The sequence below is a fragment of the Diadema antillarum genome, unplaced genomic scaffold, assembly GCF_040938485.1.
Source record: "Diadema antillarum isolate AM-2024a unplaced genomic scaffold, OU_Dant_1.0 seq00001065_RagTag, whole genome shotgun sequence".
Lineage (NCBI taxonomy): Eukaryota > Metazoa > Echinodermata > Echinoidea > Diadematoida > Diadematidae > Diadema > Diadema antillarum.
This window is the reverse complement of record NW_027271891.1, coordinates 318,669-390,757: the sequence shown is the minus strand read 5'-3', so window position 1 is coordinate 390,757 and position 72,089 is coordinate 318,669.

The window sequence follows — 72,089 nt, the reverse complement described above, 5'->3', positions numbered from 1 at the left end:
ATATACCATCATCAGAGGTTGCCATTTGCAACTTACCTTCTTCAACAAGACAACAAGGTTAAATCAACAAAATTAGATTGCAATCAAACGATTGCACCAAGGAGAAGTTTCCTCTCTCATATGGGATCTTTTGCCATGATCATGTTTCTATGAAACAAGGTTAAGCAAAAAACAAATACGAAAAGGAATCAAGGCTGAGTTTTGCTCGGTGCTTTTACACCTGAGCGGAGTAATGATAAATGGGGTATTTACTCGATTGACAAGTGTGGGGGTCCAGATATCGCTTTCTGTTGACTTAGAGGCATTGTGTGAAGACAAAACTGAAACCCATCCATCGCTAACACTCTCACTGTACGCTGGATGGGAGGGTGAGACAAGGGAGAGAGAGGGAGTGGGGTGGAGAGGGGAGAGAGAGAGAAAGAGAGAGAAACAGTTCTACACGAAGAAACGCTGTTATCCTATATGCTCTAATATGTTCAATACTTTTCAATGCTTCGTAGGACAGATATCCTGAAACAAAGCTGATTCCTCTGTTGTTTTGTTTTTGTTTGCTTTTTTTACGTGACACAATTCCTTCACCGATAATGATAATCACTGACCGACGTGACATCACACATGAATAAATCACTCTGTCTTAACGTCATTGCTTTACCCGGAGTAGTCCTTTTTTTCTCATAGTTTCAAATGTTTAATAGGTTAAGAGTCTCCTGATGTGTCTAGCATGACTCTTGTGATGAAGACAAGTTTTATTGTTTCACTTCTTTGTAATTCCACAGACCATTAAAATTCATTCTTGGATCTTGTTGCGAAATATGTCATGTATACCAATGTATATGTGGTAATGGCGGCTTCAGGTAAACTAGTTCTGAATCGATTACCTCTCCATGGAAGTGAAAAGTAGAAAAGAAAGGAGAAAGAGAGAGAAAGAAAAAGAAAGAAAGAGGGGAAGAGATAGAGAAAGATAGAAAGACAGACAGACAGAAAAAGACATGATAATTGGGGAAGAGCTTGCTCGCTCCCGCCCAGTCGTATTTATATGTTGACACGTTACGCTATACTGTGTCAAGTTCGAGTTACGCGCTGAGTACGCGAAATCGATCATCACCCCAAAAATGGGCGACGGGAAAGGGCGCCAAAAAGGTGGGATTTTTTTATTTCACCTTATTTCAGTGTTTTTGGGGAAACACGTGCAAGGATCCCATCTGTGTGAAATGGGCTATGTACACAGGGTAAAATGCGCCTTACAACGCCATTCGAATTTCCTCTCTGTTAACGAAAAATACTTGTCCCTTCTAGTTCAGAGCACTTCATGCAAATATATTTGGTTGAATGAGCAAAGAGGACTTTAAGTCCTTCGCTCACAACCTCCACCTACTCTCTTAGCTCTTCTCACTTTCTCCATCTTCATTCAATAATGCTTAATATTGTGCTTTCTGTTGTCATTCTTCTGATTTTTTTTTGTGTGTATGTATCTATGACTTCAGGTAACAGATGCATTTGTTCTGTTGCCTCTTCCTATCGTTGCATCTTGTTTTGTGCCTGCATGATATAACAGGGGTATCGTATTTCCAAGCAGTAACATCAGTTACGATATCTAATGACTACATAATGAGTAGGGTAAGGCTAATGGTAAGACAGTTCCGTTTCCTTTGAGGTGAAAAGCAAGTAATTTGTGCAGTTCCGTTGATATTTCAGTTTGGATACTAGAATACATAAATAAAATGCATTTTTGACGAGAGACAGAGTGAAGCTCGTCAATACCAGCTCAGTGCATGTAGTCCACTGACGGACTAAGAGAATTTTCTTTCTCTGATTTCTTCTTCTTCTCTTCATTATTCTAATACTCCTAGACATGCCCTTCGCTGCAGCCACCTCGCCCGCTGTCACGGTGATGAACAGAGATACCTTGAGAGGGAACAGCGAAATTTGATGACCTGTACGGGTGTGTAACAGATCGCGACATTACCAACAGCGATACAAATTATGATATTCCAGGTTTTACCAACTTTAATTGATATGCTAATGGAATATAGAAAAGGAATATTAATTTGAGTGTGTGCTACTGCCAGGAATATATTATTCAGTTTCTGGAGAGGAAAACCCGATGAGTTCACGGAATATGTTTTAAAACGACTTTCAATTTGAAACGCAAATTGATGTATAATTAAAAGTTTAGATTCAAACATTTACGCATTGACATAAGAATAAAGAACGTTGGAATCAAAACTGTATCATCATCTTCGTATATTCAGTTTTCAGTTTTGCATAAATAGGGCCACTCAGAAGATAAAGCGACACTATGTCAATTATACTTGATACTTATCTTAAGCGTTTTACTTGTATTTAAAGTCCATGTCCGCGTGATGCGACATTACGATACAATGTGTACCTTAATAAAAACAGAGTTTTCTGAGGAGGAACCTAACACTCAGAAGGAATGGTGAAAGCATGAGAATTTACCAGACTCAGAAGCCAACCTGCCTCACTCAGTGTTTTAATGTATCATTGATCGTGCTTTGTTTCAGAGTGTTCGTCTTTCCATCATTCAAGACCCAGCTGATCAACGGAACGTCTACCTACTTCTTTCTCTCCCAACCCCGTATCAATATAGTATAGTATAGTCGCAGACTAACAAAGTATACCACTAAAGCGATAAATAATACATGTATTTTGTCTTATTAAAGTGATCGTACTTTGAAGAAGCAGAAGCGGTAGTATTAGGGGGTTTAAGACAGTAGCACCGTACGAGTAGTAATCATTAAGACAACTAACACAAGTAACATTTTCACAGTACCTTAATTGATTAGTTACCATGTCTTTCTTTTATGAAGATGTCGTTAAGCTTGGAAGAAAAAAAAAATAGTCAAAAGTTTGGTTCACTTCCACGAGTGTGAGTGCAAGTGCGCCCTCTTTAGACAAACTTCAATGATATTTTCAACTCACACGCTCTGTGCTAAATTGAACCCTGCTTCACATTAGAGAGAAAGAGACGGAAAAAAGATAGGGGAATGAATTGAAAGATGCGTCTCAAAAAAAAAAAACGAAAAAAAAAAAAAACCCGAGTCTCATTCGGCGCATGCGGCCTGCGAATTCCAAACTCGACTTCTCATTGCACGACGGTCGGCGCGTCCCGAACGAGAACTGCCTTAAAGCCACCGCCCACACTCGGGTGCGTTTATATCTTACCTCATCAATTATGATAATTTCCTTTTGGCGAAACTCAAAACCGCTTCCTAAGTGCTGCCTGTCCCGTGCGCAAAAGATGGAGAGAGAGAGAGAAAGAGAAATGGAAACTTTCGTCCCATATAGAATACAGCGTACAACCGCAGGATGAGGTGGTCTAACATTCACAGCGTAGCATTTTAGGCCTTTCAATGCATTGTGATGACGTCAATTTGGGTTTTTTTCTTTTCTTCTGGTTCGCCTTCTTCTTCTTTCTTTTCTTTTTTTTTCTCTGTCTTTTCGTGGGCATCATTACTGTCTGCTCCGACCCGATATCTACCTCATTTTGGGCGGGAAATTAAAGTTGACATAATGACCCTTTTTCCCCTGACAGAACGATCGATGTAATGTCGCCTACCTGGCTGAGCTGAGAGATTGCTACCGTGTATCAAGGGTCAACCGACCAACGGAAACAAGACAAGGCATAGAATCTGAACAGGTTTGATTCATGTATGTGGTTGTCCTTTTTCAGGTATAGTAGAATAAAATCTTTGACAGATACACTTCCTTTTAACATACATTTTCGGCGCGGGAGTGAGACCGCCGTAGCCGCCATTAATTTTGATGATAGATCTGTTTGCTGGTATTACTTCAGGAAGACATCCAATGTGGATGCTACCAACATCTTGGTCCGGTACATCGTAACAAGAAAGGACCTTTGCGGGATTCCTGTCTTACCACAAGGGGAAACTCTACCATCAAGCCCTAATTCATCAAGAACCCAGCGAGGGATGGGCATGTTTAAGATAAGACAGCCACCTAGACCCATATAGCTAAAATACGCCATAGAGAAGCGAAAGCAAAAATGCTAAAACTGAACAGCTGTATAATGCCGAGGCTTACATAGTTTAGTTCAACTATTTTCTTTTCATCTAGGGTAATATTCAACGCTAGCCACCATGACTTTGGGCTACAAATCAACCAACTATCCGTTCGAATTAGGTGAATGTTTCTACATCTGTCAAGGGATCGCATGTAACCTTGGCAAAGACTTACAGGCCTTGCTATAGACACAGCAAAATTCAAACTTTCCAGAAAAAACAACAACTCATCTCCTCATTGGCAACAGACACACTGAAACTTCATTCATTCTTACCCATCCATGATACGACCATTTAATTTGGCAATTTTACCTGTCATTTTGATGTCAAACTATATAAAGCTTTTTCCCGTTACACACAGCTTTTTTTTTTCATCAACAAGTCAAGTTCAATTCAATTCAATTCAATAGAACATTTATTTCCAGATCAATTCGTGTAAAAACAGTAACAATTCAGTAATGATAAACTGGAGGTGACAACTCAGTAAGCACAGCTTGACGTGAGTGCACCTTTAACATTTGAAAACGTAGTTGAATCTGATTGAAACATAGCTAAAAAGACATTGATATACATTTACATGACGAAGTACAGATAAACAATAGACTAAAGCTAAGGATGCAGGAGGAAAACAGATAGGAAGAAGGAAAAAGAGAGAGAGAAAGAGAAAGAAAAGAAAAGAGAAGAAAAAGAGAAGAGAAAAAAAACCATTAAGGAGATTGAGGTAAAGAGAACCCAAAAATATATGATTCTAAAACAAACGAAGGCAACATTGTACATACATGTACATGTATATATGCATTTTAGTGAATCAAGAGAAATTTAGCAGCCCTCACTATAAACTACCTTATATGGATGAATACAACTTTTTCTTGAGTCTTATCTTAAAACAATTTTGAGATGGTGCATTTCTTATGTCTTTAGATAAATTGTTCCATTTCTTGGGGCCCATAAAACGAATATTATGTTGGTAAGACAAGGTTCTGGGTCTGGGCAAATGCATTAATGACGAGGAGCGTGTATTGTAATTATGCACATTCTGATTGATATCAAACAATTGAACAAAATAGTCAGGCATAAGTTTGTTGACACACTGATATACAAAAATACATTGCTAATAGGTGGTGATATTTTTCAAAGTAAGCAATTTTAGTTTTGAATATAACGGGCCTGCTTTAGATCTCGGGTTCGCTCCATGTATGACTCTTACTATTTTATTTTGCTTTGAAGTCAATTTCTTTAGACTGGACTGAAAAGTAGTTCCCCACACCATGTTGCAATAAGACAAATAGGGCAAAACAAGAGTGGAGTATAACATCCGTAATACATCAGTAGGTAACATGTAGCTTAGTCTGGATATAATACCAATGTTCTTTGATATTTTTTCTCTGTCTCTTGTATATGAAGCTTCCATGTTAATTTTGAATCTAAAATAACACCAAGAAATTTTGTTTTCTCTACCCTAGGAATTTGAACATCATTCAATTCCACTTTAACAAAATCAGTGTCATATGATTTGTTACGATTACTAAAAACAATAGAATTACATTTGCGGGGGTTAACAGATAATCGATTTGCCTGAAACCATGTACACAATTTTGAGAGGTTACCATTTACTTGATCTTGCAAAGAAGGAAGATCCTTACCACTGAACAATATATTTGTGTCATCAGCATATAATATGTACGATGAGGTTCAACCTGATTTTTAGTACTCTAGTGCCTAAGGGAGAAAAGGGTTGTTATATTCTGTTGAGATGAAAGACCAAAGAAAGTGAAAGAGAACGAAAGGTGAAATCACTGCCGGAATTGTTACCCATTTGACTGTATAGTAGGTGAGTTAATTGTTTACTGCCAAAGAAATACAGCAGAGCCATTTACACGTGAATACCGAAGATATGAGATTTAATGTCAAATGAAGATGAGGGAAAGTGAGGATGGAACTACGACAGTCTCATAATTACTTATTCACTTCGCATATGAGAATTTCAAAAAGGAACATTTCCCGTGATTAGAATAATTGAAATGATTTTTTTTTGTTTATATAATCTAATTCTGCCAGCGAGAAAGATGCTATGTAAACAAAGTGTTTCAATATTATCTGGAATTCAGAGTTCAAAAACACGAATACCAAAAACATTAGCACAGTAACGTTATGATTGATTGATTTATAGCATGTTGACAATTCGAGCTGAAATCTTATACCGACAAAAAAAAGAAAACAGTTCTGATAGAAGCGTCACTTTCTCGGAATGATTATCACTTCTCCCGACATCCCAAGGAAAACACGGTATACATCACAGGATTTAATATTACCTTTATCCTATGACTTGTATATTTTGGCGTTTTCTTGACAGGAAACGTCGTTTCAAGGTGCAGTGAGGCCATTTCTCCAAGTGACTACACTGATGAAGTGTACGTTAGTCTCTAGGTAAATGCTGAAGCTATTTTTGTCTCGAGCCCTTTAAAGCCCCTGCATTTTATGGAAAGATTCTGAAATAGTTCCGAATGTTTTCTTTTCCTGCATGGGAATGGCTCACTAACAATCATTTTATCATTTCGATTTTCATTCTGCTTACTTTCGTATTCAAATGACGTCGAAAATGGAACATTAACCAAAAATATTCATGGGTGACATAGTTATTGTGTCATACAAAGGAAAGAAAGATGGTAACGAAAGGTGAGCCGCTTTCTTCGTGCACATCGACAAATGCACTCTTTACACTGACTGACATATTACATGACATAAACAAGGACACACGATCCTTCAAACACACACACACACACACACACACACACACTCATCCTTACATACACACGCACATGCACACACACACACAAAATGCTTTGGTACGTTATCGTCGTTCCATTGCATCTTCAATTCGAGATTCGTTGTCCTCCCCTCCACTTCCCCCCCCCCCCCGAACATCCCGCACAGAGTAATCTGCGCACACTGTATACAGAAAAAGACGATGATAATAATTCATTATATAATGGATGTTGTTTAAAAAAACAGTCAATACCCTTCCGGAGGAAAAAAAAATGGAATTTTCATCCAGCTATTAAAAAAAGAGTGAAGGAGGAAGAATGAAAGAAAATTCTAGGGTGAATTTGACATTTTGGATGGCGCCTTATTACATTTTGGTGACACATCGTTCGATCGGGGTGTGTTAGAATATTTCCAATTTTTCTAGATGTCTTGTCATGTTCAATTACACAATTCTAGTCACTCTTTCTTAACAGACTTCGAGGTTCCAATTATTCTGTTCTATGTTTTTAATAACATTATGGTGTCGTACAGAGCGCTGCATCTTTGGGTAACATATTGGTGCACTAATAAATACGTGTAGGGCCTATATACGCATATCCTGTATGTATGGTCATGCTTCCTTGGTTTGAAACAATAAATGACACCAGTCTTACCCTAATGCCCCCTTTACTTTAGTCTGTGTCTGTAAGGGGAGAAGAGCTGAACAACTGATAATGCTGAAGCAACATTGCACTGTCAAACACGATTGCATGTAATTGACGTGAGAAGAGGCCTGCACTGTTCTCTGTTCTTCACGTCTTCGAGTTTCCCCTTCAAATATGGCGTCCTTCTCCTCTTAATATCTGTCAATTTATTCTTTTTCTGTTTCATTCTCTTGTCCTCCCTCCCTACTTTCCTTGGGCCTGTCATCTACGATCAATAGAATCCACCGGGGAGAGTTGGAGAGGCCCTCTCTCTCTCTCTGTCAATGTCGGTGAAATCCTCGTCAAGGGGGACAGTTTTGGAGCTCAGGCCTAATTTCAGCAGCGGATATCTGCCATGTTTGACAGCAAAGGTATTCTGGAAAAGTTCAATTGGAAAAGCAGCGCCTCCTCCTCATTATAACACGTCTAGTCTTTGACTTGGGCCACTTTCTTCAAATTAATCTGGACTTAGAGGTGCCCACAGCTTTGACATCTTCGCTGATATGGGAAATGTATCATCTTCCGTGGGTCCAAATGAAAAAGCAAAATATTGAAATGGTGTTATATCAATATGTTTGTGTAGGCCCCATTTTTCAAAGTATCAGCAAGACTCACGCAAGATGAATAGACACACAAACTCATACACAAATTCTCACACACGAATGTAGTTCTTGCACGTCATTTTTTCTTTTTCCTTTTGATTTCCAGCTGTTGTTTCCTTATCACCTATATAATATGGTTTTTACTTTTGACTGCGTGACAAATATAAGAAGTATATAATTCTAATGATTGATGATGAGGTGTTCACGTTTCTTTTTCGTCTATTCCAGCGCAAACACTACACACACGCACACGCACGCCCACAAACAGCAAAAAAGCACTGCAAGAGAACAAACAAATCAAACAAAACAAACACAACCCCCCCAAAAACCCCCAAAACAAAACAAAACAAAACAAAACAAAAGCAGAGATAAGAAAAAAAAAATATGTGCAATGTGGTCATTTCCAAATTGCCATTGCTTTGGTTTATTGAAATCCCCAATAAAATCACTGTGCAAGTAATCGTTTTCAAATCAATGAAATTTACACTTTTTATGTCATGATTGTGTGTATGTGTGTGTGTGTATGTGTGTATGAGTGTATGTGTGGGCACGCTATAAGATATAAATATTTTAAATTGTCAAGTCAAAGATAATTATGAGTAGGCCTACTTTGCTAAAGATTTGCAAGAATTTTCAAGTTTTCAAATAAAAAATGGTAATGGGAGTTTAGATTTTACTGATCAAGAAATCAAAATAATATTTATTAGACCAAAGAATGCGACATTACATGGTAAACACAGTTATTTTCAGTTTAAGTAATTACATGGGATGAAACACACTAGGAAACAGCTTTTAAAGTTTGGTTTTGTAAATGATAACCTTATTATTGAAATTTATTCACATTTATTCTTACAATGTATCCGAGTCAAGCCGGTGCAGCTATTTCTTTGGCATTATGGTTTAGTTGAGTTAGATGATATGGACTGCAGGAATATTTTCTTGGGCTTTCAAGGCAGATACAGAAGGAATAAAGAGATTCGTTTTTGGATTTCATAGAGGATAAAAAGAAAATTGCTTTAAAGCAGCCAAGCATGGGTCCCATTTGTTGTACCCATGCTCCTCATCCTGTTCTCCACACTAGGCTTTTGTTGGGACCTACACTCAACAAGCTTCGCTTTTTAGTAGGTCCATCGTATTTCTCTTTAGCATTCTTTTACTTTGATTGAAAATGACACATCGACCGCTTTTGTACTATGTTGTATTTCTTTTTGTATATATCCAAGCTGGACATTCTGTATTATTATATTTTGTTATATTTTATGTATTTTCCATCGAGAAATACGAAAATAAAATTGAAATTGAAATTGAAGTTGAAATTTGCAACCCCCCTCAAAAACCCCCACAAAACAAAAATAAAAACAAAACGTGAACATGAAGATTTGTAGATACTGGTCAATTCGTACACGTTCTATTCTCCGTGTATGGTAAAGAGATGTGTTCAGTTCGATTGTCTAAATTGGATACTTTGTTTTTCTTTTTTTTAACACATTGCACGTCCTTTTTTAGTTTAATTCTAGGAAACAGGTAACCGTGATACGTAAGAGTGTAATTGAGTGCGCATGCGTACGTGTGTGTGTCTTTTGTCGAGTGTGTGTGTATATATGTCTGCGTGTATTTAGTCGTGCTTTCTTTTGCTGTTTTATACATTATATTGCGAATAACAAGTTATGAATTTCGTTCCTTTAAGTGAATTATGGTTTATGACATTCTAGTCTACTAGCGGGCTTCTATGAAATGTTGTCCATTTATTTATGTATTTTGTGCAATTAAGCAGATTAAGTTTGATCAAGTCGATCAAGGCGGATTTTTAATCAATTAAATTGTAAGACTTTATGTATTTTGTATCAATTTTTTTCGTAGAGGTATAAATTTGCACAAACTATTTCTCTGCATTAAAAAAAATGTGATTGAGCAGCACAAGTGGAAAGAATGTAGCTGCCTAGTTTCGTATATATTCGTGTTTGTTCTTTTTTCATTGTAAATGTGAAACTGACATCAAACGAAATTCAAATTAAGAACGGCATAAAATTAAACAAACAATGATTAATTTTTGGTCCAGTGTCATAGAGATGCACAGAACATCATTTCCACCTCCTGAAAAAGAAACTTTCATTTGAATGTTCTTGCCTAGTTGTAATCTGTTAACAAAAATCAGATAAATGAAAAATCATTTCAAAAAGGTGTGCTGAGTAAAGATAGATTGCTCGCCCCCCCCCCCCCCCCGCAACTAAAAACGAGCTCAGGAAAGCGGGTTTCATTTACTTTACTCTGGCGAAATCTCTGTTTATGTTTATTGTATTGATTAGAATTCCGATACATAGTATGATGTCATGATATGAAAGATGTCTTGATGATAGCTAATAATAATAATAATAACGATGATAACAATAACAACATTGTTTCTTTACCCAGGGTAGCCTCTTAGATATTACCACTGCCCTATACCAGAGGGCCCTGACATAATCATTACCCTAGTTTTGCTAAGTACCGGGGTCGAGAGAGACATATCATGTGGGTTAAATATCTTGTCCAAGGACGTAGGCTCTTGACAGGATTCGAACTCGGGACCTCCGAATGAAAGTCGAGAGTCTTATCCACTATGCCACAGTGAGTGCCCTTTCTATGCCAAAGTACATCTCCTGCTTTCGAGGAGAGCAACGCAAGCAAAAATCTAGCTATTTTCTTTTTTCTTTATCCACATAATAATTATGATTACAAGAATGGATTCCATAATCATCATTATCGCAGATGAACCTCTGTTATATGCCATGAATCACCAGATAAAACGTACGTAACGTTTGCCTCGAGTGTTTTCTGAAACATAATATAGCTCTGTATGTTTTAACTCCCAATTCTCCTCCAGTATGTTTATGATACCCATTTGCTGTAAATATATGTTATTAAATGTGCGCTAGCAAGGAAAGGAAATATTATCTTTCCTCTGCGCACGCATTAGCCGTAGTCTTGTTGGAGCCATGAGCGTAGGGGAGCCGGGGGAAAGGGAAGAAATGAAAATAAACCGACTTTCTTCGAGAAAAATCAAATTCTAACCTAGCCAATGATCCAGGGAATTCAATGAAAAATTAATACGCAATTGATTGCAAAATTCGTCTAGCACCCAAATCCCTGAATATTGCCCGCAAATTAAAAGATGAAATTCGAAAGATGTCCCCTTTCTTATCTAGCTGCCAGTAATAAAAACACACAAAATGCGACTGTCGAAACCGGTAATTATGCCGAGCTCTCCCAACGCTCTTACGCACTCCCCCGCGGAAACAATGGCGCGCGCTTGAAGGCCTTTTGCGGGATCTTATGAATAAACAAAAGCGCACGGTGGGACACGGATTGACATTTAGAGGCACAAAGTCGTAGCTCCTTCAAGCTCACCTCGGATCCAACTTAAGGTATCCTATCTTTAAACCATATTACTCTTGAACTTGAATGATTCATGTATATGAGAAAAGTCACTGTTTTTTTTCTCTTGAAATCAAATAATAACGAGACATAACAAACCTGTTTAAGCATAACTTAAAACACATTTACAACTTCTGACATCTAACAAGCAAACAAACAAAGAACGTAACTAATAGAGTGCCCAACATTGTTGTCTTAGTCACTAAGTCATCCTGAAACAACCTGCTGAGTGAAAGACAAGCACTAAGTTTGATAGCATGTTTTCTATATGTATGATTATCAATATGTTTGTTGTTACCCAATTACGATTATTTTCTTGTTTCATACAAATGGTATTTAGACATTTTGACAAGATGATTTGACAAAGTGCTAACTGCCTTGGCATCTCTCGCTGGACACATGATTATGGGTTAATCATTTCATTTTTTTCACCTGTATTCTGTTTGCTTAAACGTAACGGGTGAGAAGTAGAACGTACACACTCCCAGTCTTCATTGCTTTGAAGGTGTTCATCTGTAATCCGAGCAATCTTAGTTGCGCAAGACACAGTAATATTGGTTGGATACTAGTTAAAGATTTTTGCTTTGTCTGGCATTGACAAATATTGTTTTTCTTGTTGATTGTTAAACGCTTAGAAATATTTTGGTCATAAGAGCTATATTCAGTTTTCATGTTATCATTATGATTATTACTTATTTTTACAACGACTATTATCATTATCATCATTATTGTTATTCATATCTGCCTGTGTATAAACAGTATACGTATTCGAATTTTAGATTACAATGTTCTCCGATAAAGATTATTTATATGAGAAAGGGAGGAGAAGGTGGTGCGTAGATTTGAAATCGTTATTCCTTTATATATATATATATATATATATATACAGTTAATTAAAGTTTTAAATGTAAATGGTAATAATAGTAATGAAAGAAAAAAGTGCATAACCTAATAGATACAATGTTAAGGTTTAATGGCGTTATATACACGAATAACTAACTAAATCTTACAAACTTAAGTGGGAGAAACTGCTGAGAAACTAATAACCTCGTATGAAATAGATCCCATGAGAGAGAGAATAGACTAAGAGAAACACGAAGTGAAAACACAGAAACATACTCACTCTCATACATATTATTTTCAACAGTGAAAGAAGTGTGAGATAAAAATGTTTAGAAAGATTCTCAGGAATAGGCTTAAGGAGCTCAATAACTGATTGTTTTTAATCTGATTGTAAGCGTTATTTCTGCATGTTTTTGTCTAGTTTAATACCAAAATAATGGCAAAGCACGCTAAAAAATGACATATGATATCAATTATGTGAGAAGGGTCCATTTTATTACATTGTGTTTATTCTCTTTACGTTGAGCAAAGTGGGATTCCATTGGGAATAAGGAATTAAACATTTGATGTTAAATGTAAGTAATGCTAGGCATAACTCGGTAATAGAAAACAGACCTTCTCCATATAGCACTAAGTAACGTTGGACTTAGATATATATGTGTAGATGTGCATGACTCCGTTGTAACAGCCTTCTGCAGTTGATGTGAAGTGTGGTACATACAAATTTTAGCGGGCGGGTGATGGGCTGGTACCCCGGGGGCATGGACGGCTCCTCTCTCGGGCCTCGCACCCTATACTTTCGGCGTCGCTGATCGGTGATGAGGCTGAGTCATAACCTTCTTCACATCCCAAATATAATGCCCAACGATACGCACTCCAATAAGCACCATGAGAAATGCATTACGTTCCTGTTGTTCTAATAACACCCCTACACACAGTTTTAAAGGTTGATAAGACGGTAAGAAGTATTGATCACATTAGGAATCATGTGCACATTTACGGAGATTTCGATGCATGCATTACATACAAACTTTTGAATCTCAGGGTAAGAATCATGACGGTCTCTGTTGAGAAATGCAACGTAAAACGCTCAATTTCGCGCTCTTTGATACCTGTGTCAATTGACCATTCTCTAATCTGTCAAATTCAGTCATCAGATTATATTCACCTTTTGTAATTCATTGTTCTATTGTTTAAACATTTTCAATGATATATTGTTGGGTATCCTTTCGCACTTTCAGCGTCCGCTCACACATTAGTAGTCACAATGTCCATTGTATTTATCAGAAGTTATGTATTTAATCATTCCAATAATCCTTTATTGCTGTCTTAATAGTTTCGGTACGACAATGTCAGCAAAACTCCCATTTGATGTGAATAAAGTTTAAAACTTGAACAGGGTCCAACTTAGAGGATCAATTTGGAGACAACGGTAGCCAAAAACACGATGGGCAACGCTCATCTCTTTGCTTTTGTGAAATGAGATGGAGGGAAAATTAGACCCCGTGGAGTGACGGGTTTCCTGATGTACAAGTAGGAGACAAAAAGGAAAATTCTAAGGGGGCCATGGATACGAGAGACTTTAGATGTTTTCTTTATATATTCTATGGCCGTGTAATGTGCTGTGTCGAATATCACATAGCTTGTGTCACATAGCTTTGCTTGTAAAATGCTTCCCTACCAACTGTCGCCACTCCTACATTTTATATCCATTTTCCACTATCAAAATTCACCTGCTGTATATTTCAAGTAATAAATATCTTGTGGATTTATTACGCAATCAAAGTTACCACCAAAAGGCTATTAACTGTCATCATTTTAATGTTAAAATAGGCTTCAGTCATAATTGCACTGAAAAGCAGCTAAACATTGCCTTTAAATAACATTTTAAAAGATACAACAGAGTCATTTTGGTAACCTAGACGAGATATAATATGCGTGCATGGCTTCTGCGTCATTCTCCATCCCTGCCTCTCTGGTTTCCATCTCAGAGAAACAATATTCTGGAGAAGAACAGATACCATGTGTCATCTTCCTAAACCAGGGAATGAGTCCGAAATAACCCTGGAGACATTTTTGTTCGCGGAAGATGCCTTCATCTTAATCCCTAGAGGTTATGCTGGCTTGGCTCTTTACGTACAAGAGAAATATCTCTTTCATATCTTTGGATACGGTCAGGAAAAGGCGTCATCAAGTGATCCACCTACCCGCTTCTTGAATAACATTTTGCTACGGCACGGATTTGCCCAATATAGTATTTCTGTTCTTTGATCAAAAACCACAGTGCTAATGATACATTCTTTCTTCGTCAATGTATATACACATATTTCACATCACACAATAATGGAAGATGTTGTTGTTGTTGAGGAATATTTGGCTTGAGAAACGTTATCTTTATAGAGGTTGAGAATATGATTTGGATTAAACTTTTAGAATGGAGATAAAACAAGGAAAGGTTTAAGCAATGATGAAGATGAAGATGAAGACTGTCAGTGATGATTCAGGGGATGGAATTGGTAAGAATGCCAGGGGTGATGATAATGGTGTGGGGATTGAGGTGGAGGGGATGACTCAGTAGATGATTTAAAAAAAAAAATGAAAGGAAACACATAGTTTCCTTCTTTGAAAATATTACAGAAATGAAGTGATTTCAATTAGAACGAAATATCTCCTGTGATTAACGTTAATGGAGACTAAAAAAGACTATAAAAATTCAAACTCCTTTTGATGCTCCCTCTGTTTCTTCATTCCTTTGTTCCTCGTCATCTTACACTTCTACATTGAAAATCGGTATGACCAACTGTTCTTTCCCGTAACTATCGTATTGATACGTCAGTGTTATTTTAAAATTGAGTTTATCATGTATATCTTTTTTTTTTCACTATGAAGTATCTCCGGTTGATGTCTATTGTGGCCAAGACGTGGCCAAGACGAGTCCACAAAGGGGATAACAAATAGTCGTTTCAAGGACGCCTATTTGGGAAAGTGCACCTACATCCCATCTCCATTCATCATCTCATCCCTTTTCCCTCCCCGTGTATCATTTTTATGTAACTCCTTGGTATCAAGAATAACTCCATACGCAGCTCTGCTGGCATTTGGCCTTATCTATGCTGATGCGTTGTGTTATAGTGTTTCACAAGAGTTTTTTTTTCCGCCAAAGTCCTGCAAAGCAAAATCATAACTTTAGCTTTCTATGAGATCACCTTGTGTCGGATGCGAGGGTATAAATGCAAAAGTACAAACGATTCGATTTTTTTTTAAAGCAGATGTGCATTATTTGTTCTTCCTTTATATATTCAGATTAAAAATACCAATAATGTACATGAAAGTGAACACAAATGAACATTACACTGATTATAGTAATTATGTAGTGTTGCACTACTGCCTCTTGCGTGCGTACAACTAGAACGGTGACGATAAGAACATCTTCAATCACGTATATATTTGTTTGTAAATCTTGTACATCTTTCCTCCTTCTGATTCCTCGTACATGTCGTAAAAACCCAGGTTTTTTTTTTTTTTTACTTTTCTATAATCTTACGGTCCGAACATGCCGAACGGAGTACATACATTCATCGTTGCTGCTTAGCTGAAAGTTTATCAGTTGGGAGTGTGTGCTGTATGAAAAATCAAAACGAAACATAACACTTCGTTATTCTAACTTTTAAATCGGACCTCTTCTTCTTTGCAGTACGAAAAACTTTTAGTTGACTGGCAGTATGTGTTGAATGTGATGACCCTCCCGGGCTCACGTGTGTATTTTGAAGTATACACGCATTATCATGTCCGCGTGCTTGTATTAAATTTGCATCCATTTTTAATCATTAAATTTGCCATTGATACGACTGTGTTTCTATTAAGTTGCATGCCTTCTTCTTCTTCTTCTTCTTCTTCCCTCCTTCCCTCTCTATTCTGTCTGTCTGTCTGTTTGTAAGTCTATCTCCATCTCTCAACCGAGCATTAGAGAAGGAAAAAAAACAACAATCTGAGTATAGTTACTCTGAATCCACCAGCTATCCAAGACAGTTAGTGATGGGTATGTAACATTAACGAACAATGTCTCGTTGTAGTTTCTAAATAATGTGAAATGACTTTTGCTACATTGTTCCTTATGTTGTCCCTCCTACAAAATATCTCTCTTCAGATGTCTGTCCACTAGGTTCTTGCAATAAATTGGGAAGGTTTGTTGACTCTTTTTTTGTAATAACTTTCGATACAACTGTATGTTTACTTGGAGATATGGTTCTGGTGTATTTGTAGTTTTCTCTGTATTCCAATCGTCATTTTTTTTTCGTTCTTAGATGCTTTTGAATGTCCTTGCTACTAAATCTCATTTTCAATTCTCAATATCTAAGTGTGGATGCCCGATGTCCCTTACGTGTTAGTCCGGACAACGAACCATTCTCTAACCAATACTATTTCCTTTTTGTGCTTAGCGCAAATGTGTCTTGGCACTCAATTCTTGTACTAGGTCCGTTTCCCCCATTTGTCAGGATAGAACTTAATGGAGGGTAGTCGGGAAAGAGAGAGAAAGAGGGGGGGGGGGGTATGAACGAAGGAAACCAAAGAGAAATAAGTGTCCCAGGCTTTATAATAGGACAAAACTCTGATGTCAAACAAGCCAAGTGTACTATATTTGCTTTTGATTGGAAATCCACCTTGTATACGTCCCACTATGCGTTGGGCGCCACTTCGCTTTGCAATGGAACTTAGGCATCAATTGGCTGGTGCGCACTCTATACGATCTTCAGCCGTGCTTCAAATGTTTAGCATGTTTAAACTTGTTTCCTTATTACTCATTCGTGAAAAAAAATAATTGCGGGTTCCACTTTCCATGCTATTCTGTGGTCATCATATTCAACCATTTACAATTTCATTATGATTTACACCTGCCATACTCTCCAAATATAAACTTGACCGCACACTTATTCGCTATTACAGCCGGATTGTCTGCACTCCATTTTGTTATTGTTGTCGTGGTGGTAATAGCTTTGGGTTCAAATTAAAATAAAATAACATCCTTACAAACCACTTTCCATGTTTCCTCCTCTACGCTCTAATCTTTGAATTTGTATAGATTCATGGCCCTGTCCTCGTTCGTGAACGCAGACTTACAGCTATACCACTTTCTCAATATTCAACATTCTTGATTATGACGAAAACTACTACCAAAATAACGACAACATTATTAGTAATGAATAATTTAACTGAAATCATACTGTAATTGTTTCTTTTGCTGCAATTATTACAAGCCATTGTTAAGACCTAATACATGAACGTGCAGCAAAATGACAAAATAATGTAATAAGATATATGGCGCATATTTAGATTACTATTGCCCACAAAGTGATGATCAGGGTATATTACTGTTACATTTAACACTCGTCATTATGTATTTACACTACGTAGGTCCTCAGTGTGTGGAGGCTTTGATAATTTCGGTAAATACGTAATTTTTCAGTCAAGAGCAGAAAATAATTTACCCTCGAGGAGACGGATACAAAACATGGTTTTCAATTTCATGGAGGAAAAACGACATAAACAAAACCAAGCAACCTCGGACAGCATTTGCAAATACAAGAACGTACGAAAATTATGTAGATTTTAGGTACTTTTGAAACATATTCTTCTCAAGGTTGATGAGGAAAGACATATGATTAGATAGTTTAATATGGATCTCTTGCTTACAATCTTTAGCAGTTTTATATGTCTGATGGCCGTCTTTTTCGGACAAATAGTTACAATGACGATGATTTTCAATTTTCTAATGAGGCGAGTGTAATTCAAAGTTATGAATGGAAACGTAATTGCCATTGTACGTCGCGTGTAATCGGGTGTATGTGTGTGTGTGTGCGATTTGTGTAGAGTGGATTTGTGTATATGGGGATGGCTGGATGTGTTGGTTATCTGAGAGAGAGGGAGAGAGAGAGAGAGGCATATTTAGTTAAGGAGAAAATAGCGAACAAGCTTTTTTTATTCCATATAATTTATAATATCAGATATATATATGTATACATATATATGGTTTTTTTTTCTAATGAAATGGATAAGGTGATTTTTTTAATACGGATTTCATCTATGTGATCAATTGAAACGTGTAATACGTAGTTTTTAGGTTACTGCATGCCCTTGTGAAATGTTTTCTTTTGTATATGTATGCACATTATGCATCAACCACAGGATCAGAGAGCTTGGTCTAGTTGGTGTATTGTAAGAGTTTTATGTATACGTCTTAGTTGCTCGTCTTTGCATAACTATTTTGCCTATGAATCTGTATAATTTATTTCTTTGCATGTACACATTCATAGCATAAAACACCATTTGTATGTGGAGTACTATCACTGCTATCATGTCTTTTTGTGACGGTTTTTTTTTCGCGAATATGGTTTTGATGTTATTGAACGAAAATCGAATAAAGAATACAAAAAGTGTATACGTATAGGAATTGCTTGTACAGAACCCATGACTTCCACAATTTTGTTTATCAATAAATAAATGATACGTTTGAACGTTTAACCACAGTTTTCTGGCTATACATTCAATCTGCTTAGGAGTGAGTACCCATTATCTAGTCCTGGGTCAGTTATTTGCCAGTTGCTTGACGTACATGACAATGATGAATCTTCTTGTTTTCAGTCTCTCTATCGGAGAAGAATATCAGATTGAAATGAGTCAATATATTTGTAAACCATCTAAATTTTACATCGACATGACAGTTATACTGTTATTCTTTCATCAATGGATTACTGGTTTGCATTATACATACCTTTTCTGCAAGTGACTATTTAATATCCTTGTAATTTGTTAAAAGAAATTTGTTCTCCAACCATAATTATTTTTATGAGATCCTTATTGAACTTATCAATTGAGCAGTATATGAGGGAAGAATAAAACTCTGAGTTATCGTGAGAATGACATTCTAACGCTATGACATGAAAGCATACAATAATATGGCATACATGTAGCTTAACTTTTATCCCTGTGCTTCTTGACTGTAGTGTGAGGTGATGAGAACTTGGAATGGTCCGTGGAAACCAGTCCCGTGGATTCAAACTCGTGCATAATCACCTATCACCATATCTTGCTCGCCACATAAGCATTTATTACGAGTGCGACCTTTCATGACGTAGAAACCCCTGAGAAGTGTAGGTATCCCACTATGGCTTGGAAAGCGGGGGAGGGGGTGGGAGGAATGTGGACTATAACACAGGGGTGCGTGGGAGTTCGAATACCTTATGCATTAAGAGGAAATACACCCCCAATATACATAAACTTTAATGGAAAGAGGAGAATATTCCCTACAGAATGATACAAAAATAACAAAAATCAGATGAGAAATATAGATATGACATTAATCTTTTTAAATTTCACATTATTCTTTTTTTGAAAACATTAACTTGACCAGTCCTTAGAAACATTCAAGTGAGTGAGTTGATATGTCATACCCTGACGATTTTTCAGGATTGTGATATATGAAATTCGGGGGAAAAATCTATTTTTAGCTGATACAAGTAAGAGCATGCTCCCATACCAATATCAGAGTTAAAATTTGTTCTTTTTTATTTTGGGTGGTTTCAAGGCAAGTTTTATATCTATATAGCTAAAATATGAGATTTTTGTCATTTCTTATGAAATGCATAAGAAATTGTGAGAGCATGAGCCATGACATCATCGACTTGCTCATTTGAATATTCATAAGGACTGGTCAAGAAATGTTTTCTGAAAAAATGTACAATTTAAAAAATCAATGTTATATCTTCCTTATTTTCATGAGAATTGAAAATTAGACCTCCGCGCGCGCGCATGCGCGCACACACACACACACACACACACACATATGCAAGTGCGTAAGTACTATACAAGTACTTCGTTTAATTGTTGCCATTCTCTTTCTATCATAAAGCATAGTCTCATGAATGCCTTTCGCATTTATTGTATTCGTAAAACTTCCATTCTAAGCTATTTACTAATGACACAAATTAAGGAAAGGCAAAACTAAATTTGAATGGTATAAACAAAACAGATGTTAGTTTGAGTGTGGAGTTACGGAATAAGGTAGGAACGACCATCTTTATCAATGCATGAATTTGAGAATGCCTTATCAGGCCACGATCATTCGATTCAGGTGTCGGTTTAAAGGACCTAAATGCCATCATCTAACGGTACTTGCACAGAAGGCAGGTTAATGAATCCATACAAGAGGAGAAGAAGAAGACATGAAAAAAAAAAGCAGAGTTGTGAAAGACAGGCACCAAGAGGATCTCCACCTACCGGCTTTGTCATCATACAGCCCCCAGAGCTGTAGAAATGTGTCACGAGCAGGGGAATCGAATGCACCCCTTCAAAACACTCTGATTACTCCAAGCAAGCAATCTAACCCGTAAATCTCGGTGACAGGCTTAGCTTAATTTCATTTACCGATGCATGCACGCGCCAATACCTTACCAACCTCTACCCCAACCCCCCCCCCCCCTAGCCCACCTCCTTCTGTTAAAATGGAATAGAATGCATTCCTGGCCAGTGGTTATATTAGATGGCATTGATTTCACTAAACGCTAAGATCCTGCGTCTTCAGTGACCGTTTTATCCAATGCAGGACCTAATTAAAGGACCGTACCCTCTCTTTCTCCCCCCCCCCCTATTCTTGGAGGGATGGGGGTGGGGGACTCGATGTTACCGGTCTGTCATGCATGCCGGTAACAATGGAGCACTTGCGAGTTTGTACGCCACGATTGGGAACATTCTAGCACACAGTCAGAGATACAGGCTAATCCATCAATGCGTACAGTGCTCAGGGCAGCCTGTCTTCCTCATACGTAAGCAGGCACGCAATAAGTCATGAATATACGGGTCCGCCATATTTTTTTCTCTTAGGACGTAAAGCTTCAAGACAAAACCACTTCGAATGATTTGAGGTTTTTTGGAAGATGCTGAAAGATGTTTGGTCAACGATCATATACAAAATGTAAATCATTATCCTATATAATATTAATTGTTCTCCATTGACCAATATGTACACAATGGAGTGATAGAAATAACAGGCAATTCATTCATTGCATCTTCCAAGGCTTGTACATCTCTTGTTGTGTAACTTTTATTTCAACGAGATGCCACCAGTGGATGAAATCTGCATCAAAATAGTTTTTGCCATGAATATGATGTGCTTCCAACGTAGTTATAATTTCTTTGAACAGTTGAAGTTTCTCACCATTATCATCTTTGTTAATGGTCATAGTTAATATTGCGCCTTGACGCTGCAATTGATTCAGAGATTTCTATGCATTTGTCGTTCAACACACATACACAGGCGCACACACAGAGACACAGAGACACAGACAAACACACACACACACACACTTACATTTTTCCCAATAGTGTTTATCCACTTCCGTTCAAACAATACGAAAAGCACTCAATTTGGTATTATTGGGATCGTACCAAAGAGACAGACTTTTTTTTTAAATTCTTTATTCCAATTCCATTTAATACCACAATGTTCACATTCACATTCACAAAAACAAAACATTATATAAAGACAAAATGCATTATACACAAACATTGTACAAAATAATGTCAACTTTACATTATGACTCTTTTTTTGACCAAAGAAACGAAATCCGTTTTCTTTTCTTTTTTAACACACATAATATTCTCGCAAAATGCCCACACACAAAGACACACACATACAGACACACACACAGCACACACACACATACACACATATACATACATACATACACACACACATGATATATATATATATATATATATATATATATATATATACATATACCGGGCGTATCAAAAAAAATTACACTTTTGAAAAAATTGTCTAAATTATATTTCAATATATTTGGAAGATTTTTTCATATTTATGGATGCCCGATAGTCTCATCTATCAAGTGCAATCAAAAAAACAAATTTTTGTTCACGCTTGGCTGAGCACTGACGCTCTTTGTCCAGAGTGTGAAAAATGACTTGCGCCAAATTGAAAGAAGATGGAAAATTCAGCCAATTTTTTCAAAAGTGTAACGTGTTTTTTGATACGCCCTGTATATATATTATATATATATATATATATATATATATATATATATACATATATATGTATATATATATACATATATATATATATATATATATACATATATATATACATATATATATATATATATATATATATATATATATATGATATACACTGTATCTGTACATACATGTAGAGAGAGAGAGAGAGGAGGAAGAAGAGAACTGAGATAGATAGATAGATGGATGGATAAAGAGAGTATATATATATATATATATATATAGAGAGAGAGAGAGAGAGAGAGAGCATGCCAACCGAGTCACATTATGTTATTTTTAGAGCCAGGAGCGTTTTTCTGTCTACGAAAGTCATCCGGACTAGCTAGAAGGCTCTTTTCTTGTCATCCGAAGAAAATTCTAAAATCCCATTAAATACACTAGTACTCAAAGAAACACGCGTATGTTCCTTCACTTATGAAGAGCTTGTTTGAAGAAGGCGCCTGTTCAATTTTGTGTACTTCAGGAAAATGAATCGTTGAAATTCGTTTCTCTAGAGAAAGTTACTTTCAGATACCAAACTACATACCACAGACTTTAACAAAACTCCAGTATTCTAAACGAAAGCTGCGGACAAATTGTACCGGCAAAGCAATGTGTTACAAAAAGGTATACATAACTGAACAGAAGTTTCTAATTTTAATAGATTGTTCTAACAGACATGATTTACCCAAATAATAATTGATTTTTTTTTTTTTTGGGGGGGGGGGAGTTAAAGAGAAGGAACAACAAATGAACAAATCCTACAGACACGGATAAAGATAGAGCCAACAGACAGAGATAGATAAATGCACAATACGAACAATTCAACATGTTTGAACTTCGGCGCAGCAACATGATTCTTTCTAACGGCATTATAAAATGGGCTCTAGATTCTTTGCAATCTGAATGGTCAATTATCATGCATTGATTTTTACTGATCCACACTGAGTCATGCGTCCAGTAAAATCCGAACGCATGGGTCAAGCCTTGCATCGTATTTGTAGGTGTACCGGAAGCATCTATGGTGGGGGAAAACGGATGAATTTTATGAATTTCCGGGCCCATTTTATAAAACAAATGATGCACAGACCTATTTCCTAGATCAGTGAGAATGGGATGCATTCGTTTAATATTGGAAACAGTCTAAAACCCATTCGCTGCTCTCGTGGATTTAAACAGTTCCAAAGTTAAACTCGTGCATCCAATTCTCACCGATCCACACATGCAATCTGTGCAAAGCGCACCTATAAATTTCCAATATAGTGTTATGAAAATAATTGTTAATATGCACCTCATGTAGATAATGCAGGGATAATGTTGAATGTTTAGTTAAATTCATGATTAATAGTGCTTACGTTCGCAGGAGGAAATTTCTCCAAACCTAAATGGGAGTTCCGTGAGTGCAAAAAATTAAGTGAAAATTTCAGGGGAATTCGAAAAACACACATGATAGAAGGCTTTCAAAACCTAGCAATGACAATGTCGTGGCTCTAATGTTATTAATAGTTTTCTGTAGATGGGGCCTGTACAATTATTTATGGTGTTTACACAGAATAGTATAATAATTGACATTTAAGAGAATATTATAAAAAAAATTGTAACCATTCCTGCCACAAAATGTAGTATAACTCTTGAGCACTTGACGCAGTTCCTTTAGAAGTCATGGAAAAAATAATGTTGTCTAGCAGTGACTACGGCTTTTAACCTAAAACTGTCAATGTAGGAAGCTTTGAGGAAACTCACAGTTGACTAACAGTGACTAATGTGAAGGGATTACCTAGTTCCTAGCATGATTACAGAAAGCAATGAATGAATTGAGATTGCTTTCAGGACGGGATTTTTCAAAAGGGATTTATTGACGACAATCTGAGTTTAGAAATGAGTGAAATAAGAAATTTTGTAGGTTTTGAAGATTTGATTGCGAGGGGTGTGAGCTTCAGTATTCAGTGTATTATAGCGTAAATGACGTTTGTAAATAGAATAATTCCTTCCACAATCTAAGAACGTGATTTCTGATTGTTTGTTTGTTTGTTTGATTTATTTTCGTCAACATAATGTCATACATAAATCAGAATTCTTTTCAGTGAAACCTTAGAAAACATCAATATATAGATTAAAATATATATGATTCAAAGGAGAAAAAGTAAATAAATGTGTACATTGATTCCATTGCAAAAATATACTGTATTACCAAATTTGTCAATAATTACCTAAGAAATTATGCAGAAGAAGGACTACCACTACAAGCAGATGCTTGAACACGTGGCAGCCCAGGAAACCTACCTACATTAGCAGAATGGAGAAAAAACAACTGAACATATGTAGTGTATAATGCATTAGGTTTCATATTCCGATGCATGCATATTAAAAAGATATGTTAAATTATGGTCATGATGAACGGGTAATGATGAGAAGAAAAATTTGATCATGAAAATGAAGGTAATGGTGATGAATGAAAATGGGTATAGCAGGGCTCCACATTAACTTTTTTTTTTGGTTGCCCGATGGGCCACCAAAATCATCAATATCAAATTTTTGGTGGCCCGAGTGAAAATTTGGTGGCTCGAAAAAAAACACACAATAAAAAACCTTAAAAGTCCTTTTTTTAATGAGTCAACTAGTTCAGTTTTATCATAGTAAGAATTGGAAGCTGGACATGTCTACTCATAAATAAACCTCAACCTCAACACTCACTCTCAGGCACTCATTCAGTCCTTTTCATCCACCCTTCAAACAAATTTAATTGCTGAATGGTGAAGACTAAGTATAAATATTCATTGACCGGCACATGGGTTGCAACATCTTAACATGAATAAAGACATCAGATTACACGCAAATAATCAAGAAGCTAGAAGAACATACTTCTTTTTCTCAAAACACAAAAGACAAAGTTACTTTTATGTCCTTTTGAAGGTTTCAAAACTGACAATATGAACATCTGAGCCACTTGAGGTATTTCAGGAAGGCAGTGTACTTTCTAAAGCGAAATCAAAGTTTAAACTGTAAGTCAAGCAATCAACTAGCCTAAGCCTAAGGCTAAGGACGATATGTCATAGTAGAGCCTATGAATACTATTAATTTATGCATGCATTTATGCATTTCCGGCGCAAAAAGTTACGAATTTATTGACATACTTTTCAGAAAAATATTGGTGGCCCGAGGCGGGCCATCAAATTTGCCCTTTTTTAAAACTTTGGTGGCCCCGGGCCACCGGGCCACCGGGCCACCGTTAATGTCAAGCCCTGGGTATAGGCACAGAAACATTGTGCATAATTATTTACTCTTTATTGTAAATGTAAATCTAATTCACACGTACAAATCTGATCAAAACAAAATCGATGTTCACATATGCAGATAGTATTCTGACAGTAACATAATTTTCAATCTTGCCTTAAAACAATATAGCGTTTTTCATGATTCAATAATCTGGAAGAATGTTCCAAAAGTCTGGTCCATTATGTCTTATGGATTTTTGAGCTATTAATGACTTGGGATTTACTAAATGAAATTTTTGAGAATTATGAGTGGGATCAGAATGACTAGTGCTATTCAGTTTTAAAAATTCATGAAAAGAAGCTGGGAGTAAATTATTCAAATATCTAAACATAAAAAGCAAATTTTGAAATTTATTGATATTGAATATATTCAATCTTTTAGCTGATGAAAATAGCTGATTTAATGATATTAATATATATAATATAAATAAATATTGCGAGCAGGTAAAGATACGAATGACTTTCTTTTGTAGTAAATGAATACAGTTGAGTTTAGTTTTCGCACTTGTAGCCCACACTAGATTATGATGGGATATATCATAGAGAATGTCATAAGAGAATTATTGTAAAGTACAAAAATGGTATTTTCAGGAAAATAACTTTTAGTCTTAAAAAGAATATCTTTCTTTCTGGAGATGCACATTGTGTATGTACACAATATACACAACAAAATGTATATTTCTTTTTGGAGTTGGAAAGGGAAGATAAATGAAATGAAAATGAAATGAAACAATTTGTGGGTGTAAGGATAATATAGTGATCATTGACATATCTTTAGAGACATTGCCCGTTGATTTCGTACCTCAGCGCCCGTCCAGGAAGAGGGTAAATCATATAACTACTAACCCTGGGTGTATTTCAGATAACACGCAGCTTTTTATGATTCTTCGAAGAGTGAATTGTGGCATTACCTTCTGATTTTATCAGGAATACTAATGTATTATCTTGGAAAAATGTGTGGCGTGACTATATTGTCATATCTTATAGGCTAGTACAAAAACATCATTGTCCAACAAAGTCTCAAGATTTCATCGTAGCAAAGAACAAATCAGGGAAAAATATAAGTTTTGAGAGTCAGACATCTGGAGAAAAAGAAAAGCAGACACATAATGTGAGAGAGACGGGCAGAGACAGAGACGGATAAACAGAGAGATAGAATAGATAGAAGGTGAGAGATGGAGAGATGGGGAGAGAGAAAGTGTGAGTATAAACCCACACATACAGTGTGCACACATGAGGCATAAGAGTGATGTTTGCTGAGTAAGTGGCAAGCCCACTTTGGCCATTTCCCTCCATGGACGAGGGTCTACCCTTAGCCCTTGTCCGCCTCATCATGTTCTAATCTCCATGCGAACACAGCGCCTCATAGCACCCCACCTCAGGTTGCTTCAGCCTTAACTCGTTTTGTATTGGCCAAATAAGACAGTAATGCCCGCTCCTTGTTTGCCAACTCTCTCACTAAACTCTACTTGCACTCTTGTTTGGAATACCTATCTCCAATCCAAGGCCGTTTCTCCTTCTGAAAAAAAGAGGAGTGAAGGTATTAGCTTGGCACCGAAGCGGGGAGCTGTTTAAGGTAAGCCCATGGAAGCTATCTCCCTCCCTCTCTCTCGCCTTATTACTTTAATTCGCGCACGAACGCTGTAGCACATGAATTTGCGCCTCGCAAACACTTCCCTCTAAAAAATAAGATGCAATTTCACTCGTATTTACGACAAATCCCCGCAATTGTCAGCGCCCTGTTTGCTAACATTTACGGCCTGGGATATCTTTCCCAAGCCGGGCGATGCTTAATCATTCCCCGCCGCTTTGGGGAGGATCTCAGATAGAAGAGGAGATGGGAGAGAGAAAACTGCTTTGCTTAAATCCAGTCGACGGTAGAAGAGTTCTCTTCCAGCGCTAAACCTTTTCACTGTGTACGGAAAGGTTAATAAATATGAGTCGGACAGCCAACTAGACGAAGGAGAGCCAGCAGGCATGTTTGATCTCATGCCATGTGAGTTGCTAACACAGGGGGCAATGCACTTTTGTGTGGTGTTAACGTTATCAAGTTTTACCCTAGCCATGCTGAAATAAAGAGAGGAGAGTAACAGAGGTAACATGCAGCTCATTCACTCTCATTTCTTTCTTCATTGTTGTAATGTTCCTTTTTTATATTCCTTCCTTTTGTTCATTATTATCAGTTTTTTTGTTATTTTGTCTTCTCTCTTTCTGCTTGTCCCCCTGAAAATTACCCCGTATTACATCTGTGAATCTCATGATTTAAGACATAAGCGTACAGGAACTCCTGTATGGAATCTACTAAAAGACATTTAATGTGTATTTAAGAATAGGAAAATGGCATCGTATTACTTCTCTGAATCTCATGATTTAAGACATGAGCATATACCTTACGGAACTCCTGTATGCAGAATAAAACATACAATATGTACATTTAAGAATATGAAAACCCTGCAAATGAGCTTATCAATCATTATGAGTACAAAAAAGCATCACAAGGAAAGATTTTCATCATTATGCATGCGGGCATCAAGGACATTCCTATAATGTCAACTCGTGTTAATTCCTAGAAAGATGGAGGTTGTAGTTATTAACAACATACCATTTGGATGATTTAATGCAAGCACAAAATGTCGTCTTGAGATTTCGATGCTCATGCGAAATTGCAGACCAACGCACACGCAAGCGCGCGCACACACACACACACACACACACGCCCGCACACACACACACACACACGCACCCACACACACAGATACACAGAACAGATTAAGCTTAATGAAATAATGGAAGATCAGGACAAATCCATAATCATAATGCTGAGTATAAAATACTTATGTAATAATATGATGTACCTACATAATTATATATGATATATTTATATAATGATAACATAGTTTATATGTAGGCCTACATAATATATAGTTTCTTTCACTACATATAAGTTGTATATGTATATATACGTATATATGTTTTATGTTCACACGCACGTGTGAATGTGCTTGTAAAGAGTGTGTGTGTGTGTGTGTGCGTGAGAGAGAGAGAGAGAGAGAGTAGGCAGTGTGGCAACTTGGTCCAACATATTTTTCCTCAAGAATTAGCTGGTCAATCTAAACATGTTCATTCCTAATGATAAGCTCTGTTTCCCTTTCTTCTTTAATTTACTCTTGTTATCGCCATTCGTTTACCTTTTCACTATCATCATTATCACAATCATGCTAGTAATAATTACCATCGTGATCTATCATTAATATAGTGGCATGTCGCCATATAACCATTATCACCATCACCACCATCACCATCATCATCATCATTATCATCATTAAATATTGCACTGACATTAATGCTTTTATTTTCAGCTCTACCCAAACTACATCGAAACCTACCATGTCTACAACACACAATATATATACACACACACACAACGCTCAAACACACACTTACTCACCCACCCACACACACCCACACACACACACACACACGTATAATGAGGTGTTCCCCCATGATCGCGATAACGTAGTACCGACACTCACTCTGTGTCGGCTCAGTGTAGCCGTAAGCTGTGTTGTCGGTGCATTTGAAATTCTTGCCACACGTTAGCCGCGCAGGTGTCGGTAGGAAGGCGAGGAGAGGCGTTATATTATACATGCCAGTACTGGTATCTTCATTACCGGCTTCCCCCCTTTGTCTGGGGGAATTTATCTATCTTTATTTCCCGTGCGAGCTTGGCAGTAATCACCCACTTTCCTTCTCGTCCTTAGCCTGGTTTGGAAATCATGAATGTCGGCGGTCTAGGCCTGGAGAAGAGAGAACCACCTGCCCGGTGTGTTCGCGTTAATGTCCTATGATGACAGCCTAGCTGTGCTTGTCTTGTTACATTCATCACACTCATACGGGACATTCAGCTGCAATTCATGCTGTATCAAGTAGATTGGATATTTTCATTTCTGTTGAGCAAACAAACTGGATGTTTATTTTCCTTAAAGGGATCGTATTGTTTTGGATGAGACCCAACTTCATGTTTCTAACATTTTTTGGTGAGATAATGGGAAGGAAACCTCATAATGATTTTGAAAATATGAAAGAGTATGTAATTCCAAAAGGGTTTCAACTTTTATTTGATGAAAACTAGTTTTGAACTGAGATATCCAAAAACAGAGCAATCCTGATAAAAGGTGGAACCCACCTTTTATTAGGATCGTTTTGTTTTACTTTGATTTTGGATGTCCTAGCCATTTCAAAATCGATTTTCATCTAATAAACTTTGAATTCCTCTTAGAATGGTATGCTCTGTATTATTGCATAAGTGGTTTCTTGGTATCTCGTAAAAAGTCAAAAGCCCAGTTCTCATCTCCACCAATACTAAGTCATCCCTTTGAACGAGACATAATACGCGATATGTATTCTTGACAATTCGTTATTTCTCTAATGTTAACCAAAAAGTCATTATCATTTGATTGGTGACCATGAAGCTTTTGTTTGTATCAATCAGTATATCTTTCACTTATCGATTAATATGAGTATTCTTTCCATAAACGACACTTTCCCCTCACGATGTCAATGCAATGCTTTTTTATTTTAATCTCAAAGTGAGAACAAGAGAACTGTTAGGACGGTAATAAACTGGGGCCCGTTGCATAAAAGTTACTATTATGGTAACTTTGCCATCCAATGGTAACTACCATGGCAACAATACTCAACAGCCAATCAAAATCAAGAATTCTATGGAAGTTACCATTCGGATGGCAAAGTTACCATAATAGTAACTTTTATGCAACGGGCCCCTGATCACTTTTACTATCATTTCGGTGTAAACATGCATGCTGGGACTAACAAAATTCCAATATGAGCTTTATTCGTATACACAATGCTGTTTTCTTCTTTCGTACCGTTTTATCTGATCGTCCTGTTACCTTGAATGAAGGCTTACGTTTTATATCGTTATCACGTTTTACTATTCGCTTTGAGGAATGTGTGTCCATTCCAACACTTCCATGCTATATGGGTGGGGAGTAAATTTTACACAACCTTGCAGGCAAAAGAATACGGTATGCATTACTTCTCAACGTTAGAAGAACCTAACTTATATTATCAACGAACTTTGACAAATTTTAAACGGCGCGTGCGCAAATACACACCCAGACGCACGCACGCACGCACGCACGCGCGCACACATACACCTGCACTCTTTAGAAAGTACTCCTTCTGTTCTGCGTCAAATAGCTTCTACTCTTTGGTTCTACTGTTTAACTTCAAATAAAGAGTACAAGGGTATGGTTTGCGCATATTGTGACGCATGCATTGAGAGCATAAAAAGCATGAAACCTTCTAACGTCACAAGCGCCTAGGAAAATGTATACACTGTACTAATGATTAGGCATAAAGCTAGTAATAAAGAGTGTCAATGATGGTAGTGTGTATACTGAGAAAAAAAAAGTGCTCGTAGAAATGAGAGGAAACATGAGCTATAGTTCGATTTCTATATACTTGCTGACTTGATAAAGCCTTATGAGTGAAGTATCTCATTGTAATGTTAATGAGATGCAATGCCATTTAGCTTACTAATATAACGGAAAAAGCACAAACTGAATTTTATTTATTATCTATTAGAATAATGGCGCCCGAGTCTGCCCGCGGTACGTCGTTCACGTTCAGTATAGACAGTTGGTCTTTGTTTGTCAAATGAGGGCAGTGTTCATCGGACTGCGCGCTGTCAAAAGTAATAAAGGAATAACTTTAAAAAGGATTCTTTACTGCATTATCATCATGATGTGCGGATGCTCGGGACAGCAATGTGTTGTTGAGACAGTATCATGAGAATATTACATAGTACAATATTACTGCTTTGGAAGACTAAAGGTGAAATAAAGCTATTCAATAAATTTGCAATTCTTCGTTCACTCTTTCTGCTATCAAGATTCAGATATGAATAGCTATGAAAGAGGAAGAAAGAGAGATATATGTCAGAAAGGACAAAATAAAATAGCTGAATGTGAAGTTATGTTTTTTATGTCTTTTTTATGTGTGTCTGCAGCACAGAATCAGATCTAACCACCATCATCTGAATGCCTGTTTAAACTATACTGAGCTTTAGTACACATCATTCACGTACTTCCGAAAACATGACCTTCTAGCAAGCGAGAAACATATTTTCATAATTTTCTTTTTTCCATAAATAATGATGATAGGTTAACTTAATATGTTCTAAGTGTCCCCTCTGTGCGAATTGTCTGCGCATTCTTTCCAAAATTTCCCCAAAATAAATTAGAAATATTTCTGACCAGATCTCTAAGTATATCCTTGTGCTAAAGAGTTTTTGTCTGCATCACTTTAATCTAGTCTAGTTTATTTCTGAGCAAACGCCTTCCGCCAACATGATAAATATGCAGAAGGACAATAGCGTAATCAGCTTCATAACATAGTGATCATTGTTGTAAAAACATAATAATCATGTATATAAGAAGCAGATAGCACACCATAACAAAAAAGATGTACACAGTATTCAGAAGTCAACACGAGCAGAGCTTGCCTTTAATAACATCCCAAAAAGGGTAAAACATTATATCGATATTAACAGTGCGAAATATACTTTCCATAATTACTATTTGTATATTATGTATGCTTGAGATGGCGTCAAAGTGTATTTCATGAGAGTGTGTCAGAATGTTTGATTGTGGTTCATATTTGTGTACGGCGTGTGTGTGTCAATAGTTTAATATAAGGCGAAAAATAAAATAAAAAGTGTTGTTCTGTATTTTTTATGTACAGAAATTTGTGCCTGTTTGAGAGAATGATAGCAAATGTATGATTAGTGCCCTTTATTATTCTGTATTCAACAAGTTTAATAGGAAGAATATATAAATAAGATGAATATAACAACAAAAAATTACAAATGATGATAATTAAGATCGTATATATATCATGTATTCTATCCTTTTAACCATCTGTTCATCTCTTTCTGATGTTATTTCTTAACTAATTATAAAATTTTGATACATCAAACTGGCTTTTGATTGAATAAATGTAATTGATGATGATTCAACCTTTTATGTGGGTTTCAGAAATTATATCTCAAACTCCGCAAAGGTAGAATGATGTTGAATCTTGATTTACATTTTAATTACATGAGGTAAGAATTACACGACCAACTGATGAAATAGGTGAGATTTCTGTTCTCTAGATTTTCTCCAAGGCAGGATGAAGTTTTTTGAAGACGAATAGAAAGAGAAGGAGAAGCTACAATACGACAGCCACTTACTACATAGTCGCCCTGTCCGTAAAAGGCTTCATAGTACAGCGTAACTCTAACTCTCTCTGCGGTCCCGCATAACTTGACATTTTGGGACAGCTTCTTCAATTCTCATTTCACTTCCACCGCTTCGGCCTTCCATCCTCTGTGTCACCTAGTCTCCTCTCGCAGACCCAGAAACAAAGTAGCTCGGAGATCTTTCTGCATCTTTAAACTGTTCGAAAAGGGACATGATTAAATTTTGAAATTCGGTCCGTTTATTATCAGATTTGCATGTCGAGATCCGCAGAGTATGGAATTTGAATGATTATGAAAATAGTTAAAATGAGTATCTTTGTTGTATCTTATGAAAATATCACAAAATATAACGCTAGAATTCGGTTGTTCAAATACATTGTATATCCTAATACGAGTGATGAAGGTTGTAGTAGCAGTTATAATATTCATTAAGGAGTAGCAGTGGTAGTCGTATACTATGCTGGAGGATGAAAGACTTAAGTAATGATAATGAAGTCTTGTAATGCACCATTTCTACCACACAGTGACACTCCTGACGCAGAAAGGTAAGACCTTGTTCCTCTCACATTGCTTCATTCAGGAAAAGATCCAAATTGAAAGAAAGCGCACAGTTACTGGAACAAAAAAAGGTAAGTAACAACGGAAGGAATACGAGTATTGATAGCGACAGTATTAATAATCTGAACAATATTCAATGGTTAAAATAGGTAAGAAAGATCAAACGTCAAGGTATTGGTGGCGATGAATTATTCATTTTCTTCATGTTTTAAAGCTTTAAAAGATAGAGCGCAATTGCTTATGTGAGGCTTCGCGGTTGAAAATAATGACAGGATTCGAAACATGTCTTTTTAATCGCTGGTTTGTAACCACAGCGACACATGCAAGGCTGATCAAGAATGCAAGTCAAACGCTGTCTAATGTTCTCCCTTATTCCTTTTCCTCTCCGCTCCTGGGCACCGGCCAGCAAGGAAGTGAATAAACCATGAGATTGGAAGCTAGGAAATTTACCATTCACCCAGAGCAAATTTTTTGGTTCATTGGTTCGAGGTCTCTCCTAGCAACGAAGTGAATCCTCCCCGTCCATTTCATTGGTGCACCCTTAAAGATACAAGCACGACTTCTTAGTCATTCTAAAAAAAGTGTAGGTGTAGCATTAACAATTATTATTATGTCGATTGTTGGTTGGTGTGACGAAAGCTTTGTTGTAAGTAAATACTATCGAAAGTAAAATTGACAGTAGAATACAGTAGCATTAGGACTTGTAGGAAGAGAAGTCGAGCAAGTAACAACAGCGATGGTAAAAATACTGATGATATCAACATAGAATTATTACCCATGGACGTAGAAATTAGCGTTTTATCGTTACTCATCCCGTCACTCAGGGTATCAAATTATTTTTAGTAAATATCCATAGTAGAAGTACATTTATGTATAGGTAGTAACCCTGTTGAAAGACGATAAGATGTGAAAGATATTTATACCTACAAACCTGTTATAACCTTATCAAACATTCAGGAATCAGGCGTTAGATGGAAAGCAGAAGAGAGAGAGAGAAAAAAAAGGAGAGGAGAGGGAAAAACGAATAAGAGAGAGGAGGGGGGAGGCAGGGGAGAGGAGAAGCAAGAGGAAGTGGGGAAAAAGATGCAAGTAGGAGTTGAGAGGTGGTAACTGGACATCTCTGGTGTGTTGAAAGTCAGTCGCTTGTCGAAGGTTGGAAAGACATGGATACTCTGAAGAATTACCACTGAATTAAGACTGCATGGGAAAGTGGAAGGGGCTACATTATTATAAGATGCAGGACAAAATAGAAAAAAAAACAACAACGGAAGAGCGAGCAGCTGTGAGGAAATGGAACTGTCAGGGCAGAAATAGAGGGAAAAGTCTTAGACTTGAGGGATTTTGGGCGTATGAGCTAAGGGCTAGATCGAAACAGGCAGTGAATGTCATGGTATGTATGCATGACCTGCATGATCTGCATACTTTAAAAGATTTTTGAAAACGGTGTTACTCGTTGTTAATGTCCACAAGTGTTCGAAGTTTGTTGTATTCGAAAATAGCTATTGTTTATACTGATTTTTGTTGCTGTAATTACACATGAATTAATTTCCGATAGTAATTAGTACATTACACGTCTCAAGTGACCCACGTCTTAGAAGCTCTGCTTTTCAATGAGCCACATTTTTTTTTTCTATTCCAGTGTCTATTTGTTGTCAATCTTCTAAGTGTACACTGATATTTTTGGTCATTTAATGAAATCCTATGTAGGGGTCTATAGTTCATTACTGTATACTTCATTATACTTTTTATCATGTATTTCCTAGAAAATGATAAAACGATGATTGTGTAATGTGTACTTTGTATTTTATGACGGTTTTTTAATTAATGCAAATAAATCTCAATTGAATTGAATTGAACTAAACTGAGCTGAAGTATGAATTCATTATTCTTCTATTTACTGCTGGAGACTCGATTTCTCTGGCATTGTCTGGAAAGGAGTAAGTTACACTGGACTCGTTCTTTTGTATTCACTGTGGAGCCTACCTCAAACACCACAAATAACAACATTCTGACATGGATTTGATTCACGCCCTCAATGGTCAAACGGTTTGCAAAACAAGACTACTTTCCTCCTTTGGATAGACGAGAGACTGGGAAGCTTAGTGCACGGTTGATATTGAATCCCGTCGATTGGAGCAGCAATTTGGCGGGTAAAATACGTCAACAAAATGACAGTCAGATCGAACATTAATTCTTGGTTGTTTTCCCTCTTGGAGCAAAGAGAGAACAACTCGACTTATTACTGAGTGGCATATGAAGCAAGTCCCATGGTCTGAACTTGGCACGCTATCATGTCAGCCAACGATGCTACACTGTTTTACAACAACGTGTCTATATATACCTTGACCAAACGGTAGTGCAACCTAGGGACTTTTGAAATAAATAATTTCAAGTACAAAACGAAAACTTGTTCCTGAAAATGGCTGAAAAATGCGGTTGTGTATAATATCATGTGCCCCTGCATCACAGAAAATATGAAAAAGTAAAGATTGACTTGGCTGACCCGTTTCGCCCTTTTGGAGTCCTCACGTAAAATCAAGGGGCGCGACTTTGTGTTGGTTTTGTGATGCACGGTCACATATAAGTAAATAAGGGCGGGCTCATCGAGCATAAGTCACTCTTATTTTGAAGTCATGCCTATTTAGAACAAAAGGTAGTAGATTCACTTGACGAACATTTCATAATTGATATTTGTTTTTGTTTTTCTTACCAATATGATGACATTGTTCGGGGGAAATCTTCACTTTTGCTCTTTGAATTTGTTATACGTCCGGATTTTGTGCAGCTTTCCTGTTTAGTACCATGTTCATGGGCATCTATACTAATTTTACGTTTGCCATCTGTTTGTTTGTTTGTTTGTTTGTTTTTTGGAAAGAAGGCTCGATGTGAAAACGCGGCTACCTGGATGGACATCTAATGAAGAACAATTGACAACGGGTGACGATGACGTATTCTCTTCTATTAGAGAAAGATGAGAATTCATGGAAGTTATGAAAATAAAGATGTGTAGAGAAGAATTGCCAGAGATATCCTGTCAAAGATAAACGACTGTAGCTTTAGGAAGCAAACAAAGGCCTGTTATTTGAAAGGTAAGATAAAAAGGAGAGAGAACGAGATAGATACGCATAGATAGATAGATAGGTAGGTAGAGGGAGAGAGAGAGTGAGATTGATGGAGGGGGTATAGAGAAATAAGGAAACGTTGGGAGTGGTCACCGTGCTATCTTCTCGCATCGGAGCCATCTTTCAGCAGGACAGATGGGCTCGCCTGACGAACGTTTTTCATCTACACGTATCGCGATTTTTGCTTCCCATGCGTAAACACGCACACACGCATAAACACACACACACACACGCACATTTATATATAAATACATCATTCTCTCTCTTTCTCACTCTCTCCTCGCATACCGCTCGATGAGTCATGCTCGTCTGAAGGAAATGAAAATTAATTTCCCCTCTCCTTTGTCCACGTCTTCGTACGCCTTGAAAGCTGGAAGGACGAGAGAAAGAAAAAATAAGAAAAAATGAGCGGTAAGCTGGTCGTGCTAAATCACTGTCCCGATACGTACCCATCAGCTCTTCTTGCTCAGTCCATGTACTTGACCGCTGCGGAGAAGGGCAAAGGGATACAGACGGTCAACTGATGGCCAGCCGTGAGTGTGTAAGATGGATAGGAAGATGAAGTGACCAATGGGATTGTAGTTAGGGGGAGGGATGTAAGATGAGGGCGTGTAGCCAATGGGGAAGTTGTGGTTAAATCTTAAAGGGCGAGTTGAGCCTGAGAGTAACCTTAGAGCAAAGCAATTTGTTGTCATAATTTTTCTAGCCTACTTTCTACCTCAACCCGCCTAATGTCAACGCATCTAAGGGTATCCAATGACTCGTGTTATTTCACGTGACACAACAAGAGCCAGATATTCTAAGAATGGTGACACCGTGATGAATCGATGCTCTACAAAGAATACTACATCGTCAATGCTTGCATTTTACCTCCTGATAAAATTTCCTGGGGTCTGAAGCTGCTTAAAGGCCCACATGAGAATAATAGTTATGTACTAGCAAGCACCTGCGTACCTTTTCATAAAACGAATGGAAAATTCGAGAACAGTACAAACAACAAACAAGCAACAAACAAACAAGGTGTAGTACATAAAACCTCCGAAAAACCTGCCAGCTGGGACGTTCGACATAACAAAGCTTAGTTGGTGTAGTATCCTTAAAATTGAAAAGGGGCATTTCCAGTAGTTGTTTACCATGTCAATGCCATAAAGTCTCAATAATAATGAAGAAGGCATCTTTCTTATCATTACTGTAGTGTGTAGTAATCAAACATCATTAGCTAAAAGTTCTTATACTATGTCCCAAGTTTATGTATGTAAGCATTTATGTATAGGTACTTAAATGTGTTGGTCCAAGAACACATGAAATTAAATGGTTACGTCTGCTACGTCTAATTGCGAATGAGTATAGCCAGCGAAAGGGCAACCGAGGTCAACGCAGTGTCATAACAAACTCATTGAAACTGTTCAAAGCAATTGACAATACCGTTCATTTGTAAAACAATACAGTGTAACCAGAAAATCGATAGCATATGACTAGATATGCCCTAGAGACAGAAGTATTAAAGAGAGAGAGAGATAAAGAAGGCGAAAGACATGGTCAGGTGCTACAGGGTAGCAAACCAGCCAAGAACCTGATACCTTCTGTCTATGGAGAGCATAGTAACAATGGGGAATCAAGTGCATTATGGTCTCTAAAAGAAATCACATCATGCTCGGTGACGAAAAATATCAAGCAATGAACACCAAAGAGACAACCAAATAAATCGGCAGCATAAACTACAAAATTAAGACGGAAAAGAAGAAAACTGTCTGTAAGCAATCCAAAGTGGAAGTGAGTTACTAGTCGATTCAGAATGCGAACGTAATGAATATTAGTGAGGTTCATTATGCACGTCATTAAATTACTTGCTTTACAGTGGGCTGTAGCGTACCACAGCTCTCTGTTCTAACAAGCCGCAAGAGGGCGACATAGCAACTATGACTTCCCCGTGACGGCAACAGTACTAGTAGTTCAGCAGAAACCGTCCTGTTACATGTACTTAGTATTAAGTATGCGTGCGACACCGAGGTAGCCCCAGCATTGCTATCTACGTGAGATATGAACGTGCTCAAGCAGCACACATGTATAATGATAACTGCGACCTGCTTAGCGCGGGGCTTTATTAGCTCTCTGATTCATTGGTAAACAAGGATGAGGTTACAGCTGCTTTGAAAAAAAAATGGGACAGCTTTGAAATTGCGGTTTCTCGGTTCGCCATACCTACATTACAGACAGGCGTTGAGTGTGTTTACATAATAATTGTTCGAACGCGTTTTGGTGACTTTTTCAGAATGTCATCATCTCTGTGGAAGCTCTATGATTTGGCCAAGCTTGTCTTTCTTCAGTGTAGCGTTCAATAAGAGCCAAAGTCCAAAGCACTACTGCTTTCAAGCAGCTCTTTTTTTTCTGTCTCTGTAAATACGCCGTGACACTCGTAATTTGCGAAAGTGCACTTTTAACCAGATATGGCAGCGGAATTTTAGGGAGTCACAAGAAATGAGTTAATCATTTGTAGTGCCTTCGGCGCCAATTGTGGCAAGACTTGTTACTGATGCCTCACAGTGGCAATACAGCACGTCTGCTTTCCTTTATTTACCCAGTAATTTTACCAAGATGGTCACCAAGTGTACTGAATCTTCTAGTATTATTTTCTTCGCTTATTTTCCTTGCTAGTAAATAGCTCGTTTTGGCTGAAAAAGAGAGAAGAAAACACTTTCATTTATTTCCGAAAGTGTCATTAGCACGAATCAATTTTCTTGCTGCTTTCAAATTTCTTATTCATTGGCACATGAAGAATGTTATGAAATAAAAATAGACGGAAGGAACTTAGAAACATGCACGATACCGGAAAAGATACATGCTGTTCTGTGGATCATTGTATTATACATGTCATGGTACAGGGAATGTTTTGAGCTGTGCATTCACTGTAGTACAAATGGACTGGTAACAACGTCACATTGGTAGCAACGTCATGTTACCATTTTGTCCCTTTTCTCTCACTTCTTTCCTCGGATTACCGATGATAACAGTCTTGATGGTAACATCTGTTCCTAAAGTGACTAACATCAATATGGAAAGGGCCACTTGTTTTTGTTTTTTTTTTGCTTAAATCGCATACCGAAAAAGAAAGTGAGGGATGTAAAAGGTTTAGAACGGAAGTGAAGAATAGACTCATCAATTGCATGATATGCAAGAGATGTATGTTGTTGATTCCCTTCTCTCTGTGATGAGACCAGTGGATTAGATGAATATCGGTAATTAAACAGAACGGTAAATGTGAAAAGTAAAGTTTGTTGGTTTGTTTGCTTTATTTTCCATCCGAGAAGATGGCTGTATAGCTCATAATTATTCAGATGCACTCGCTGGTATTCCACGGGTCCAGTTGGATGTTGCGTACCCTGCTATTTGCGATGAATGAATGAAGCAATATTATCTCTTACGTGCATGAGGTGTGACTCTCTCACACACGGGACCTCTATTTTATGTCCTCTTTACTAGAAGGGACGGCATGATAACACACAACATTACTCATTTAGACTTGCTAATCGAATCCGGATCTTTTAAATCTGGAAGCAGTTAATGAGAGGAAATACCAGTTCTTACAATCTGCCTATTTCAAATCGTTTCTGTCTGTAAACTTGTTTTCGTTCTTCACGTTGAGTTAAATTTTGTTCATTTTTTTCTTTCGTACGTATTGACATTTGTCTCATTGGTAACATATCTCTAAACTGAAATCACATAATATCTACAATGAAAAGTCATAATATCCAGAGTTAGGACTGCTTCAAAATGTGCCTGAAAAGATGATAATCTCGTTGGAAATGGTCCTTTTAACCTTTCAAAGTTCCTGACACAGAAACGGTTAAAGAGGAGACAACATGGATTAGATTATGAGTCGTCCTAATAGAAGTGGACATGAGAAGATTGTATAATATCAATATCTTCAGTTAGTTTCTGTTGAGTGATAACTCCATATTTCGACGACCATCTACTGGTATTTCGGGAGAGAGAAAATGCCATACAGTGTTTGACAAGTGGGAAATGAAGCGTTCGTACTTAGCCAGGTGTCATCTATTATAAAATGGCGGACATAGAGCATCACATGGGATTGTGGATCACTACAGACTACAGAGCGAAATTGACATGTTGATATATAATTACGTACGATGATTCATACCATTAGCTGTGGATGCGCCTAAAGCACGATGAAGCTCTTATAGGAATCTCCCTTGGTATTTTGGGATAATGGATTGATAAACAAAGAGAGGGCGACGTGGAGCGCAAAGTACCGCATGAGAATTCTGGCATTATATCTCTGATTATGACGTCATACCACTAATATGCTCTTTCATTCCAACCCATTTGAGTATGAAACTTCATGATTAGGTATTTATTGCCTTGAAAGGTTTCTATGGAAACCCTTTGTTCGTTTGCCCTATACTCGAAATGTTGTTTAAAAATCGGTCACCAACCCTTAGAGGCTAAAGTCCCTTAATGGTATACCTACCTTTTTTCCCTTTGTAAAACTGCATACATGACAGATTTGTGTTAGATAGATCGTGCAGTGCATCATTGTGTTATACGTGTTTTGTCAGTGCGGGACTCTCCCTTCTACCACTTTGTCTACCTACACATTGGAAAAACACAACATTTTCACCTTTCCTAAAGGCAGAGAAAATGACCACGGACGCAAAGTCTTGGGATAACCGTGCAATTCCTTCATTCTGTTTTTTAATCGTTTAACAGTGAGTATTCTCGTAACATCCTGCATACAATCAATGGCTGGGGAAAGGAAAGTGGAATCAGCGAACTCATTTTAGAGCATCATTCTGAATGTCAGATTTTCTCTCTTATCTTTTCTATCTTAATCTCAACATCGTCCTATAAGACTGACCCTCAGAACTTTCTACAGCGTGATAATACAGAGCACTCGAACGAACACGGTTATAACGAAATTTCGGATACAACGAAGTGAAATTCAGGGTCCAAAATTATCAATTAGATATCTTTACACACTTTATTTGTCCGGATATAACGAAATTTCGATAAAACGAAAGAAAACTGCGGTTCCGAGGACTTCGTTATAACGGGAGTTGACCGTACATAGAACACTCATCCGCTCCCTTAACTCATTGCGTCACTAATCTATCTACTCCAAATCAGTTGAAATCATCACGTCAATGTAATCGGCTAATCAGGAATATGAAAAGGGAAGTGAGTAATGATAGGTAAGTAAACAACTATAACGACTGAGGAACTTCTGTAGACCATCAGTTAAGGTGGCAAACCCCATACCTTGAGGTCACCGATTCTAGGTCATTAGCTGGAGCGGAAGTAGCTACAAGAAAGACCGTCTCTTCCCCGTTGTTCGTTTCCTCAGCAACTGCTTTGTGGCTGTTTCAGTTATAAACCCAAACTGAAACTTAACATGAGATCAAGTTAATGAAACTCAATAAAGAGCATCGTTAGTGGTCGAACGGCAAAGTAATGTGCTAGTTTTAGACAAACAGAGCGATGTCCGAAGTACAGTATCGCATCAATATCATTATAAATCTAATAGGATATAGGCTGCTGCACAGGTAGCATCGTGCAAGGTGTGCACAGAATGATTATGCTCATTAACGGTAAAGAAACAACTTTCTTTCTTTCTTTCTTTCTTCTGTCTTTCTTGATTTCTCTCCCTGTGTCTTCTCTCATCTGCAACATCTTAGGTCTTCAGTTTTTCATGAAACTCTTCTCTTCTCTCCGTTTTCGGCCACTTTTCTTGCCACTGTTGATGTCAGAGCGTTCTCAGAGCTACTCTGTATCTTTATTTCTTCTCGCTGTTCCACACTGATCTCGATCCCTCTTCCACTCTCTCTCTCTCTCTCTCTCTCTCTCTCTCTCTCTCTTATTCTTTCACCGTCTCTTCATCTCTCTTATTCTTCGTATCACTTCTTGCATTGATGTCTCGGTTGCCGCCTTCTCGGCGCCTCTTGTTTTTCCCCGCATCTGCAATCAAGACGGGGAAGCGCATCAAGGGTTTCTTCTTTTCCCCAAAACCTATTTTTATTTACTCGCCAGAGCAGGGAACGAGCCAGCAATTCTAGTGCTAGGCCGACACTTTCCCGGGTTCTCTTTCTTCTTCTTTGCTGTTGTTTCTGTTTTGTTTGTGGTTGATTTCTCCCGACGACGCAGGTACAAATTTGCAGCATTAGAATGACCTTGTCCCGCAGAACATCCCGCCACTTACCAACTTCCTTCATATTTGTATATGTAATCCCTCGTAGGTGGTGGGTGCCCGCATTCTACATTTGGGCTGAGGTGCGCCTATGCTGTACAATGAGGGCATAAGATCCAAATAAAACAATGCATGTATATTCAACACTGGAATGCGTCAGTTTTTCGTAAGGTGATGACCGGATTCTAGAATGATACAAGCATGAAGGACTATAGCCAGAATCTCCACATGACTTCGCTTTTTATTTCAGTTTGATGACATGTCTGGTTTTGTGCGTAAGCCGGCGAATTGACATTTACTCAGGATAGAAAAGACAAAACAAAACAAAATATGCCGAATTTTGAAATCTTTTGATGTTGTTCTTACATGTCCCGTCTACATTTTAACTCCAGTAGTCGTTATGTAGCAGTCATGTCTACACATTTCTCAATCGTGAATAAAATGAATATGTAGGCCTACTGACTATCCGTTTTCCATGAGTCTGTATTGATTCTTTTTTTTTAACTGAAGACTGATTTGAATCAATATGATACGCCTAATGTATTAAATTGCTGACGTAAACAAACGGTGATCACTGTTGCACAGATGGATGTCAAAAATATATTTCAAAACGACAAAATTCTACGTATCGTAGTTCCCTGTGATATCAGGGCCTTATAATCATAAAAACACTACACAACTTAAAGGGATCGTACAGTTCTGGTTGAGACCTAATTTCAGGTTTCTATCATTTTTAGGTGAGATAATGAGAAATCTCATATGAAATATGAAAGAGCATGCCATTTTATGAGGAATTCAACGTTTATTTGATAAAAATTGGTTTTGAAATGGCTGAGATATCCAAAAAAGAACGATTCTGATAAAGTGTGGGACCCACACTTTGTAACGATCGCTTTGTTTTACTTTGTTTTTGGATGTTTCAGTTATTCCAAACCCGATTTTCATCAAATAAACTTTGAATTCCTCTTAAAATGGTATGATCTGTGCTATATCATAAGTGTTTTCTTGGTATCTTGCAAAAATTTGAAAGCCTAATTCTCATCTCAACCAAAACTGTACTATCCCTTTAACATAAAATACACTTTCATGAAAGTTATCGATTGTGTTTGAAATACCCTCTGTTGAAGACAAGGAGGCTGAATTAATGCCATGGCATGATCTAAATAGTTTATGCAATCATGTACTCAGACGGGCATGCATGTGGACGAAATCAGAGTGCGTTTTGCCGCCATGGACAGCTATCCCCTGACCGCCGACCATGGCGACCTAGAGTCTCGAAGCTTTCAGCTGCCTTGGTCGAACTCCGCTTGACAACGATATATAGGTAGACTGAACGAAGGAGATACGACACGCACTCCAGCTCTACGTGTGGAGACTTGATGATGAAAATGAAATAAAGCCAAACAAATTTCTTGATAGAAATAATCAAAATATATGGATAGCACTGCGACAATTTCACTATGAAGCTGATTGCTGGAGAAAATACAAAGTAGTTTATAACGAAATTGCCAACTACAGATTTAAAGAATTAGGTCTGGCTTCATAGACTAGGTCGGCATGTCCTTTAAGATGCAATACTGGCAGGCTGTGATGCACATAAATGTCAAGTTATGTGCTGCGTTGCGAGGAAAATCAGGCCATATCGGTTCTGTACTCAACGTTCGTTCATGCAAATCGCTGATGTCCCTAAGGCAGATGATTCGATTTACAACATTTTTGTCACATCAGTGTTCTTCAGCGTGATTGATTATTTTTTTTTTTAAAGACCAGCAGTCCACAGTGGGTGAGCTATGTTGAATGAAGTCTTTTAAACAGACCCACTGTCCACGAAGGGTGAGGCATGCTCAATGAGGCCGTAGCATAAATACTGACCGTCAGAGTTTGAGGGGACTTCGTACGGCATCAGAGACTTATTAGACCTGCAGCAATGTGAACAGCTCTGTCATCATTGGCTAACTTCACTCATTCCTTTTGCGTCACTGATTATACCTTATAGTTTTCCTAGTAAGTCGTCACTTCGACCTACTTCTGAGTGTTGCCAATTTAGGTCCGTCATTTTGTCTGAGTAAATGTACGTAAATGACCCCGCATGGTATGATTGAGGCCATTTCTCGAGGGACTTTGGATGACAATCGCAAATCCAGTGATGAATGAATGTTGGGATCTTCTAAATATAAAAAAAAACATAAATTCATTATAATACTTTGTGATGGCGCACTTTACCTATCGAATGTTCAATTCCCTCAATTCTGCTCAGGGATTTCCCTGATTTTTTTTTGTGGGGAATATGGATGTCAAGCCCCAAAGCACAAAAGACCTACATCACAGAGGGGAGGTATAATTTCCTTCGTCTTCTTACCATTCACTTTACGTTATTGACAATCAAGAAAAGTGTTGCCGATTACGTAAAAGCTCAGATAGCTGACTTCCCTTAGAATGTAATCGATACACTTGCTTTAACACTCATCTAAGAATTCATATATTTTTATTTATTTATTTATTTATTCTGTCTTCTTTATACAGGGTAGTCTCTTCAGTACATAAAACTGCTTTACAAGAGAGCCCTGTATTACATAAAAACATTGAAATACAATTTACAATTCGAAACAAATTTGACACAGTATAATGTTACAATCTATAACAATATATTACATAAAGTACAATACAAAATACGACAAGTTAAAACGGCAATCAAAGTATAAAACTGAGTATGATATAAGTTGAATAAAATGTATAACAATGTAAGATTAAAATACGTCTTACATCTTACATTCAGGATAACAATATACATTTATTATAACCAGTAAAACATCACCCATGATTTCAAAAACAAACAAACAAATACAATCTATCCATTATCCCCTATCCCCTATCCCCACCCCGCACCCCACCCCCCTTTCCGGATAATACAGTGTAGTAGCTGCGGCAAGATGTTTTTGGGGAGAAAAAAAAAAAGGTGAATACGGTCGGCAAGAATTTGTTCAGCTAAAATAAAAACAAAAATCAAACTCATATTTACATAATTTCATTAGATATGAAAACTACACATAGATTCGTACATAAATAAATAATCACTGTTTGGTTTGGGTAAAACCTCAGATGGGTAAAATATATAGAAATTAAAAATCAAAAATCAAAACTTAAACGTTTACACTGTTTCTTAAAATTTTCAAACGACACAGATGTTTGGACTTGAATAGGTAACATATTAAAATACAATGTGCCTTGATACGAAAATGTTGACCTCATATATTCTGTACGTGGTTTCGGAACAAAAAGAGGATTGTTTGCAGCATATCTTGTATAATAATATATCGGTCTGTTGGAAATCAGTTTCTTTAAATACATGGGTGTACAATTATTGATAATTTTAAACATCATTATACAATGATTGAATTTAATCCGTTGTTGCACTGATTGCCAATTAAGCAACCTTAATAAATTATCAGTTGATGTATATCTATCAGCATTTAATATCATTCTAGCATATCTGTTTTGAGCGCGTTGTAATCTTATTATATTATATTTTGTCGTATTCCCCCAGATAATGCTACAGTAATCCAAATGAGGGACAAACATAGTATGATATAAATCAATCAAATTCTTCTGATTCAAATATGTTTTAATTCTACGTACATTTACTGTTACCCATGAAAGTTTACTCACAAGGTTATCAACATGTTTTGTCCATTTCATATGAGAATCAAAAATAACCCCGAGGTATTTCATTTTATTTACAACTTCCAGTCTGAAATTATTACATATGATATCAATGTTACAATTTCTTACTTTTTTAATAGAACCAAATATCATAACCTTTGTTTTGTCAACATTAATATACATTTCATTTCTATCCATCCAATCAACTATCATATCAAACTGAGATTGTAATATAATCTGTAATTCTTCCTTGGTTCTTGCTTTGCAAAAAATTACAGTATCATCAGCATATAATGAGAGTTTAGTCAATGGCATATACTTCATTTCACAGATATCATTAACATACATACTGAAAATCAATGGCCCAAGGGTGGAACCTTGGGCGATTCCTGTTTTCACCAAAAGAGAGTCACTCAAAATACCTTCGACTGAAACACATTGAGATCTGTCTGTAATATATGACTCGAACCATCTACACTCTGTACGTCTTTATACCATTATAGATATCATTCTACTGGGATGTAGTTTTATGACGTCAAAAAAAAGGGTGTAGATATCTAGGACATGATGTGGGGCTTGTTCCTGCGACAATTGCTCCGTTCTTATTTTCTCCAAGGGTTAGGGTAAGGGTTGTGATAGGGTTTAGGTTTAGTGTGATGTGAGGATTAGGATTAGTGCTAAGGCTATGTTTGTGGGTAGAATTTAAGGTTGGCGTAGCGTGCAGATATTTCATGGGAGCAATAGATTAATGTAGTATGATCAAATGTCATGGAACTGAAATGTCCCTTGCTCCTCTTATCTCTGCTTGGTGAAAAAGAATACCTACACTGTATCACTTAAATTTTGCATAAATATAATCATAAACCATGTAGAGACATTGTGAGTAGACATGGTAATTATGATGACGATTCGGCAAGTAATATGCAAGATATTGAAATTATAACCTTTCCAATAGCATGGAGATGTCTTGCACTTGCTATAGTGTAGAATCAGAAGGGGAAAATGGCATTTACGTTACTGTGCAGCAGCTGCTGTCAATTTATTCAAAAGGAAAATAAGGTATGTTTGTTTGTTTTTTTGCATGTTACCGTCAACAGCCAACATGTTTAAGATCTCCTCATCCAATCCAAAATACAAAATATGCTAAATGATGCAATATCATTGCGTCTATCGCTACCCTGTATTGCTGTAAGCGTAGATTATTATTGGAGGTTTACTGCCACCTCTGTCTGCTGTTTACTGATGTGATGATTCCTTGTATACTAACTGTATACTTGTATACTGACAGTTGTGCCTCACTTCAACATAGATAACCTTAATTGAAAAGTAAACAACAGTCATAGGGAATATGAATATACTATAGGAAAAGCCAAAGCGTTCTAAAACCTAACGTGAAAAACAGCACTATTTTTTTTTGGTCATATATGGAGCTGCTGTGATAACGTGGGGACCTAGATTATGTGAAGGCGGCGGACAAAGTGCATTTCGCTCGACCCCTTCGAGTCTTGAAAGCGTTATTGCCTGTCAGTCAGAGCGAGAAATCTGTATTCCAATGGACGACACTTTCCCCCGGACTCTGGGGACCCCAGCCATCGCTTCCCGGCTGCTCCCATCGGCTGCTACTTATGGCGGTGCTCGTTCCTCATTGGATCACCATACCCGTCCCCCTCTCTACCAATGATTCATCCGATGCCTGGTGAGTGAAAGTGAAGACGTTTGATGCTTCGCTCGAGAAGTCTCCCCACCAGAGATTGACAAGAAGAGCGAACCGTTAGGACTCTGACAAAATCCATCCTAGATGCTTCATCAACGCTGGACTTGCGAGCACAGACTCTCCAAGAGAGAGAATTAAAGAAAGAAAGAGAGAGAGAGAGAGAGAGAGAGGAGAGGGTGAGGGTGAGGTAGAGAAAGAAAGGGAGAGAGGGAGAGAGGGAGAGAGGGAGAAAAAGAGAAAGAGCAAAAACGAGGGTGAAAGTGGAGTTTAGATATAGAGACACCTGAAGGAAAAAAGATATACCCAAGTCATTGCTGCGATGAGTAACAATGCGATGAGTTGGAAGGCAGCAGAAATTCTGTACCGAAGCTTCAGAAGTTGGCAAGAAAAGGATAACGCGGAAGAAGGATTTGATCTGTTCTTTTTTAGCCACAGCTACAATTCTTGCACTCAGAGTTGATGTGTATTTTCAGTCAGCACTTTATTACTTTTATCACTCACGACCTCGAGCCTTGTCCCGTTTTCTATCCAAACTTCTCTCGGGATTTTGTTGCAAGTCTGGGAGTGAGAATGAAACGCTTGGAGTTCCAGGGCTGGCCTTGGACACAACCAACTGACTGAAGACCGGACGTATGAGTGAATGTGTTCACTGCGTAGGTCTATTCAGATTGTTGTTTAGATTCGTTGCTGTATTATCCCTTCAGAGCCGAATGCATCCGCACATGAATGCATGCACGAAATGTTTATTAGTGTTCCAACATCACTCTGCCAGAACGTACAGATGATCCTGGATTCCCCTTCTTATATTCAACTAATCTTCGGTGACGTCATACTGGTTTAGCAAAGGTTTCCTGACAAAGGAGGAGCGAAAAATATGTTCTGAAAACGTGTCACATCATGCATGGAAAATTGTATTCAGTGCTGATATTTCTGTTGGTACTAATGTTTACTTAATCTTTTCTATCATCGTTGCTTTCTCAACATCACAGGCTTTCTTTGCTTTTGTCTTTCAAACTACCTGTGTGAGCAAAGAGTCGTAGTTGACTGACATCGGAACAGCTCCATGCTGCAGGAAGACATTTTGTTGTCTTTAGTCATTATTCCACACTCCTGAATTATACCAAGGCACTGTTCTTATTGATTCAGTGAAGATCATATCGCAGGATTACTGATCATTTTCGCTCTTTTTTTCGATCCAACTCAAAGAGGAGATAAAAAATATTGAAAAGGATAGCGATTGGATAACCTGTAAAATGAATATGTCCGGATATAACTATGTAGTCAGCAAAATAGTACAGGCGCCATGCTTTGCTATACCTGTAAACCTTGGTAGCACTGCAGGAAACCTAGAACAACAAGGGATTATAAATATATATATTTCACCGACTTAAATATACATAGTCTTCTTACCTCCGGATAATGGTTTGAAAAGTCCGTTGAAAGGCTTTCAGATTTGTGTATGTTTGTTTCATTATACAACAACAATGTATATTAAAACGTCTATTAAAGCATATGGCATTTGCTTTATCTAACAATTTACGTTTGACTATACCTTTGGAAAAAAAGATCTTACAATGCTGTGAATTTTCCCTGAGTACGTGAAGAAGGAGCCTTGTCATGATGACATTTCGTCCGACAAACACGGACTGTGAGGGCTTTAAAAGGGTGATTTCATGACAACTCCATCTCTGCTGTACTTTCCATGCCTTTCTCCTTGATTTTGGCGGGAAATTGCCGGGACGGTTGTCTTCTTACAATCCCTTAATCTCCATCGCTCCCCAAGCATGCTCCCTTGAAACATAGACAGTGATCAGGCCTCAAAGGAACAAAAATATCCCGTTTCCTGCAAAAAGAGCGAGAGAGAGAACCATATCCAACCCCTCCCTACCTCTTCTTCTTATCATCTTGTAAAAATAAAAACATTGTCGGTTTTTATGAGATAACGTCGGACGTTTGAGTGAGCAATTACAGAACGGGTCGCATGAGAGTCACGTGATAACCCCTGACATTTTGGGGCGCATCGCGTGGTCGGCCCCCGGGCTGCAGTCGGTTCAATTACGAGTAATAAGACCGAGGAGCGAGAGTTCACCTTAGGAAGATCAGGGAGAGAATCTCATCTATCGCTTTCATTAATTTAGAAAATTGAAATGATAACCTTCTTCTTTTATTGGTCCTTACAGGCGGAAGTGGTGAATCTACGCTAGGAGATCGTCAAATCAGCTTTGTTCTTACACTGCCCTATGTCTGATTTCTCCTGACGTGGGGCCGTGGCGTTTCCTGAATTACACCTTAGGAGGAGTATACTTCAGCTGTAGTCTGCGGACACAGTTAAGTTATGTTCCTCCTCTATCTTTCATGCACATTGGTTCAACCTTCTAACTACTACTACCACTGCATAATGCAGGGCAGTGCAGTTGTTACCAGTATTTACAAATCAAGAATAAAACCCTCCAATCTTTCCTTTGCTTTCACTTTACTTTTGATTTTAATTGTTGCAGTCACCCTCTTTGAATATTACCCATGCTAGTTGTAACCTAAAATGCTGGCCACACTTGATGATAAAGCATTTTCATCTGCTGCTCCCAAACTGTAGAATTAATTATACACCAAACGCTCCGCAACCAGCAATCCCTCAATGTCTTAAAGAACATCCAAAATCTCATATTGTGTCGCATTTATGGTCCCATTGTAAAGCGAATTTGAACATCATGTACATGGAAAGGGGCTATAGATGTGGATTGTTATTACATATACCTTATATATATATATATATATATATATATATATATATATATATATATATATTTTCATTTCATTTCATTTTATTTCATTCTCCTTTTTCCAACATAACACAACACAGTATGAATTAGGTTATTATCACAATCGTATATACACACAACTTACAAAGATGATATCAAATGATACAATAATAAAGTAACATTTTATGTATGCGCAAAATAATACAAGTCTTCGTTTCAGTTGAAAAAAAAAGGAGAACTGAGAGGTCCACTAAAAAGCAAGCTTGTAGATTGTGAACCACTCAAGAAACTCTAACTAAATACTTATTTGTATATGCTGGACACAAGTATGGTTTACACAAGACGGAAACAAACGGGAGACACACAATAACATGACACGACTAGACGGAAAGGTGGAAAATGAAATGAAGGAAGGAAGAAAGAAAGAGAATGCCTACACACTGATCAAAGAAACGAAAGAGAGAATTGAAGAGGGAATTGAAGAAATTCTTTAAACAGCCGGTGGTTGCATACAGCTGTGTAGAAATTATAATGGCTATTTCATAAATTAATGAATTCAGAAATCAATTGATTGATGGTTGGATGATAAACCCTATGGTTGTTGGAACTTGATTAATAAAAACGAACATCAGAGAGGGTTTAACAGAAAGGATTTCAACTTACGCTTAAAGGAATACAAAGAAGGAGATTTTTTTATTTCGCTACTTAATGAATTCCAGAATCTAGGGCCTTTGTATATAAATGTATTCTGAGCCAATAATGTTCTCAGAAGAGGTAGATGAAACTCAGAAGATATATATATATATATATATATATATATATATATATTCCGTCATATTTAAACAGGGTAGTCCCCTCAGTTTCTCAACTGCTTTCCAGGGGAGCCCTGTGTACATATACATGATAAAAAACTGGAGTACAATATACTTCATAAAAAATCAGATACAAGTATAACTCATACACACAAAAAAAAATACACTCTTAAAAAGATACTAGACCATGGAGACTGACATAAAATGTATACTGAATGCGGCATAGACATATATATACATATGTAATGTTATTATTATTATTATTATTATTATTATCATCATCATCATCATTATTATTATTATTATTACTATCATTGATATCATTATTTCTAACATTATCATCATCGTCATGAATGTGCTTAGGCCCTAATATGGCCTATACCTCGCCATACGTATACGGATTAAAGATATATTTTCACGCAAATTCGTATGCCTTCTTTAAACAATAGTAGAAATGGATCATTAACGATTCAGGGTTTGTTTGACGTTACTGCATAGCGAGTATTAATCTTCGTGAAGGCGTGCATTTTAGCTGATTGCTGCTTATAAATCGACTATCAAGGGGGTTTTGCCCCACGCAGCTAGATGCATTAGCACACCAAAAAGCGTCTATTCTCATTGCAGGCTTTGTTTCGTTAAAATGCAGCATTTAATTGATGTTAAAGAGTATTTTGGGGAACGCCCGAGTTGTTAAAATCCTTTGTCGCTTGAATAATTCATCATTACATGGTCATTGTATACAACATCCCATGTCAGAGCCGTCGATATGCTGACGTGTTGTCCGGATCTCATTTAAATCACATTCAGGCCCTATTCTACTAGCTACGTATTACACAAAGCACTACAGTAATCAAATGCTATAAACATGCTGTGTATTACAGAGCTAACAATGGCTAATGTATTAGATACAAATTAAGAATCGCTTGCGAATTTTGAGGCATCGAAATATCTTGCAATGTAGCCAGAATAGAAACTTGATGCGATATGCTGGCGGCCATAACGTCCACACAAAAGCGTGTTTTGCCCCGACGTAAAGCATTATGCATGGGACCGCCGCTACTGTGCGCGTCATCCATTTGTATTTCCTGAATAATCCCCCATTTTGAATTCGCAAGGAGCTATTGCCCAAGGAAGCTATTCAAGGGTTAGTCAGGTAAAGGATGAGCTAAACTTAGCCAAGTTCAAGGACAGAAACAAAGAAGAAAAAATAGATGACGTACAGACAAAGGAATCCAGTGACTTTTTTATTCTTTTTTTAGTGCTTTCTAAAAACACCGCGGCGCTGTATAAGCAGAGATCATAATTTCATCATTAAGCCATATTCACGAAAATCACGTAATAGTCACGATAGTGAGTTATATTCCTTAATAATGACCCGCCAATGTGTCCTCTTAAGGAGAAGAGAATGGTCAACATCCTGACCCATGCATGATTTGAATAATCGAGAAGCAAACCTCTCGACTCCTTCCCCTCGGAGTGACGGTATATTTTAGGCTGCACACACTTGATATTTCACACCCGTACAAAATGTTCCCATGATATACCAATGTGACAACAATTTCTGAATGCAAAACATCCTATACTATATGTTAAAAAATAACAGCTCTGAAGAAAAACCCATCTCTTATAATCGAAGAATAAAATCATTCACGTTTTGATGACAAACAATAACTCTTAGGCCTTCAATGACATAATGCAAAATTATGATTAATGTTAGATAACATATTTACATATTACTTAAACATAATTTCATATCATCGCAATCTTTTAGAGCCTTTATTTCAGTAATGTGAAAAGATATAGCAATTTACAAATTTCCTTTCAACACATCGAAAAATATTGCATCTCTTTAGAACACACAGAGGATGAGAATGTTTATGAAACTATGAAATCATCAGGTTTTTGAAAATTATTCATCGAATGCTACAGGAATCTACCGATTTCCTCGTCGGTGGGCCTTATATGTTGTATTCAATTCTTAATTTGATTCTTCCTTTATCAATCTCTCTCTTTCTCTCCCGAATTTGCCTCAAAATCACATTAATTATAATTGAGCGATATACAGGGATAAATTCATGTTGCTACATGAATTTACCGTAATGTTGGGTATCTCAATGATCCATGTAAAAAGGTTGCGTAGTTTTTGTGCATTTTAATATCCACAGTACAATTCCGGAAAACGTAGTCATAGTGATCCTTTAATTGTGTATATTACACTCATTGATGTATCATATCATATCATATCATATCATAATTCATATCATATCATATCATATCATATCATATCATATCATATCATCTGTTCATTCGAAACTTACAATACTGGCGTTAGTATGTAACGGTCTTTTTCGAGTATCACCTATGTATTAGCAATAATGCCTGCCTCTTTATTTATTTATTTATTTTTTTTTTTTTTGGGGGGGGGGAGGAGTTATCTGACGTTCATGATGCTACATCGCAATATTGTTTTAATCATAGCGATATTCATATGTTTATTTATCTTATTATGTCACATGTATAGATCAACCCTCCTGCTGTCTCTCTGACTGTGTGCATAACAAATTTGTATACAAAATGATTTCAGTGAAGTGTTCCTTTTTATCCTAACTCCTGATGATCTGTGTACTTGCTATGCCAGTGGAAAACAGAATGTTTATAAATGCTGAATTAAGGTTTGAGACGTTATATCTATACAAATTTGACACTTATTCTGAATATTCTAATACATCGGGACATAACGCAAAATGGTTTCGTTGTGTTGTATACCAGTACGTGGATTACACTCAGCACAAAAAAGGAGGACACACTTTTCCATTTTCAGATTTTTCACATATGACTGTAATAAAAATCACAAAATTATGTGTCAAATGACAAATTCTCTGTTGTACTTTTCTGTTCAATGTGACTGAATTTCAATTTGCCTGGCTTTTTGTTTATTTCCTAGTGCAATTTTGCCATTTTTAGTTTTGCACATTGACATTAGAGCAGACAAAGGACTGTGTTCTTTCGTGCGTAAAGTTTCAATTTCTGTTTAGCTGTCATATTTACGGACAATAACACTTCCTTTAATTTGATATATGATCCATAGACTTTCATTTGAGTCTTATAATTGATGAGAGATATGAACATTAAATGTGTTTACTTTCTTCTTTGATTGTTGCTAAGTATATTATAATAGTTTACGCACGAGAGAACACATTCCTTGATCTGCTCTAATGCGCAAAAGTAAAGATTACAAAATTGTACAAAAATACAAAAAAAAAAAAAGGCCAGGCAAATTAAACTTCAATCTGCTAACACGTCATAGCATTGAAGCAAATAGGATCAATTATTCACAGCACAGTTTTGATTCAAATAGCAGTAATCATTATATCATTTCATTTTGTATAGGTAGGAAATATCCGAAATAACGCCAAACTGGCTGCCTCGAATTCAATTGTCCGCTCTGTATTTAGTTATCATTGAATTCATGTGTACATGCTAGCAAAGAAGGAATGAATAAATCATCATGCTTTAGGTATTATACGACATTACCCAAAGGAATGGTATATAGCAAGAGCTGTCTGCTCACCTGCGACACTAGGAACATTAAAATACACGTACATTTCTGAAACTTATTGAAGCCACACACAAGCTGGAGAGAACAGTGAAAATTTCCAGGGGAGGATCTCGTATCTCCTGGATTTGCCGAAACCTCTATATCTCACCTACATAGAGAATTTTGACGCAGTTCTTAGCAACACACTCTCCGAACTCAAGAATTCGCTCTGTAGAATTTGAACCTGCTGGAATGGTAATAAAAGTGTCAATGTTGAAATATTCATCTTTAAAACCACTCGAGGCAAGGAAAATGTTTACTCTACTCGTTTTTACGGGCACTGAATTAAATAAAAAAAAGTAAGTTAAAAAAAAACCAACAACAACAATTTAGCAAGAAACTGACACCCCCTTCCTTTTATACACAAATTGTGATAGTGGAATCAAATATCATTACATGGACAAAAGTATGGGTCAAGGGTTCTTGAACAGCTTTCTGTATTTTGTTTTTGTCTTGGTTGTTTGAAATAGTAGGCAGAAAGAGTGCAACATCCTTTAATCCTGTCCAGCTGGAAGTAGACTTACTGTAAACATCGTCACGGATGAATCAAGGGAAGGTGTGGGATTGTAATGAATAAACATAGAGGAACCGGAGCAGGTCGCACCGCACACACACACACACACACACACACATACGCACCATCACATACACATTCCAAAATTATGTTTGTTAACATGAATCATAAGCAGAGGCACAACATGCCAATAACTGCTATGACAACATTTCACGTACAGATGTATATAATTTTATTTGAAATGTTTTTATCCAGATATCAACGTTGTCTTTGCAATTGTATATAGTTTTTGTTGGAAATGAAAAAAAGATGAAATGAAATGAAACGGAATGAAATAGAACATGGTAACCATCACAGTTAATCGATAGCAAATAATTGCAGACGTTTATAAAGTATTAAAAAAATACCCCCTAAAAAAAAAAAATAACCCAACCGGAATGGCAAAACATTTATTAAACTTAGATCTGAACGAGAAAATATACCGGGATCCTGAATCATCACATGCTTTTCATGCATGATGAAGTGATATCGGTGAAAGGACATTTTGCAATTTTTTAAGGAAAAATACCATCGCTTAAGCATTCTTTAATTGATTTGCTCGGCAATAATAGTCTACTTTTATTGGTCAATGAATTAAAACCAATTACCCTCAGAATTAGGCATTTTCTGTCCTAGTTACTTATTATCCTACTTACTTACTATCCATGTTACTTACTATCGATTTTTTTTTACCGTCCATTACAATCCAAGTTACTTACTATCTATTACTATCTAACTTACGAACTATCCATTAGTATCTAAGTTATTAACTATCTAAGTTAGTTACTAGCCATTACTATCCATGTTACTTACTATCCATTAGTATCTAAGTTACTTACTATCCATTACTATCTAAGTTACTTACTATCCATTACTATCTAAGTTACTTACTATCCATTACTATCTAAATTACTTACTTACTATCCATTACTATCTAAATTACTTACTATCCATTACTATCTAAGTTATTTATTATCCATTACTATCTAAGCTACTTACTAGCCATTACCATCCAAGTTTCTTACTGTCCATTACTATCTAAGTTAGTTACTAGCCATTACTATCCAAGTTACTTACTATCCATTACTATCTAAGTTACTTACTATCTATTACTATCTAAGCTACTAACTAGCCATTACCATCCAAGTTTCTTACTATCCATTACTATCTAAGTTAGTTACTAGCCATTACTATCCAAGTTAGGCCTACTTACTATCCATTACTATCTAAGTTACTTTCATCCATTACTATCCAAGTTACTTACCATCCATTACTACCCATTATTATCTAGATTACTATTCATTACTAGCTAAGTTACTTACTATCCATTGCTATCCAAGTTACTTACTATCCACCACTATCCAAGTTATTTACTATCCATTACCATCCAAGTTACTTACTATCCATTACTATCCACGTTATTTACTATCCATTACTTAAAAATGATTGACGTGAAGGATGCAATCCAATTTGTTTGATCTCATGGCTTTAAAAAAGCACATTGTAGTGACAGTATATGCAAGTCTGTTTTGTGGGGCTATTATTTTTCAAAGTCCTTATGGTTGACAATATTTCAAGTATGTGCCATGTGTTGAATGTTCATTCTTAGTTCTATCATATTTAGATGCAGTGGCTGCAGCAGAACGAGCAAAATTATGTGCATCTCTAAAAGTAAGTCTTGGACTAAATTACAGAACGCACTTAGAATACAAGTTTCTATGATCTCATACGTGTTGTCCATATTATATCAATATCTAAACATTGAAAAAAAAATCAGAACACATAACTGTAATTCAGACTATTCAATTTTCAACATCCTTGGAGTCCCATAAACCTATAGTCTTTAAGCAGATTTTAGCTTTAATTAAAGAGAGTGAAGAGAGCGAAGACATGGCTTGTGAGACGGGCAAAGAGATGCGTTAGGCTGACCCTTCTTTGGAGTGGAAATAATCAGGGAGCGACACGAGGAGACAGTTACCACGGCTATCAGCCCATCATGCTACGGGACGCTGCCTGGTAATGATATGCGCACGGTGGTTTCTCATACTTCTGTGTGACTTTGGATGGGACGCCAACTTCTTTCCACGCGGGTTAGCCTGGCTTGCACAGCGTGAAGCCTGACGATGAGTTGACGAAGGGCCTCTCTATGGGTACATGATGATAACCACAGCTAGGACACTTCATGTTTCAAATCGTATCTCTGTGGTGACCTTAATATATGCAAATTTATGCTTACATCAATATATCTGACGGAGATATACATAAACTCGGCGAAAGATGTTACCACAAAACAGCCAAAACAACACTCGCTTGCATATTGCAGAAAGTATTGGCGTTTTGGCTTTTTTGTTGTTAATGTTATGTTGAATAAAAATCTGATATTTCTTACCTTTTATCGTTTAAATATTTCTTTTGGAACCCTGGAAAAAGATTCCTTTCATAAGCTGGAACATTGAAGCGGTATAGGTAAATCACAGCCTTCTCCATGAGCATTAAACTAGTAACTTCTTTATCATGAAGGGGAAACAATACCATGGTCTTCCGGTGAATTTATTCGGACCCCCCAAAATTCAAAATATCATCCTCGATACAAAAGGGGAGGATATTCTCGAATGATATGGGGTTAGTTAGATGTATTACTGTAAGATCTTGAACAATATGTAAAGAGACGTTATCCTTCAATCTTGCTAAATTTCGTGACGTTTGCACAAAATGATACATGACCTTTAAGAGTGGGGTTGATATGGGTAATATAAGGAATCACTCTCTCCAACCGCACTTAAAAGAATGGTGCATAGATTATTCTATTTAGTACATTAATACATTTCTTAGCACACCAGTGTACTTCTTAGTACGTAAACACAAATGTATTAGTATACTACAGTGCACTATTTAAGGAAATGATGTTTCAGAAAACACAACCTAGGGAAGAAGACACTATACATTTGAAATGAATACGAAAGAGGTCCTTTATCAGATAAGTGACTGGAGGAGATTTCAAACACCATATCTAAAAACATACATGGTGAAAATTAATCATTATTTGATTCCTTATATCGGGAATAAATTTCTTATAACCAGTTTAAGTCATCAGTAGCAGCAAAACTATAATTTGAAGTTAGAAAACAGAAAAAAAATGGTAGTGATATAGTGCTATTGAAGAAAACTAAATTTGGACCTTAAAGGGATTTATTTGGAAAACTCAAAATATGAATCGCCAACCTGAATATCTCATTTGACAGGGGTAAAGTCTCGTCGTTCATTCTTTTCTACCAGTGGACATAATCATTATACCGAATTAGACTTGAATAATAGAGTATTGCAATAGGATTCTCCTCCCTGAACGAATTTTAGTTCGAAACAATTCTATTGCGATTTGCTAATAGAGCACCCTTACCTGATGACTACTTTAGCTTATTTTTCTTGGGTGAATGTCAGTGATTACTTTTATTCCAGAGCTACAATGTTGAAGGCATAAATCAATTCTTATATAAAAAGACTGATTAAAAAGTAAGATGAATTGCTACAATAACCATGATATACACGTATAGGCAGACATAGGGTAAGTTTGATACGAGGGAATTACAAAACCACATCTAAATGGTTTCATGTTTAATTGAGTGAAATTGCTTTAAGGACAGTTTAGTTTTTTTTTAATCTACTTTAAAGAGTTTAGAATTTTACATTCTGTAAAAAAAAATATGAAGAAGAAGAGAGAAAATATGGTTCTTTTGTAGTAGACCTGGAAACGCAGTGTTGACGGCACAATAGTCTTATAATTATCATTTCATTGTTAATCATAACCTTTGGCCGTTTGTGCTGTAGAAGTTGTTCCTGGACTGACTTTTAATTTCTGAATTTTGTAGTCTTATTAATGATATAGAAATTTGCCGTCCTTGATTTCTTGCAACTGACCCGGAGATATTTATGTGAGTGCCACGCATGGTTTAAGGTGCACGAAACATAGTAATAACAAGCAGGCACCGTAAATTACAGTATATTATACATATATGTGTACATTCTACGACACGTAATTGAATCATACATTTAATACGTTATCTGGAGCATTTGTAAATGTGCAAATGATGACAAATACAAATATCAAACATGTAACACAGATTATCTTTTATACATTGTACATCATACGTTATAATTGCATCATATATCTTATGCCTTATCCATGTTATCTGAGGAACCAGCATGTGCAGATAGTAAGAAGCAGAACATCAAACATACGCTACAAATCATATTTTGTATGATATACACTGTAATCAAACTATACGTATTATAGTTATCTAGGGAACCTGTAAATGTGCAGATATACAACAAACACAAATGACAAGCATGCACCATAAATCAAGCTACATTTTTGTTGCTTTTGCTGATATTCACTCTTTTCTCTAGAGGTCTGTCCACAGCAACTGATATCCCGTTTTCGTTACAAGTTGGTTCCGTTTCAAGTGTAAATTGTCAAAAGGAATCGGATACATGTTTCTCACTGGTAGGATCATTCAATCATGACCAATCCCAGTGGCCGTGCGAGCCTTTATTATCTATACATGCAGACATGGTTGCCCGTGATACCATTTCTTTGCTAAGTTTTGAAGCGTAGTTCCATCATTTACAAAACAAAAAATGATTACTATTCATTTCCGGAAATACTACCCGACTTTAGTCAAGTAAGTCGAATATTATTCATTTGCTGGTTTAATAATACATTTGGGAAAATCCAGGGTAACTAACAATTTATCTATTCCCGCAATAAAATTGAAAAGGTTAATAATAATAATAATGATTTACAATACTTATATAGCGCATTATCACATTTATAAATGTCTCTAAGCGCTAGCAGAAAAAAACAAAGAAAAAAAAGGAAGAAGTACAGTTTCAAAGATGGTTAGACATAAAACATAAGTCATGAGACTATTCAATGAAACAAATAAGTTTTTAACATGGATCTAAACTTTTTTATTGAGTCTGCTTGTCATATGCATTCAGGTAAATTGTTCCAAAGCAAAGGGGATGCTGACTGAAAAGATCGTGAAAAAGTGTTGGGGAATTATGCATAGAAATAGAGCAAAATAGGGGATATCAGACACCACTTTATCATAATACATTGTATCTATATTTCTCTAACTTTTGGCAAAAGTTGATACTGTTGTAGTGCTTCATATATTGTTTTTTTGTTTTCTATGTGAGTGGCAAATCCACGAAGATGTAACAAAAGTGACAAAAATTGTTATACCTCGACAAGACCACTTAAACGAGGACCCCCATCAAACAGAAACAACAAATATAAATACAAAACAGACAAACCTGTAAATGTCTATTTCTTCTAAAGTATTATGAACCATCAATATTTTGTTTTGATTTTAATGATTTTGTCTTTACCATCTGAAAAGAAAGGGCGCCCTCTCTAAACTTCCCATGGCAAGGGAGGTCTTTCGGAGTATCGTGATGCATTGCTGTCTGCCCCGAAGCCTGGGGAGGGACGCATCCTCCATTACAGCACAGCAAACATCTAGCATGAGGGCTACGGAGAAAATCCTGGAGAGATGTATTTGGGGAAGGTAGTAATTATTCCTTTAAACTTGCTCCTCCACAGTTCATTCATTGTCTGGTTTTATTGAAGTAATTCGTAGATAAAGAAGCCGGAGAGACCAATGATCAAAGTTTAGACACATAGTTATTGTAATCGAAATAAATCATGCGTCAATAAAATTGCTATTACAATTATGCAAGAAATGAGATACATTCCGACAGGTGATTCTAATAATTGTGTATAATTATATAATTAAACTAGTGCAGTTACTGGAAAGGGACTTTATTTTAGAATTGGAAAGTTCTTAAAACTATGATCATTTACGTAGACATATCAGAGATGATGCCAATTGGCTAAAAAGAAAGGCATTTGAAAAGTTTCAACTAAACTTACAATTGTTTAAAATCGCTAAATGAATGGCTACTATTGATTTTTCTTCAAATTTCCTTTTATTTCGTTGTGCAATGGCTTTTCAAGTAAATAATGATTTATTCTGGCATTCTACGCCACATGACTGTACCGTCTTGTAGGCATCGTGTTGCTAGATTTGAATTGTAACATCGAGCTGGAAAAAAAAAATCCCATGGACGATGGGTCATAATGATAAGGTATTTCATCTCGTTCTCATTAAGGAAGACCCTCCCTCAAAAATGTGAGATATTTTTTCCTGTCGTTTACCTGCTTTGAGCTGCATGATGGTGGTTACTTCAGGCTGTTTTGTTTTAGACCTGTGTAATCTACTTGCCTACTTCATTCCTTTGGTAGGAACCTTTCTGACCTTTTGTTTGTTCTACGGTAAGTCATCTTCTCCTAATTCGGGTTTGATGAATGACCCATCTCCCGCACGGAAATTGAGCCTTATTAATCCTGATTGATTTTTATAAACTTTCCCTTTGGAATCTATTACTAGGCCAGACATATGCAGATATCAGTCTTCAAACAAGTACAAAAATGGCGGCAATTATCACAAACTTGGGATGATACAGTTTGTGATTGGAGAGATATCTTGTCGGTGAAGGAACAAGGGGTCTAGTAATTTGCCTTCATCAAATATTTACATTCTCATCGTGGCAAGGTCGGCGGGGCTCCCGGGATCAACTGGCCGGATACCGCGGAAGAGCGACGAACACGCGAACGCACACGGCCATTCGCACACACCTTGAGGCAGACGAGCCCAGAGGTAATCTATACACACGAGTGTATGCGTTTGTCTGAACTTGAAGTACATTATATTTTGTAGTCCTTTCCATTATCAAACCTCAAGGAGTTGTCACAATCATCGAGTATATTCATGTATTTAATGGAGGAGAGAGCTGTTTACCGTGCATTCTCACTTCAAACTCAAACATTAGGTTTACTCAGCTGATCGAGACTATTCTGGCGTTGCAGAGATTACTACAACAAGAAAAAGAAACACGCGTGATATCAACACACATATCTAATGTCCTAAGATGAACACGACTTCTGGAAGTACAGTTAGTATTGGTCTTTTGCTGAAATACAAATTAAAACAAAGAGGGAAGAGACAGACCTGATTAATGAATAAGTGATTTTCGTATTAAAGTCGTAGGGACCATCTAAATTTTAAGGATCATGTACGACACAGTGTACGAAGGTATTCATAGATAATCAAACAAATAAAAATCATCCAATAATGTCTATGCAATTGCCTCCCTCTTTTCCTTTTTTTTCTCATACATTATCCATTAACCTGTGTATTTTTTTTTTGGTCTGCCTGTCTCCCTCAACATCCCTTCACTTTCTATTCCCATAGGACATCTTCTTCTCTAGCTCCGTGCATCTCAAACATTCACCAAAATGCACGCACGTACTTCTTGCCATAGTTTTACATGATGTGGAATGGTCAGTACCCGCGATGGAATGGAGAAAACGAGAGGGAAAAGACAGAAGCATGACGTGCAGAGAATGCAGAAAATAAACCGATCGACAGTTGATAATGACGATAGCAGGCAAAGCACGCTGCAAGTCCGGGGTTAAGTGAGATGGTAAATAGCCAAGTTTTTTATTTTGTTGGAAGCGATCATGGAGGGGTATCGGAAAGACACATTGATAGGTAAAATCCCTTTGTCAATACGCTGATTCAGAGTATACCATAAGACTGAACACGATACTTATCAAACAGACACGGACAACAAAGAGGAGTCCCGACTGGAGAACGTCTCCGATTCTGATCATGTACGAACAGAACGCGAAACAAAATAATATCGACATCATCGGCATTCCTTTGTTTCAGAGTGTTTCAAAGGTAAATAATATCTTTATAATGAGTGTTGAACTTAGATTTTTTTTTTTTGGTTATAGTTTGCCATGTATAGTGACGGGTCAATTTATTTATTCCGCAAATATATAGGTCATCATTTCTTATCCTGTAGGTGTTCACTTCTTGATAATGCTTGAATAACTTAAAGTCTTAAAGCACTAGGAAGTGTCACGATTCTTGCTGCCTCCAAAGCTCTTTTCATGGATCTCATAGAGCAAGGTGTCAGAGCTAAATGATTTATATGATGCTATTGCTGCAGATTGCTCGAAAAAGCAACAACCCGATGACAGTGATATAGCTACTGCTGCAAGCGTGATAGCTCGCTACAGTATGTTGAAGTAAACTGCTGCGTGTGGCTCTGACGTAAATGAATGACATTTTTTGAAGTTAAAAGGTCACCTGGAGTTGATAGCATATCTTCTGGCAATTGTTGATATTTTGACGTAATTGGATCCATACTTCACTTGACTCCATCGGATAACCTCAAGAAGAAACAGATGATGGATTAAGATATTACCTTTCACAAAGAGGAATTACTTAAATCCGCATAATCAAAGCTATTTTGTTTTTTCATCGTCCCATAGATGCATATTGACAATCATCTTAAAAACGAACAAACAAACAACAGATTAGTCCTGTTCGGAATTCAGCAAAACCGATTTTGTACTAATATACTAAAGTCAATCAAATAGCCATGAGTGAAGGGATGTACACAGTGAAAGCAGACGTATCCTATGCAAGGTATACAACACGAGGTCCTGGCAAAGTACTATTTTTGATATCAAATTATCTATTTATCGCAATAGTCTTTAAAGGGTCTCTATTGAGTAAATCAGGCAAGCCAGTGTAATCCTTTGTACTTTGGTGTTTAAATAATAATTCCAGTGAAACATCTTGATTATACTTTATCATTGCACACACACACGCACACAATTACAATAATGAATAAATGAATAACTAACTAACTAACTAACTAACTAACTATTAAGTAAGTAACTAACTAAATAAATAAATAAATTGATAAAAATATGAATATACAAATATGAATATGCCATAACTACATATAAATGTCTTTTTTCATAAATCGTAAATTTTGGCCAAGACATTGAGCATATTCATTTGTTTGTGTTGTACGTAGCAGTATAAACAAATAAAACAGACAGTTGTAGCGGTTTATTTGTCAGTTTGTAGATTTTGTCAATGTAAACGTCATCAGGGGGCTTTTCGTATGATTATGTTTATTTGTCATGAAAGTTTATAACGTTATTCACTTCTGCTTCACTTGGAATGCAGTTTTCGTGTCCATGTGTGAGATGCAGCTAAAGAGATTATCAAATTAATCATTCTGCTGTTTCCTTCTGTCTCTGTCTCTTTCAACATGGCGGTTAGATCTATCTATCACACAATCACAAATAGCCACTCAAACTCTCCAGTATAATTATATATGTACAAATATGATATATAAGAAAGGAAGGATATATATATATATATATATATATATATATATATATATATATTTCATTTTTATTATGTCAAAATATGTTACAACGAGTTTAGGTTTATTTTCATTATCAATCCCACATCTTTAGTTATTTTGCTTTAAGATGCAAATTAGTTTAATGCATTTTGTTCAAAAATTCTATCGTAGTTTTTTGTCATATTGTTGTTGTTCTGGTATGTATGTTTTTATTTTTATCATAGTTTTTTTAAGACTGATCATGTACAAAATTGCCTAGCGTCACCAAAATAGTTTGAACGATTAAAGAGTTCAAATTAATGCTAGATTCACACGCTCCACAAAGAAGTAAGAGCATATATTACTGCTCAGCTAAATCCATAGAACAGCTACAATGATTACCGTCAAATAACTTCGTTATTTCTCAACGGAAATAATTGTCCAAGTCAAATAACGAATTTTATTGATTACAAATCTCTGTGGGTTGAAAGGGGAGAGGTGACATTTTCAATGATGAATAAATACAATTATATTTCTGAGTTATAATCTTCATGGCAGGCACGTTATAACCATTTTGTGCCTAATTCCCTCTGACACGTTAGTTGGACTGCGTATGACGTGCGTCGAGTAGTCAAGTTATGAAGACTCACAATAGCCAAATACATGTTATACATTACGTGAGCGAGCAACCGGTATTCACAGAAAGTGACTTCAGAGTGAGCCTCTTGTTTCATATCTAATACAGACTCTTAGTTTAGTCAATGATCTGTGACGTCGGGCACGTGCTATGTTTCCTTGAACAAGAATGCCAGACACCAAGACTGGCTGAAAGCAAACGCTTGTTTGTGAACCTTTAATAACCACCATGCGAAACTTAACCTCGCAACTCATTCTTCACGCTTCAAAAGTGAAAGCAACCCATGCATTTAGCTTCCGTTAATCAGGACGAGAACTTTAGAGAACGATACAGTCGACTTAATCGTGCAGTAAAAGCCTTGTTTTTGTCGTGCCTATAACAACACGAATATGTTAAGACACAAGACGATACGAAATATCAAAGCAGAGGTCGTTATAAGGAGTCTGTCCATCTAATGGCCTCTTGACTGCACCGTTGACACACTTTTCTCATTATCATGTAGGAGCGGACACTTGACACACACACACGTACACACCCACACACACATACAGTCTCTCTCTCACACACACACACAATCTGTCTCTCTTTCTCTCACACACATAAAAGACTGGACTCCGATCGCAGGGAGAGAATTGTGAGAGAATGTGACGCGGAGAACGTATTGATGTCCATACAAAGCGGTTTCAGGGAACATAACGACGACATGACTACATCTTTTGTACCACTGACTATCGACTGGGTGTATACTATGCCATGAAAATAAAGGAACATGTCATGCATGCGCAATACAAAAGAGACTAGACATTTGGAAATGCATCAAAAATTGTTGGTCTGATGACATTTATGTCATATCAACTGTGAAGATTGCTTTAAGAACTTACACCTACAAGGAGCTAGTACTGCAGTCACACAACTTTTGAACCGATGCCTACGTAGTAAAATACAAAAAGTCAAGTATAAAGCATCAGGTAAAGAATTAATGTTACCATAATACTTATGCAGACATCAGTGCGCTGTACTTGCTTAACAAAGTCTGAAGTACGATATCATCACACGAAGTATATGAAGTCGTTAACTTAATCATAATTACGTGCATAAACAAAAGTGTTCAAACTCTACCGTTTTATTTTAGCAAATCAGACGAGAGAGAGAGAGAGAGAGAGAGAGAGAGGGAGGGGGAGGGGGAGGAGGGTGGGAGGGTGGAGGAAGAGAGAGTGAGTGGTCTTCGTTGTAGCCGTCATAACCATATCATTATTACTGACACGCCATGCGGGGTTACGCACTGCCATAATTGATATACCGGCTGATTTGTGTAGGTGTGCCAAGTTGGGTTTTGCAATGTTACATGAAGCATCTTATCACGTATTTTTCGTCTTTCCCTCTCTCTGTAGTTCATTAGCAATTAGCAAACAGTACTGTACACTTACATAAAGACCATGCCTGTCTTCTTTTCATGGGCGTGGTCGAGCTTTAATAGTGGCCACACTACACATCACACGCAGCCAGATCTTCTATTGTGTTATTAAAGTGGGAAGCTACAGGGACGTCGAAAATTATACACTGGTTTAAATGTTGGAAAATAAGGAGACACAGCCGCTACCACTGATGATGTCCTTTGCTTTGAGGTTGCTCTGGATGTTAGGTCATCCTCGAATCTTGGCATTCACCGCGTGCCTTAATTGTTTATGGTGTAAATCAAGGTGCGCAGTGAACACTAAGAACGGGATGTTACATTGGACGATCGACATCGGCGGCGCTAAGACGAGTTCTGCGCTGATTCCTGGTGCAGGTGGAGGAGAGTGTCCACGGGAGGTTTTCTTTACCATCCCGAAGACAAACATGCTGATCCAACAACACGTGGTGAGAGGCGGACCCTCCCCTTCCTCGTTGCAGGATTCTGAACAGCTCTATCCATGTTTATTGCCCTCTGGATTATTGCAAACTTAGCAATTCCTCCTTCTTTACATCCAAACAGACCCACTATACTTGTTAAAATCAATGCAGCTGACCCCAATGCAGTGATGCATGTTTTACATGCCATGATGCATGTTTTACATGCCATAAACTATTATTATAAGATGATAATAGGTCGATAACGGGACGAGTTATGGTGTTTATTTCTCATTGCTTTTACGCAGACAAAAAAAACACAACCAAAGCAAAATTGTAATGCATCATGTATTCTTGATGCCAAATGGAACAACCCAAAGGTTTTTCTAGGCGTTAAAGCAAACATTCAATCACCAGCCTGATCTCTCACGGAGTTTTGTTCGATAAAAATTGTTAGAATTTAAACGAACAAAATACAGAAGAGTATCCTGCCGAGATAAATTAGCGTAAGTTTTACTTACTTACTTACTATTCAAGTGCACGAACACGCCATAGCATCAGTTGTAGAATACCAACTATCACTGAGTGATCCTAGATTGACGTGGAAGATTTGACATCGTCACTGTAGCTACGTGTACAAAGATGCGTAGGAACATGAAAGTCAGGGCAGGTACGTCATTTGAATACTCCAGAGAGAGAGAGAGAGGGGGGGGGGGGGGGAGAGAGCGACAGCAAGATGTATGTAAGCATAATCCAACGTTACTCAATAGTAAAACGACAAGAACAAAAATATGAGGTTGCGCTTGCAGGAAAACGAACGACAAAATTTTGCTTCACGAGACATTAAGGAATGATCAACTAATAGTCCTCTTCTTTCCGTCAGTCCTTCAAGAATCTCTCGTAAGCAGGTATATATTAAACAGAACGACGGTGGTGTGCTGATGGCATAGCGACAGCAGCCGAGTGAGTCGACTAAGCTCTAAAATACGCATCAATTATGAAAGCCTCATTTCTCCTTACAGCTCTACTTCTTCTCTCTCGCTTGCCGCGTCTCTAAGCAAGGCGTCTGTGACGTAATTTTGACACTGACTCATTAAATTTTATCGAATAGTTACGAATTCATGAGCCAGCATATGGTGTCTAGAGCTAGAGTACAGAGAAATCGAGCGTGCTGTAGTGTGCACGAGGCAAGCTACTGACCTTGTATTGCTTTACATCCGATTTCCCGCTCAGCATCAAGAGGCGCCATGAATCGCACTCCATGTCGCCTGTGAGCATGCCGTCTTCAGTAGATGTGAAGTGGAGTAGTAAAGGCGTGTATGCCCCGCATGCTCAGCCTTATCTTTTCTTGCCTCTCCCGAACTCTGTCCCTCCTCTCCGCCTTTTCTTTCAGATGGGGCCAGACTCTACACTAGGAGGGAAATCGCATGCATCTCTGTGAAGTTGACACAAGCGGCAGACACATCAAGCAGCTCATGCCAAAGAGGTAGTATTCGTACAAGGCGAATGCTTTATTGGAAGGCGAACGGGGAATTACGTCAGCAGTGACGTGAATATCTGTCCATTCGGGTCAAGATCCGTAGGACCCTCTTGTTATAGAACGGCTTTTAGTTGATGTGTATCTCAAGTGCCAGCCTATATACAGGCGTGCATTTTCTCCCGTTCAGGCGTGTCGCATGGAGTCCCATCTGCATATTATTCAGCGCACACAGCGTTGAGCATCTCCGCTTTCTCCAGCCCCGCTTCTAGCTGCGGAGCGAGCGCATAACACATCCGCATTTCAACATGGAGTATTGTCGTATAATGCACACGCTCGTCCTACTCGGCTTCTTCCCTCTTTGCTTGGCTCTCTCTCTCTCTCTGCGCTTCGAATCGACGAACGTAAATTTGGCCCCAGAGGCGAGCAGGTGCACACTTGATTAAAATTCACGTTGTGCAAAGGATGAGAGAGAAAGAATAAGGAAAGTGAGAGCGAGAGATAGATAGATAGAAAGAGAGAGGGAAAGAGGGAGAGAGGAGATGGAGCAAGAAGGCTGAGAAAAAAAAGCAGTAAAGGGAGGCAGGCGATAAGACCTTAGTCAGTGAGGCGCGGTGATTGGTTGATAAATTCGTGTGCGGGTAACATTAGAAAACAGGTTTGGCTCAAGGGCCGGGGCCCCTCGAACAGTGCGTTCGTCCTCTCCCTCTTGCTCTGGGAGCATTTATTGATGATGACTGCTATTTTTCCTTCTCCAACCCTTTTTCTTCTTGTCCACTTTCCACTCCTACTATAAAAAGAGGCCGAAATCTACTCCAATCACGTCCATAGTCCCACTAGTCCCTCCTCGTCTGCAGGACGAGAGATGAACCAACAGACAAGGGTGCGTCCTCTCTGAAGGCCATGCATAAAATGCTGCTCGCTGAGTACTGACTGGTATATACCTCTTTTGCTATCTCAGCAGTCAGCGTGCGAGTCGGCTGCATGCATAATGCGGATTCATTAATCTTGCGCCCACTGCTCGAACTAGGATCCAAGCCAACGCTTCGGCATATGACAATAAATGTTGATTGCGATATACGCCGGACTAATCTATCTTGCATTACCCTTTCTATTACCCCACCCTATATACCTTCTCTCCTTTCTCTCCCCTCGTGTGCTCTTCTCCCATTTCCAGCCTTGCTCATTACTCTTTCTCTCTTATCTCGTCGTTTCTATCTTTCTGCTCTTTGTGCCGTACTATCATATTTTTCTCTTTTTTTCTTTCCTGATCCCTCCGCTTGCTGTTGTTATTTCAAATTTGCAACCGCAAATAAAATTCTTGACCATCTCAATCACAGAGGTAAAAGGATGACAAAAATATGGAATGCTTGATTTGATTAAAGGTTTAATGGGAATGCATCTCACGCGGGGGACACCCACTTCCGTTTCAATTCCACCCGTCCCATGGAGGTATTGGAGGTAATTTAGGTTTGATTCTTGGCTTGATGCCGGCCTAGAAACCGTGATGGTTCCACTCAGTCTTCATCTTGAATCTCCCACTTCCACCACAAACTGTTCAAGCTTTGATTTCAGCCGCCCGCCGTCTCCAGCATTGATCACAACTCTTTCCACTTGCTCACCCCTCCCCTTTTTAAGATTTCGTGATTTGAACCAGATTCCGAATCAGAGAAGGCTTGGCTAGATCGCTCTTTTCAGTATTTTTTCCTTTGGTCATAGCAAGTCAAACAAAAAACCATTAGAGAACTAAAATTACACAATAATACTAACAAAAAAACATAAATTGTTTATTTGTAGCTCTTATCCGTGTTTTACTAAACTAAATAATTTTCAGCCCAGCACAACTGTACCATCCATTTCAGTGGATCCGAGTGCTTTGCAGTTAAGTATTATGATCATATCACATTTCCCCCCTTTTTGTGTCTTCTTTTCTTCTGCGCTACATATACGTTTTTCAAAAATGGTGATGCTATACCGCATAATTCCGAAAAACACTAAAGAACCAATCACACGATATAATGAATTCCCTATTGACAGAAAATGTACTCTAAGTTCATATCTGTAAAGTACTGGCAAAGTAGCGTTTATCTGACCATTTAACCCATTCGGATTTGTGGTTAAAGAACTGTGAGCTGAAATCATGACTAAAAGTCAGCAGATCTATATTAAAGTCGAAATTATGGAAGCAGAACAAGAACACAACTTGTCTTTTATCAGACGCTTTCCCGACAATGTTTTATTAAACTTCTTTGTTTGCTTTCTCGCCTATTTCTAATCGATTCTGATGTTGATTTCATTTTTTTGCTTGTTTGGTTTGGTTTGGTGTTGTGTTCTTTTGTCCTGGTTTCTGGCCTAAGATGCCTTGTCAATTCCATACATTGTCAGGTTGATAACTGGTATGAGTGCCTTTAGTGTCCTTTCAAACACAATTCTCCTTCTGCCCTTAAAGTGGTGACTCCATGGACGCTAGGCAAGACAAGGTGTCAATATGTTCCCGCGTTCATATATTGCATAAAGCATGTATTCAGTCGCTTCGCCTTTCAGTGATTCCAATAATTTAATCCCACCCCATGCAGCCCCCGTCTCTCTCGGGCATTCTACCTCCTGATGTACTTGACAAACCATTTCAGGAGCAAGATAACAGTATGTGTGGTAACCCGATGCTATCACTTCATCGGGAAAGCGTGTAAGGTGTCTCGCTTGCCAGTGCACAATAGTACGGAATCCTTCAAGCGAAAAGCTAAAGAAGAAAAAGATTATATCTGACGTGTAAGAAAGGAATGTTTATCACATTTCCCATTGCCTAACTATAAAGCTCCTCTTTTACCGTCCTTCACACTTTCATTGGTATGCATTATACACAATACATACACACGCATACACACACAAACATGCACACGATCTTTCTTTACCTATCTCTTCTTCTG